At 49.2% G+C, this 72,089-nt stretch overlaps 1 protein-coding gene across 1 annotated transcript; it reads left to right on the top strand.

Moving 5' to 3' along the window:
• Positions 1 to 46,848: 46,848 nt before the first annotated feature.
• Positions 46,849 to 54,486, top strand: LOC134911073 (WAP four-disulfide core domain protein 5-like). Its single transcript, XM_063919456.1, has 5 exons — positions 46,849 to 46,920; positions 51,981 to 52,130; positions 52,239 to 52,379; positions 52,532 to 52,672; positions 54,256 to 54,486. Exons 1-5 carry the CDS (start codon positions 46,851 to 46,853, stop codon positions 54,261 to 54,263), a joined length of 510 nt encoding a protein of 169 aa, XP_063775526.1. The 5' UTR covers positions 46,849 to 46,850; the 3' UTR covers positions 54,264 to 54,486.
• Positions 54,487 to 72,089: the final 17,603 nt, after the last annotated feature.

Genomic DNA, 72,089 nt, shown 5'->3' with positions numbered 1-72,089 from the left:
CAGTGAATCACATGCAGGTGCCCCACTTGGTTTAATTATTGAACCAGAAGTGTCCATGTTAATCTCTTCTTCCTCCACCTCTTGAGTCTCCTCTATTACCATTTCATCACTAGGAGTATGCCCATTTCCAACCTCTGAATCCCTGGCCACCTCTTTTTCCACCAACTCTGTGCCCATGGGGTCCCATTCTAGACCCTCCTGTACCTCCTCCCCTCCGCTTTCTCCACTATCATCTTCTACCAGTACTTGTTCGTTCTTTTTCCTTCTTTTACTTTTACCCTTTTCAATAGTTACCCCTTCAGATGTTTTTTTTTTCTGTTTTGCTTTTCTTTTGCTCACTCTGGGTACAAAAATTGGTTCCCCACCATTCCTTACCACCTCACCCTCCTCTTCCTCATCAGTGGAAAGCACATCAAATCTGTTGGTAAGGATTACCTGCTCATCATCACCTTTCCTCTTTTTATTATTATTACCGTTTTTCACCATTTGAAAGGCATCTTCCTTGTCTACAGAACTCCTTGTCCTTACTCCCACAAAAACTGGTTCCTGTTCTTTTCCCTGACCTTCTTTCTCATTCCTAGTTACTTCCTCCCTCTGCTCGCTCTCACTTCCCATATTGTGACTTGCCCAGGGGCACCTGCTGTAAGGATGGCCATCCTCAACACACAAATTACATTTGACATTACTGCAATCCCTGGAGACATGTCCAATTTTCCCACATAATGTACATTTGGTAACATTACAATCACCGCTCATGTGTTGAAAATCCCCGCATTTGAAGCAGGTGCGGGGTTGCCCTGAATAAAAACATTGAACACGGTCTCGGCCTATATACGCAGCAGAAGGCACATGTATAAAACCTCTGTCTGTACTTTTTAATTGGACCATGTCTGACCACGCTCCCCCCCAAACTCCCATTGTAAAACCAACCTTGATCAAGTTGGACTGTACAGTACAGAATCTGGATAACCAGAACAATATATCCTGGGCAGGAGTTGACTCGTTCCTGACCAAGATTGTCAGTTTAACTTTATCCTGTTTAGTAACCAAGTTTGTTTTGTAGCTACTGTAGGGTGCCACGGATCTGCATGCCTGCCACTTCGTCCAAAACGTCTGCAGTCCCTGATAGGACAGGAAGCTCACATCAAAATCTGGCATCTTAACTGGATGGATGCAGGCATACAGATCCGAGGCATGGAACCCAAGGCTGAAAATCATTTCCAGGAACACTTCTTTAGTGGGAACTTCACCTGTTCCTGTCCATTTAAACTGTAAAAGATTTCTTCTTTTACTGCCCTGACCAGGCCCGACCATTACAGGTGACACATTATTAATAACATTTGGCCTTGCAGCCACGTTAGCATAAGACATTGTACCGGGAACAGGCTATTCATTCACATTTCCAATAGCATTTGCATTAACCACATTTATATTGCTTAACCCTTCGCGGCTCTTTTGCTCCTGGCTAATCAATTCAACAGCAGCCTTGGCCCTGGCTGGGGCAGCCATCTGTCCATATACAGACTGAATAATGTCTTTACCACCGTCTGATAGAGTACTTTTGTCTAGTGCTGGCATACCCTGTGTTGTACTGCAGGATTGCACAGTGTCCCCACCAGCATTAACCCCCAGAGCCTCCCCAGTCACTGGCACATTACTGACATTCACTGATTTACTTTGTACACCGGACTTTAACTTTATTTTTTCTGAATTTTTGGCCAACATTAGTTCTGCTTTAATTACCTCCATGCACAATTGGAAGTCTGTGCGCTTTTCCTCTTCCTCAAGGTCATCTAATGTAGCCATCACTACAGAAGGAGGCCCCACTGCTGGGGGAGCAGGACCAAGCTGAGCTGCTGCTGATGTGGTTGGCACCTCTGATCCCGCATGGACCGGCACACCTGCATTCTCCTGCACACCACTGTCAGTGTCCAGATCAGTCAGTAGGCCGGGGTGTGCACTGCTTTCTGTCCTCACTGGAGCCTCGGTGATCATGCTCTGGACACCACACCCTTCTGCTTCCTGAGAGCTCATCTGCATAGATACTTGCAACACCTGAGCTGCTGCTTGATCAGGTAACTCATGCACTGCTGCTTGATCAGGTAACTCTTGCACTGCTGCTTGTGCTGCCATTTATTTGTCTTTTCTCTCTTGCCGCTTTTCATGCAGCTTGCTTTTTACCTTTTCCAGGTCTTTAGAAAGTGACTTGATGGCCTCTCTTCGCACAGGTCTTTCCCATTTAAAGCAAGAGTATCTTCTCTTTTTCTTATCAGCGATTCTTGCACTTATTCTTTTTGATTCTTTCTGCAGCTCCTCCACACTGAGGCTATCAAAAGTCTCTTCCTCATCATCAGTACTTCCAGGAGACTCAGGCACATTCTCTTTGGCAGTGCCAAATTAAGGTACACACTGGCCTGGAGCTGAAGTTTATGAAGGGCCTATTGTGTGCCATTAAAAGGGGTGTGACCAGCACCACACGGTGGGTGACTAATGATGTGGAGGGCATAACCAGTGCTTTGGGGAATGATCTGTACAGGGAGGTATGTCTAGCAACATGATGGGATTAGTACTGCCTACCTTCGTTTATTTAACCATCTGTAATTCCTCTCACCACCAGTCCCTTGTCATCATGCCCTGACCACACAGCAGACACTCAAACACCCCTCACTCACCATCATGCCCTGACCACACAGCAGACACACAAACACCCCTCACTCGCCATCATGCCCTGACCACACAGCAGACGCACAAACACCTCTCACTCGCCATCATGCCCTGACCACACAGCAGACGCACAAACACCCCTCACTCACCATCATGCCCTGACCACACAATAAACACACAAATATCCTTTCCAAGATCTGACAAAAAAAAAACCCTAAAGAAAATTGTATAATATTTTCATTTCTTAAATTAATTTGCCCTACCTCTCAGTGTACTCGATGTTATTCATTCCTGCTCCCGCCGGATGTATTAGTTTGAGCTGTTGCTATTATCCAACACTGGCCTGGGACACAGTGGTATCCCACTTTAAAGGGGGGGTTCATAAAAATCAATTAAAAAAAAAAGGCACAAATACAGTATATAAATTAACACACAGGTAGATAGAATATCTATTATGATTCTAAAGATAATGTTAGTGTAAAGGCTACTTATCTAAATATACTGTATCAACCTCAAAACATCTCAGAGTAGGTAAATGGGGTCAAGTAATAATAACTGACTATACTGACTACATCCCCATTTACCTTTTTGGGTCTTATATATTTGCACAGATAGCCTTTAATCTAATATTACTATTGCAATCATAATATACATTCTATTTAGATTATTTTTTCCATCTTTGATTTTTTTTCTTCTTTAAGTGTCCTCCGTCCTTTCACATATGATTGTACCCCTTTATGTCTAATGTTCTGTATTGTTCTCCCCCCCCCTTTTCTCTCATATCTGTATGTGTTGCCCTAAACTTCCCCCTTCATCTGTATTTTTTGCATTGTGCTCCCGAATTCATCTGTGTTCTGTATTGTGCTACCCCCTCATCTGTATGTACTGCATTGTACATTATTCATTATCCCCAATAAAAAGGAGGAAAAAACTGTACAAAATATTGTTGGTATATATCTGCTTATTGCTAAAATTGATAGGAGTCTTCTCTTTATACAAATAAAACAATATTTATTGTCCTGAACACATATAAAAAAAACTTACACAATACTCAGACATACTGTATATAACAACACATAAATATAAAAGCCCTTTTTAGCTAAATTAGCTTATTCATATAGGTTGTAAATGGTTTCACTCATTGTAGGAAAAATATAGTATAATAACAGTTCATACAAAAAATCCACTTATATATATTGCAGGTCATACTTGCCTACTCTCCCGGAATGTCCGGGAGGCTCCCGAAAATCGGGTGACCCTCCCGGCCCCACGGAAGAGCAGACAAGTCTCCCGTTTTTTTAAGTCCCCCCCCCCCCTGCCCGGCCGCCCACTTTGAGAGTAAAGTGGGCGGTCCGGACAGTAGATGACGCGATTCTTGTTGAATCGCGTCATCATAGTCACGCCCCCCTGCTGTAAAATGCCGGTTATCGCGGCATTAGTGCGGGGGCGTGGTTTAAACGGGGTCCACTATAACCCCGCCCTTGTTCCGCCTCCTCCCCGCCCCCTCCTCTCGACATTGCCCTGCCCAGCCCCTCCACTGAGCCGTCCTGGCAGCTCTCTCCCGGAGAGAGCTGCCAGAAGGTAGGTAACTATGTTGCAGGTGAATAATATAGGATAAGTTACCATACCACGTTTAGTTCATTAGTAGGTGATGGAATCGTCTCTTAAAGTTTGCATGTTCAGGTACCGGCCAGCCACTCTGGCATCCAACACGCTTTTGAATTGTTGCCCCGCCGAGCAAGCGGTTAATGAGCCGGATAGTGCAAGATGAGGATATCCCCAGCGTATTGTTGTATTGCACGTAGTCCCACTTCAAGCAGGTTTGGTAGCACTTGGGAAGCTTAAGTAGATATAGTGATCTCCAACAGATACGTATCTGTGGGGATATCTTCATCCACTCCGGCTCATTAACCTACAGTAACATATTTGCTCGGCGGGGCAACAATCCAAAAGCGTGTCGGGTGCCAGTGTGGCTGGACGGTACTTGAACATGCAAACTTTAAGAGACGATTTCCATCTAATGCTGCTTTCAGATCGCTAATGCCGGATCCTACCCGGTAAGAGAAACGTGTCCTTACCGGGTGGGATCCGGCATTTGCTCTCCTCTGCTGGCTTTCCGACCCGGCAATATACCGGGTTGGTTGCCATAGCAGCGGGGGGCGCAGCAGCAGCAGGGGCGGGGGTGGAGGCGGCGCTGGGAGATGAGCTCATCTCCTGCGCCGCCTCTGCTGTGAATGGGAGCCGTGTTGCATGGGAACGGCTCCCATTCACACTGCACCTGACCCGGTATTCAACCCGGTAATAACCCTTCTTTTTAACCGGGTTGAATTACCGGGTCAGGCGACACGCTAATTCGGCAAAAGCGCTCGCATCGCACACTGACCCGTTTCGACACGGCAATATGCCGTGTCGATACCGGGTTATTTGTGCGATGTGAAAGGGGTATAAGAGTCACCTACTAATGAACTAAACGTGGTATGGTAACTTATCCTATGTTATTCATATGCTATACATATATATATTTACACCGTATATGAATAAGCTAATTTAGTTAAAAAGGGCTTGCTATTTTTGTATTTGTATATGTCTGTGGATTTTGTGAAGGTTTTGTATGTGTTTAGGATAATAAATATTGTTTTATTTGTACAAAGAGAAGCCTCCTATCAATTGTATCAACAGGCAGATATATATACCAACAATATTTTGCAGTGTGTCGCCCCGATGTCCATTATTATGCTCCCCGTGTCAATTATTATGTCGTCTCCTCCTATGCCCATTGTTATTTGTTACTCCTCTGTTCATTAGTATGCCCCTCCCTGTATATTATTATGTGCCACCCCCCTCTGTGCCCATTATTATGTGCCACCCCCCCTCTGTGTCCATTATGTGCCACCCCCCCTCTGTGTCCATTATTATGTCCCACCCCCCCTCTGTGTCCATTATTATGTCCCACCCCCCCTCTGTGTCCATTATTATGTCCCACCCCCCCTCTGTGTCCATTATTATGTCCCACCCCCCCTCTGTGTCCATTATTATGTCCCACCCCCCCTCTGTGTCCATTATTATGTCCCACCCCCCCTCTGTGTCCATTATTATGTCCCACCCCCCCTCTGTGTCCATTATTATGTCCCACCCCCCCTCTGTGTCCATTATTATGTCCCACCCCCCCTCTGTGTCCATTATTATGTCCCACCCCCCCTCTGTGTCCATTATTATGTCCCACCCCCCCTCTGTGTCCATTATTATGTCCCACCCCCCCTCTGTGTCCATTATTATGTCCCACCCCCCCCTCTGTGTCCATTATTATGTCCCACCCCCCCTCTGTGTCCATTATTATGTCCCACCCCCCCTCTGTGTCCATTATTATGTCCCACCCCCCCTCTGTGTCCATTATTATGTCCCACCCCCCCTCTGTGTCCATTATTATGTCCCACCCCCCCTCTGTGTCCATTATTATGTCCCACCCCCCCTCTGTGTCCATTATTATGTCCCACCCCCCCTCTGTGTCCATTATTATGTCCCACCCCCCCTCTGTGTCCATTATTATGTCCCACCCCCCCTCTGTGTCCATTATTATGTCCCACCCCCCCTCTGAGTCCATTATTATGTGCCACCCCCCCCCTCTGTGTCCATTATTATGTGCCACCCCCCCCCCTCTGTGTCCATTATTATGTGCCATCACCCCCCTCTGTGTCCATTATTATGTGCCACCACCCCCCTCTGTGTCCATTATTATGTGCCACCACCCCCCTCTGTGTCCATTATTATGTGCCATCACCCCCCTCTGTGTCCATTATTATGTGCCATCACCCCCCTCTGTGTCCATTATTATGTGCCATCACCCCCCTCTGTGTCCATTATTATGTGCCATCACCCCCCTCTGTGTCCATTATTATGTGCCATCACCCCCCTCTGTGTCCATTATTATGTGCCATCACCCCCCTCTGTGTCCATTATTATGTGCCATCACCCCCCTCTGTGTCCATTATTATGTGCCATCACCCCCCTCTGTGTCCATTATTATGTGCCATCACCCCCCTCTGTGTCCATTATTATGTGCCATCACCCCCCTCTGTGTCCATTATTATGTGCCATCACCCCCCTCTGTGTCCATTATTATGTGCCATCACCCCCCTCTGTGTCCATTATTATGTGCCATCACCCCCCTCTGTGTCCATTATTATGTGCCATCACCCCCCTCTGTGTCCATTATTATGTGCCATCACCCCCCTCTGTGTCCATAATATGTGTCCCCCTCTGTGTCCATAATATGTGTCCCCCTCTGTGTCCATAATATGTGTCCCCCTCTGTGTCCATAATATGTGTCCCCCTCTGTGTCCATAATATGTGTCCCCCTCTGTGTCCATAATATGTGTCCCCCTCTGTGTCCATAATATGTGTCCCCCTCTGTGTCCATAATATGTGTCCCCCTCTGTGTCCATAATATGTGTCCCCCTCTGTGTCCATAATATGTGTCCCCCTCTGTGTCCATAATATGTGTCCCCCTCTGTGTCCATAATATGTGTCCCCCTCTGTGTCCATAATATGTGTCCCCCTCTGTGTCCATAATATGTGTCCCCCTCTGTGTCCATTATTAATCCTCCCCTCTGTGCCCATTATTATGTTCTGCCACACCACTGTGTTCATTATGGTGTTCCTCCCCTCCTCCTTTGTAGAGTTAATGCACCCTGAAGTTTACTTACCTTTTCTCTTTTCTGTTCCTCTGACTCGGCTCCTCTTCCAGGCTTACGCGGTCCACGGGTCTCCTCAGCGCTGACAGGAAGGTCAAGTGCTGCCAGCATACAGCGACCGGCAGCATCCGGCAGTCAGGAGGATGCACTGGCGGCCGGTTCCTGTCTTCAGTCCACTGCATGCATAGTTATCGGCGGCACCCGTGCAGAGCGCCTAAGTGACGTCATGCATTGCAGTGTCACATGGCGCAGAGAAGGGGAGGCACACTATGCGGCACAGGGAAGGTTTGGGAAGCCTTCCATTGTGCCCACGCAGCCCTTTCAATGTATGTCTGGGGAGTGGAGGTTGTTGAGGTGGGGTTTGAATTGGCAGAGCGGAGGCTCGGACGGCCGCTGCTGGTGCCAGGAAAACATTTTTTTTCCTGTCTCCAGCGGATCCTCCTTGGTGTTGTGGGCCTATTTTCATGGGGGGGCCTGGAGCTGCAGCTCCACCCGCCCCATTGTTAATCCGGCCCTGCTCTTTGGCATCAAAGGGCTTCATCCCCTCCCCCACTACTTCACTGTCCATAGGGCAGACAGCGGCTGCTGCCACTCCACCCCATGTTACGGCACATGGGGGAGCACCCTCGGACAGTTTGGGGGGATTTGAAGGCTCTAGTTCCTTCACTAGAGCCACACCGACAGGGCTGGTAGCAGCCACCACCGCTCGATCCTGTGTTTCCTCACACAGGAGAGCAGCACCCTCCGGTATGTTATGGGGAACTGACTGCGACTCCAGTTGCCTCACTGAATCCGCACCATTAGCACTGCCACTGCTGCCTCTTCTGGATGTCCCCGACTGGCCAGCCGCACAATCTGTCAGGGCACCGGAAGTCTTTAGTCTGGCTGTTGGTTTAGGGCCCGAGCCATGGCCTGCACTCTGGGAGCTCTCTCCCCCAGGAGGATCCATCCCCCTGGGGAAGCCAGCAGGGAAACTCCCTGCAGCACAATATCACAGCTACCACTGATGGAGCTCTCCTGCACACACCTGCTCACAGCACACAGAAGCACAAAGGGGCGGTGACAGGATGTGAGGAGGGGAATGGAGGCAGCAGGAAGCCACAGACTGAGGGTTATATAGTGGGAGGAGCAGGGTCCCCAGCAGCACAGAGTATATCAGGAGATGAGTGATGTGTCCGTGAGGACAGGGCTGCATGTGACAGGGGCAGTGACAGGATGTGAGGAGGGGAATGGAGGCAGCAGGAAGCCACGGAGTGAGAGTTATATAGTGGGAGGAGCAGGGTCTCCAGCAGCACAGAGTATATCAGGAGATGAGTGATGTGTGAGGACAGGGCTGCATGTGACAGGGGCAGTGACATGATGTGAGGAGGGGAATGGAGGCAGCAGGAAGCCACAGAGTGAGAGTTAAATAGTGGAGGGAGCAGGGTCCCCAGCAGCACAGAGTATATCAGGAGATGAATGATGTGTCAGTGAGGACAGGTCTGCATGTGACATGATGTGAGGAGGGGAATGGAGGCAGCAGGAAGCCACAGAGTGAGAGTTATATAGTGGGAGGAGCAGGGTCTCCAGCAGCACAGAGTATATCAGGAGATGAGTGATGTGTGAGGACAGGGCTGCATGTGACAGGGGCAGTGACATGATGTGAGGAGGGGAATGGAGGCAGCAGGAAGCCACAGAGTGAGAGTTAAATAGTGGAGGGAGCAGGGTCCCCAGCAGCACAGAGTATATCAGGAGATGAATGATGTGTCAGTGAGGACAGGGCTGCATGCAGGGCCGTTTCTAGACAATTTGGCTCCCAGTGCAAGATTTCAAAATGCGCCGCCCCCCCCCCCCCCCATTGCTATAAAAAAAAAATTGCGTGCCCCCCCATATAGCCAGAAAAAAAGCTCCCGACAAGGCTGTGTGGCCTGATTGAAATGGGCGTGGTCTCATTACAGTGGGCGTGGCCTCATCTGATATCACACCCACCACAGGGGGGAAAAATAAAAATAAAGTCCCCTTTTTACACATTACACCAGGCAAGTGTCCCCATATTACACAGCGCGGCAGGCAGGTGTCCCCATTTTACAAAGTGCGGCAGGCAGGTGTCCCCATTTTACACAGTGCGGCAGGCAGGTGTCCCCATTTTACACAGTGCGGCAGGCAGGTGTCCCCATTTTACACAGTGCGGCAGGCAGGTGTCCCCATTTTACACAGTGCGGCAGGCAGGTGTCCCCATTTTACACAGTGCGGCAGGCAGGTGTCCCCATTTTACACAGTGCGGCAGGCAGGTGTCCCCATTTTACACAGTGCGGCAGGCAGGTGTCCCCATTTTACACAGTGCGGAAGGTATCCCCATTTTACACAGTGCGGCAGGTATCCCCATTTTACACAGTGCGGCAGGTATCCCCATTTTACACAGTGCGGCAGGTATCGGCAGGTGTCAAGTGGGGGGAGAGAGAGAGAGAATGAATACTTACAACTTGCCGCTCTTCGGGTCCCGCGCGCCGGCCGCCTCCTCTGTCGATGGTTATCTCCAGTCCTCCTCTCCTCCCTCTCTCTCCCCCCGAGCGCTCCTGCTCGGGGGGCGGGGCTTCGTGAAATGACGCGTTTGTGACGTCACGACGCAAACGCGTCATTCCGCGAAGCCCCGCCCCCCGAGCAGGAGCGCTCGGGGGGAGAGAGAGGGAGGAGAGCAGTGGTCACAAAGTGCCGCGGCGGGCGCCCCGTGCGGTTGCACGGCTCGCCCGCCGCTAGAAACGGCACTGTCTGCATGTGACATGATGTGAGGAGGGGAACGGAGGCAGCAGGAAGCCACAGAGTGAGAGTTATATAGTGGGAGGAGCAGGGTCCCCAGCAGCACAGAGTATATCAGGAGATGAGTGATGTGTGAGGACAGGGCTGCATGTGACAGGGGCAGTGACATGATGTGAGGAGGGGAATGGAGGCAGCAGGAAGCCACAGACTGAGAGTTATATAGTGGGAGGAGCAGGGTCTCCAGCAGCACAGAGTATATCAGGAGATGAGTGATGTGTCAGTGAGGACAGAGCTGCATGTGACAGGGGCAGTGACATGATGTGAGGAGGGGAATGGAGGCAGCAGGAAGCCAAAGAGTGAGAGTTAAATAGTGGAGGGAGCAGGGTCCCCAGCAGCACAGAGTATTTAGGAGATGAGCAGTGAGTCTCCCAACTGGTTTTATTTACTTTCCTGTGACAGTGACTTCCTCTTGGATGACATTTAGACATAAGGAAACGTGTTTGCTGTGAGTTGGGTAATCCTGACTCTTCCAGGCAGTGATGAGTGTACAACCCGTCCCTGAGTAACAAAGGTAAATAATAAATGACATATTCGTCAGAGAACATTCTGTCCCAATGATGGATAATTTGTTTCCTCGTTACTTTGTGCTTTCCCAGGTTTGTTCTCAGAAGTCTCTTATGCTCTCCACCAGTAATAGTAGTGGCCATCAACCATGGGTGGTTTGACACCATCACTGGTCTATGGCTGATGGCAAGTGCTGTTGGCCTTCGATGGCATGGCTCTGATGCAGCACCATCGATGATGGGTGCCCAATGTTCAGTAAATATTGGTGGCGGTCCGATGGTCGATGTATGCTCCTGCGCAACTCCTAGCCATAATCAGCGAAACCACCTATGTTTTTCCACTAATAACCATTGATGGGTACAGCCTTGGATGGCCACCACTAGTACGTAATGCCTGTTGCCTACATGTAGACTATACCACGCCCTGTCTCCTGAATGAGCTATTTGTACTTATCACTGTCATGTCCTAGCGCTCACACACCTTGTTCTGATGTCAGCAGAAAGACGTTCTGTGCTGCATTGTGCTGGCGTGTCATTATCCCTGTGTCTTGCAGGGGAGGTGTGGTATGGAACGTCGACCACACTTAGGCTGACAGTGTCTGGGTCGACCAGTATAGGTCGAGAGTAACTAGGTAGACAGGGATTCTAGGTTGACCGAGTTTCTAGGTCGACATGTTGTAGGTCGACAGGTCAAAAGGTTGACATGAGTTGTTTTTTTTAATTGTGCCGTTTTCTCCATACAGTGACCGGGAACCCCAATTAGTGCACCGCGTCCCCTCGCACGGTTCGCTTCACTAGTCATGCTTCGGGCAAGGTTACTATTCCCAATTGTAGTCTGCGTGGATCGTTAAGTATGAAAAAGTTCCAAAAAACGTTTGTGAAAAACTCATGTCAACCTTTTGACCTGTCGACCTAGAGACCCTGTCGACCTAGAAACCTTGTCAACCAAGGGGCAGAACTCTCGGAGACAACGGAGTCCATTGCCGCCGGTCTCCTGCTCTGTAGGGGGGCACGGCACCTGCTCCGTTGACCCCCCATTCTGTCCACACATGATTCTGCAGTGCAGCAGGAGAAATTAGAGGAGTCAGCGAGCGCAGCGCCTATCAGCATCAGCGGCGCTCGCTCCTCTTCCCCGTGCTCTCTGCCGCTGTGCTCTGGTCGCGGATATCACGTGACATCCGACCGCACGCGACCCAGAGCAGCCGCCTGCCAGGACACAGAGCAGCCGCAAGGACAGAGTGCGCAGTGAGGGGAAGCAGGCCTGTCACTGTCAGGAGTGTGGACTCCTGAAAACTGGTCACTATGTAAGTGCAAGCCGTTCTGGGAGAGGGGGCATGTGAGGGGGAAGACGCTGTCGCAGTGCTACCAAATAAATGATTTTTTTTAATCTATATATTATTATTTTTTTATATTTATATTTATATATATATATATATATACATACATACATACATACATACATACATACATATATATATATATATATATATATTCATATTCATACAAAAATGCAGCACACCAAATAAGACACAGTGGCATAATAAGCAGCGCTTTGACAGTGTCTTATTTGGAGTGCTGCGTTCTTGAATGATTGCTAGTATTTTGCTATATGCGGACGCCCAACTAGTTTATTCCCTTACAGCAGGAGTCGGGCATCAGAGTATATATATATATATATATATATATATATATATATATATATATATATATATTCACTACGATATGCCGGCGGTCGGGCTCCCGGCGACCAGCATACCGGCGCCGGGAGCCCGACCGCCGGCTTACCGACAGTGTGGCGAGCGCAAATGAGCCCCTTGCGGGCTCGCTGCGCTCGCCACGCTATGGGCACGGTGGCGCGCTACGCGCGCCACACTATTTTATTCTCCCTCCTGGGGGGTCGTGGACCCCCACGAGGGAGAATAAGTGTCGGTATGCCGGCTGTCATACTAAAGACCACATATATATATTGTGATCCATTAGATTCCTTTACTACACTATACAGAATTATGACATGCTTTGCCAGCATATTATGTACATGGTTATAAGGTGTATAAAACTAAACAGCCCAGAGCCGTCTCTGACATTTGTTAAAACTCTTACTTATTCTCAGGCTTCCCCAGTAAGGAGAACGTTATGCTCCCTGCAACATCCTCCAGCATGACCGGTTTGGCAGTGGGTCAGTAATGGTGTGGGGTGGCATTTCTTTGGGGGGCCGCATAGCCCTCCATGTGCTCGCCAGAGGTAGCCTGACTGCCATTAGGTACCGAGATGAGATCCTCAGACCCCTTGTGAGACCATATGCTGGTGCGGTTGGCCCTGGGTTCCTCCTAATGCAGGACAATGCTAGACCTCATGTGGCTGGAGTGTGTCAGCAGTTCCTGCAAGACGAAGGCATTGATGCTATGGACTGGCCTGCCCGTTCCCCAGACCTGAATCCAATTGAGCACATCTGGGACATCATGTCTCGCTCCATCCACCAACGCCACGTTGCACCACAGACTGTCCAGGAGTTGGCGGATGCTTTAGTCCAGGTCTGGGAGGAGATCCCTCAGGAGACCATCCGCCACCTTATCAGGAGCATGCCCAGGCGTTGTAGGGAGGTCATACAGGCACGTGGAGGCCACACACACTACTGAGCCTCATTTTGACTTGTTTTAAGGACATTACATCAAAGTTGGATCAGCCTGTAGTGTTTTTTTCCACTTTAATTTTGAGTGTGACTCCAAATCCAGACCTCCATGGGTTAATAAATTTGATTTCCATTGATCATTTTTGTGTGATTTTGTTGTCAGCACATTCAACTATGTAAAGAACAAAGTATTTAATAAGAATATTTCATTCATTCAGATCTAGGATGTGTTATTTTATTTTTTTGAGCAATGTAAAAGCCTTGTTCATGGACAATGACCACATCCCCTGACGAAGACCGCTATTGGTTGAAACGCATTGGGCGTGGCTACACACTGTGGGCATTGTTAAGTCAGCTGCTGGGTCCGGAGCCAGTGTAACAGAATCGGCCAGACGGAGCACAGCCATTACGGTTTTTAAACATTGCTGTGATTGTGATTTTAAACTGAAATGTACGTGGATATTGCATTTATATTTATAAAGGAAATATCTTTTAACTCATAAGTGCGCTCTCCTAATTCTTCTTAGCATATATATATAATTATATATATATATAAGAGGAAAGTCTAGCACTCTCATCAGAATATCCAACAGTGGGGTGCACTATACAGGTTAATCCCCTTTCAGAGCGATTCCAGTGTATAGACAAAGTCCAAAGAAATAGGCACTCTCCAAGTCACTTTTGAAATTTGCTTAGAACATTTTTATACCATACTCACAGTACCAATAAATGCAAGGCTTCACAGGGTTTGCGTGCAGCAAGGACAGGGCCGGTGCACACGGATAATGAGGCTAAACATGCCAGAGCGGGGCGGTGCAGCCACACAGGTGCGTGTAACTATACATATAATACACGTTTCTGCATATGTAATGCAGGAGCAAATCGGGCCCATACATTCAGAGTCAGCTGTCTGCTACGGTACTGCCTGGTCACATGCTGCTACTACGTCCTCCTGTCACATGGCATCATGCCAGCAAACAATAGGCCAGCTCAGCTTTCCCGTACACTGTAGATGCTCTGCATGCCTGCAGCCTGATGAAGCTCAGTCCCAGGCATGATGCAACGAGTTTGCAAACCTCTTTGCAGATAAAATTATCCACCATCGGGGCTGGAATCTTCACAGTGCCATCAAACGAGTGCCAAACTGCCAAGCCTGCCAATGTAAGCCACCTGTATTCATGAACCAGCTTTGACCCAATGGATGTAAAAGACATTGATGAAATTGTCCGAATGTTGCATCCCACCACCTGTGATATGGACTATGGGGGTCATTCTGACACGTTCGCACGCAGCGGTTCTTTGCTGTGGTGCGAACTGGTCGGGACTGCAGCTGCGTGGCGCACGCACGTTCGCAAGAAGATTGATGGTGGGGAGGCATTCCGGGGCATCTACTCACCGTTTTCTGGGCGTAGAGATCCGAACGGAGGCGTTTCCCGGCGTTTGGAAGGCGGATGTCTGACGTCAATCCCGTGACCTTCGTCACTGGATCCGTCGCACAGGGTAAGTAACTCTTACCCTGGTCTTGTTTTGCAGGAAACTTTTTTAGCATAGCAGGGGTGCACAAGCGAGCGCAGCCCTGCTATGCAGAAATACACTCCCCCATAGGTGGCGTCTAGTTGATCGCAGGAGCAGCAAAAAGTTGCTGGCTGCGATCAACTCGGAATGAGGGCCTCTGCCTCCACCAAGCTGCTAGTAGGGTGTAGGGACATAATCAGCCCTGACTTGCAGAAACAGTTCAGCCATTTTTCCTGAACCTAAAGTAAGCAATTGTTAGACCTCTTCTTAAAAAAACGAATTTAGGCCCTCATTCCGAGTCGTTCGCTCGGTAAATTTCATCGCATCGCAGCGTTTTTCTGCTTAGTGCGCATGCGCAATGTCCGCACTGCGACTGCGCCAAGTAAATTTGCTATGAAGTTAGGATTTTTACTCACGGCTTTTTCTTCGCTCCGGCGATCGTAATGTGATTGACAGGAAGTGGGTGTTACTGGGCGGAAACTGACCGTTTTATGGGCGTGTGGGAAAAAACGCTACCGTTTCCGGAAAAAACGCGGGAGTGGCTGGAGAAACGGGGGAGTGTCTGGGCGAACGCTGGGTGTGTTTGTGACGTCAAACCAGGAACGACAAGCACTGAACTGATCGCAGATGCCGAGTAAGTCTGAAGCTATTACACAAAGGGGGCGACCCGGCACCGGTCTGAAAATAGTTTTTGATTACAGAAAAACCAAATTTGGACAATTTTCAAGTAAAATCTTTAATATAATGTCCAGTTTGGGGGTGCGCACATCTCCTCAACCAGGGGCAATTATATTCTTAATATTTCCAAATAAATTTTGTTTTATCTGCTGACTAATCAACCTAGTGTTATTCATTCTAGTTATTTAACTACCATTAATGAGTGCGCCCACACAAGAGCCTTCTTCTTTCTCCCTTTTGTTTATGCATAAGTCTGAAGCTACTCAGAAACTGCTAAGAAGTTTGTAATCGCAATATTGCGAATACATCGTTCGCAATTTTAAGAAGCTAAGATTCACTCCCAGTAGGCGGCGGCTTAGCGTGAGCAACTCTGCTAAAATCGCCTTGCGAGCGAACAACTCGGAATGACCTCCTAAGATCCCAACTACAGACCGGTATCAAACCTTCATTTTCTAGGCAAGGTAATTATCCACTTGCCTGCCGTAGTGGTATTAGATGCGACCATACCAGGTAGTGCTTTCTCTGACCTGGATGCACAGGATGCGACCAGTCAGATAAACAGTGTTAGCAGCTGCAGGGAAATTTCCCTCCACTGGTGCTCTCAGACGGACCAGAAGGTCCCTCTGCCTTCCTGCACCCTCCCATTAGTGTTGCCATGCTGCCGATCACTGCTGATTGGTCAGCATGGCAGGACCTCCCACCCAGTGGCTGCAGACAATAGCAGCTGCTGGGAAAGCGTAAAACAACCCCCCAAGCCACCCCCTGACCCCCCGCCTTGTACCTGGCAGCTGTTTTGGGTGTAAAAAGTAACATTGCAATGTTACCGATATTCCTGACCGATGTATCGATGTTTAAGAATTTTTTTTTTTTTCTTTAATGCCCAAAAAATATATATATATATTTTTTTTACTAAAATCATTTGGATAGGTTTAAATTCATGTTCTTCACCTAATTCACTTATTTAAAAAAAAATATGATAATTTCTGAGCATTTTGGGGGGGAAGGGGGGGAATCATCAGCTAAGTGGTTAAGAAAGTAGTTTGCAACTCAAATAGAAACCTGCCCGACAACTCATGATATTCGTGATGGTGTTCCACAGGGTTCTATACTATCCCCCATGTTTTTTTGCAGCCTACTCGCTACCACTGGGTGAAATAATCAGGCGCCATAGCCTGGTCTACTACTGCCATGCAGATGATACACAACTTTACTTGTCCTTTGCTCTGGGTACTGAGAACCCATCACAACCCTAAATGGCTGTCTAGCTGAGCTCCAGGAGTGGATGAGCGCCAGTTGGCTGTGACTGAACCCAGATAAAGCAGAGGTCCTTATAATAAGACCTCAACATCAAAGGACAATACTGCAGCATAGCCAACCACCTGGACTTACACTCGGGGATTCAGAATTACAGACCACTGATCGTGAGCGGAATCTTGGCGTTGTCCTGGATGGTGGCATCTGACACTTAAATATCAGATATCAGCCACAATCAAATCCTCATTCTTTCACCTGAGGAACAGAGCCAGAATCAAGCACTTAATTCCCTCAGATGATCTGCCAAAAGTCATCCATGCATTTGTATCATCTCTACTAGACTATTGTAATCAGTGGCGTAGCCAGGACTTTGCAGGCCCCATAGCAACATTTTTAAGGGGCCCCTGTCCCAATACTTTTAAAGAGACACTTCCCTGCAGCTATTGTTACTGTTATGTCCCATAATAGCGCCCTAGTTAATTTTCTGAACCATAGTAATGCACTGGTTCACGTTATGTCACATTGTAGGGCTGAAATACACATTATGTAACACAATACCTCCAATTCACATTATGACACACAATGTTCCCAGTTCATGGTATGCCAGACTATATCTATAATGCCTCCACTTTATATTGTGCCACATTATATGCAATAGTTCATATTATGACACATTTTAATTCTCACCAGCTGCATTACAATGGGATATAACTAGATATAATGTAGACCCTAAGGCAAAAATGTGTAAGAGCCCCTATTTATCTACTAATGGTGAAAATGTGACAGGGCAGATGGGCACCTCTCAGCTCTGGCCCCATAGCAGCTGCACTCCCTGCACCTATGGTAGCTACACCCTGTATATAACACATGTAACTGTGACAGGGAAGGTGGCCCCTCCCAGCTCTGGGCCCCTTAGCAGATGCATTCCCTGCACCTATGGTATCTACACCCTGTATATAACACATGTAACTGTGACAGGTAAGGTGGCCCCTCTCAGCTCTGGGCCCCATAGCAGCTGCACTGCCTGCACCTATGGTAGCTACACCCTGTATATAATATAACTGTTATGCACACCAGTGCCTGCAGGAATGTACTGGTGTCTGAACTGTTATGCACACCAGTGCCTGCAGGAATGTACTGGTGTCTGAACTGTTATGCACACCAGTGCCTGCAGGAATGTACTGGTGTCTGAACGGATAGGGATGCAAAACAAATGAACTCACAGACAGACTGGGGAATATGACATTACGTACACAGAAGGTGATAGGGTAACAAAATAAACACAAAGGGAACAGAGAAGCCCAGAGGCTAAGAAACTGGGTGTCTCCCTATTATTAGGAATGCTCAGATGAAAAAAGCAAGATGTTGTGTTTTAATACGTAGAGAACCCGAAATGCTGTTGCTAAGGGCAACAGCAAAACCCTAAAGGGTTACCAACGGGTGTGGCAGTAAACTCCTTGGTCAGAGATGGAATGATAGACACAAGGAGAGTCTCCACAATCCTAATCCTTACTTGCAGTGCACAGGTTCAGCTTACTGCCACTAAACTGAATACCTGAACACCTTGCACAGTGAGACAGGATTTAGGCAGGCAGTCTGAGAATACAGCCGCAAACCTGCTAAGTTCACAGAGTAGCAAAAGAACCCCAGCAGGTTAAACGACTGACTCCAGTCTTACTGCTAGGTCTGGATTGGCAGAGTGTAGTACCAAATCCCCAGGCCTATTTGCAGTAAGCAACAACAAATACAAAGCTACACAGTACTGGCTAACTTTCAGGAACTGACTAACCAACAAAGATTCAGCAGCATCTGCTTAACCTGAGAAGAGGCCTTATAAAGCAGGTGCTGTCCACGCCCCACTCAGACCTCACAGACTGTGAGCACAAAAACCAGCACCGGATCCCCTGACGTGCACAGAGCCTGTAACCACTGCACAGCAAAAGACCCGAACCGGAGTATCAGCTGCGCTCAGGTTACTCCGCTAGCACTTGTCTCCCGGTTGCCATGACGACGTGGCAGCACAGGGCAGGAGACCCTAACAGTACCCCCCCTCTGACGAGGGGTCAAAGAACCCCTACCACCGGGTTTATCGGGGAACTGCGAGAAGAAAGAGCGTATCAGTCTGGGGGCATGAAGATCACAACTGCGCACCCACGACCGCTCCTCCGGGCCATACCCCTTCCAGTGCACCAAAAATGACAGCCGACCCCGAACCATCTTGGAGTCAAGAATCCTTTCAACAACAAACTCCTTCTGGCCACGTATCAGAAGAGGAGAAGGTCTTCCACTGGAAGAAGGATTACTAATCGCCCGTTTTAAAAGGGAACAATGAAATGTTTTATTGATACCCAAAGAACGGGGCAGGTCTAACTGAAATGCCACCGGATTGATTACCCTGGTGATCTTATAAGGACCGATGAACCGGGGGCCTAACTTATGAGATGGCTGTCTCAACTTCAAATTCTTGGTAGACAACCAGACGAAGTCTCCTAATTTGAAGCTGCAGGGTCTTTTCCGCTTATCAAAAACCCTTTTGGTCACTAATGACACAGACACAAGGGCTTTCTTCACTTTCCTCCAAATACCTCTAAGGACAGAAACCACAGAGGAACCACCAGGCGTGGAGTCCAGGGGGTCAAAAGAATTGGCCTTAGGATGATGCCCATACACACAAAGGAAGGGAGAGATCCCTGTAGCAGAGTGAGCTGCGTTGTTATAGGCAAACTCCGCCATGGACAGATGAGCAACCCAGTCAGTCTGACACTTGGAGACATAACACCTGAGGAACTGCTCCAAGGACTGGTTCACCCTTTCAGTCTGCCCATTAGACTGCGGATGGTAGCCTGACGACAAGCTGACAGAAATCTGGAGATCGGAACAAAATGCCCTCCAGAATTTGGCCACAAACTGGGATCCGCGGTCAGAAACCACATCAAGTGGCAACCCGTGGAGACGCACAACATGCAGCATAAATAATTCAGACAGGCGTCTGGCCGATGGCAGCCCAACCAGTGGAACGAAGTGCGCCATCTTCGAAAACCTGTCAACGACAACCCAGATGGCTGTCATCCCCGAGGATTTGGGCAAGTCCACCACAAAATCCATTGAAATGTGGGTCCATGGCTTAGATGGGATAGAGAGTGGATGTAATGGGCCAACAGGAACCCCTCTAGGAGTCTTATTTCGGGCACAGATGTCACATGCCCGAACCCACTGATCCACATCCTTAGCCACTGAGGGCCACCACACCGCCCTAGATAGCAACTCCCGAGTTCTGGCAATACCCGGGTGACCTGCCGACTTCTTGGCATGGAATTCCAGGAACACTCGCTGTCTTAACCTAGGAGGCACAAACAAAAGACCTACCGGAAGGTCTGGAGGAGCCTGCTCCTGTGCTCTAAGGACTAATGACAAGAGGTCCTGGGTAATGCCCACTTTAATACATGATGGGGACACAATGGGCAACGGCTCCTCGGTGGTCTCCTGGATTGGAGCAAAACTCTGCGAGAGCGCATCAGTCTTGATGTTTTTTGACCCAGGGCGATATGTTATCAAAAAATTAAAGCGAGCAAAAAACAAAGCCCATCGTGCCTGCCTGGCATTGAGACGCTTCGCTGACTCTAAATATGCCAGATTCTTATGGTCGGTGAGAATTGAGACCACAAACTTAGCCCCCTCAAGCCAGTGTCTCCACTCCTCGAGTGCATCCTTAATAGCCAACAATTCCCGGTTACCCACGTCATAATTCATCTCGGCAGGCGAAAATTTACGGGAAAAGTAAGCACAGGGATGAAGGCGATTATCAGACACTCCCATCTGAGAGAGCACTGCCCCAATACCCATCTCAGAGGCATCCACCTCCACCACAAAAGGACGCTCTGGATCTGGGTGTCGCAGCACCTTGGCCGAGACAAATGCCCTTTTGAGACGGGCAAAAGCCGCTTTAGCCTCACAAGACCAGTGAGCAACATCCGCCCCTTTCTTAGTGAGTGCCACCAAGGGCGCCACTATAGACGAAAATCCAGCGATAAATCGTCTATAAAAATTCGCAAAGCCCAGGAAACGCTGAAGCGCCTTCAAGCTAGTGGGCTGCACCCAATCCAGGACTGCCTGTACCTTGGAACCCTCCAATTGGAAACCTTCTGGGGAGATAATATATCCTAGAAATGCGATTTGCTGAACTTCAAATTCGCACTTCTCCAGCTTCGCCCCAAGCCGGTGGTCTCTGAGTTTCTGGAGGACTAAGCGTACATGCTTCCGATGTTCCTCCAGGGAATGGGAGAAGATTAGGATGTCATCTAAGTATACAACTAAGAATCTATCCAAATATTCCCTGAGTACATCGTTCATGAAATCCTGGAAGACTGCCGGGGCATTACAGAGCCCAAAAGGCATCATCAAATATTCATAATGCCCTGAGTGGGTATTAAAGGCAGTCTTCCATTCATCCCCCTCTCTTATTCGGATTAGATTGTACGCCCCGCGTAGGTCAATCTTAGAAAAAATGGTGGCAGTACGAAGCTGGTCAAACAAGACCGAAATGAGAGGCAGTGGGTATGAGTTTTTAATCGTGATACGGTTCAATTCCCTGAAGTCGATGCAGGGTCGCAACGAACCGTCCTTTTTACCCTGATAAATCCCTTAGCCAAGTTCTCCTGAATGTACTCTGCCATAGCCTGAGTCTCAGGACGTGACAGGGAGTACAACCTGCTCTTGGGAAGCTTAGCATTTGGCAACAAATCAATGGCACAGTCATAGGGGCGATGGGGAGGTAGTACCTCTGCAACTTTTTTGGAGAACACATCCGCAAAATCTGCATAACACCCTGGCAATCCTGGCAAACTTAGCTGCGAGAGCCTGACTGGAAGGCTCAAGCAACTCCTGAAACAATCAGTACCCCAACTAAGAATCTCCCCAGAGACCCAGTCAAATTGAGGATTGTGGGCCCTTAACCAGGGTAACCCCAACACCAATGGGGCAAAAGTACAGACAGTCACATAAAAGGACAATTTTTCAGAGTGTGTGGCTCCAATAAACAAAGAAATCTGGCTAGTGCAAGAGGTAATTTTACCTTGGGATAATGGTTCCCCGTTTAACCCACAAATCTCAATTTCCGATGCCAAGGGTACTAAGGGAACAGAGTGTTTCAGGGCGAATTGGCGGTCCATAAAAACCCCGTCGGCCCCACTGTCCACAAAGGCCTCAGTCTTGACAGTTTGACCGAGGATCTTCAAGGTCACCGGAATGATAAAAGTCTTCTTGGGAAATTCTGACTTCTGGCCTGACAGGATATTTCCCATCACCCTCAGGCCCTGAAGTTTTCTGGCTTTTCTGGGCATGATACTAGCACATGACCTTTATTCCCACAGTACAAACACAACCCCTGCTGTCTCCTCCGCGTCTTCTCACGCGAGGAGAGGCGGGTAGCCCCAATCTGCATAGGCTCCTCGGAAAATTCCTCAGAGTCTGAGGTTCCCTTGGGAAAGAAGGAAACCTCGGTCTCCCTTTCAAGCCTACGCTCTCTCAGCCGTCTATCCACCCGGATGGATAACTGCATGAGCTGATCCAAGCTATCATGCAAGGGATATTGTACCAGTTAGTCTTTTATCTGGTTAGAAAGACCTCTTCGGTACTGGTGTCTCAGGGCTGGGTCATTCCACTGGGTATCATGGGCCAACCTCCGAAACTCCGTACAGTAAACCTCAACTGGCCTTCGCCCTTGCTTAAGGATCGAAATCTGAGCCTCGGCTGAGGCCGTCTTGTCAGGGTCATCATACAACATGCCCAGTGACGTAAAAAAAGCATCAACACTTTTAAGCGACGGACAGTCAGGCTGCAACCCATATGCCCAGACCTGTGGGTCTCCTTGTAGCAAGGAAATCACTATGCCCACCCGCTGAATCTCCGACCCTGAAGACTGAGGCCTAAGCCGGAAGTACAGCTTGCAGCTCTCCTTGAAACAAAAGAACTGCGAGCGATCTCCAGAAAAACGATCCGGGAGATTTACTTTCGGCTCCTTAACCCCTGAAGGTGCTGCTGCTGCGGGAGTTCCGCCAGCGGCCTGGGAGGTGTGCATTTTAATGGACAAATCATTAAATTGTCGAGTAGGACCTGCACCTGATCGACCACCTGTTGCAACGTATTTTGAGGGGTATGCTCCATATTCCCACAAAATTTCAACAGGAGTATTAGGCTGCTGAATATGTTATGCACACCAGTGCCTGCAGGAATGTACTGGTGTCTGAACTGTTATGCACACCAGTGCCTGCAGGAATGTACTGGTGTCTGAACTGTTATGCACACCAGTGCCTGCAGGAATGTACTGGTGTCTGAACGGATAGGGATGCAAAACAAATGAACTCACAGACAGACTGGGGAATATGACATTACGTACACAGAAGGTGATAGGGTAACAAAATAAACACAAAGTGAACAGAGAAGCCCAGAGGCTAAGAAACTGGGTGTCTCCCTATTATTAGGAATGCTCAGATGAAAAAAGCAAGATGTTGTGTTTTAATACGTAGAGAACCCGAAATGCTGTTGCTAAGGGCAACAGCAAAACCCTAAAGGGTTACCAACGGGTGTGGCAGTAAACTCCTTGGTCAGAGATGGAATGATAGACACAAGGAGAGTCTCCACAATCCTAATCCTCACTTGCAGTGCACAGGTTCAGTTTACTGCCACTAAACTGAATACCTGAACACCTTGCACAGTGAGACAGGATTTAGGCAGGCAGTCTGAGAATACAGCCGCAAACCTGCTAAGTTCACAGAGTAGCAAAAGAACCCCAGCAGGTTAAACGACTGACTCCAGTCTTACTGCTAGGTCTGGATTGGCAGAGTGTAGTACCAAATCCCCAGGCCTATTTGCAGTAAGCAACAACAAATACAAAGCTACACAGTACTGGCTAACTTTCAGGAACTGACTAACCAACAAAGATTCAGCAGCATCTGCTTAACCTGAGAAGAGGCCTTATAAAGCAGGTGCTGTCCACGCCCCACTCAGACCTCACAGACTGTGAGCACAAAAACCAGCACCGGATCCCCTGCCATGCACAGAGCCTGTAACCACTGCACAGCAAAAGACCCAAACCGGAGTATCAGCTGCGCTCAGGTTACTCCGCTAGCACTTGTCTCCCGGTTGCCATGACGACGTGGCAGCACAGGGCAGGAGACCCTAACAGGGGCATATATGTATATCTGGCTCTGGGGCATATGTATATCTGGCACTGGGAACACTCTACAGCAGGGGTGGCCAAACAGTCGATCGCGATCCGCTGCCCAGCCACCCGAAGCCGCGCCTCTCCTGCCTGCCGTCCTGCCCCTCAGTCTGGTCTCCGGCAGTGACGGCGGAGTGTATAGCTCAAATCAGGCGCCGGTTCGTTAGCCAATCAGAGCTCGCGAACCGGCGCCTGATTTGAGCTATACATGCTGCCGTCACCGCCGGAGATCAGACTGAGGGGCAGGACGGCAGGCAGGAGAAGCGCGCTCTGCGCTCTCCACACAGCACGGTGAGCACTGTGGGGGCATATCTGTATCTGGCACTGTGGGGGCATATCTGGCACTATGGGGGCATATCTGGCACTGCGGGCACATGGCACTGTGAAGGTATATCTGTAATCTGGTGCTGTGGGGGCATGTCTGGCACTGCGGGCACATGGCACTGTCGGCACATGGCACTGTGGGGGTATATCTGTATCTGGCACTGTGGGGGCATATCTGGCACTGCGGGCACATGGCACTGTGGGGGCATATCTGTAATCTGGCACTGTGGAGGCATATCTAGAAGTGTGGGCACATGGCACTGTGAGGGCTTATCTGTATCTGGCACTGTGGCGGCATATCTGTATCTGGCACTGTGGGGGCATATCTGTATCTGGCACTGTGGGGGCATATCTGTATCTGGCACTGTGGGGGCATATCTGGCACTATGGGGGCATATCTGGCACTGCGGGCACATGGCACTGTGGGGGCATATCTGTATCTGGCACTGTGGGGGCATATCTGTATCTGGCACTGTGGGGGCATATCTGGCACTGTGGGGGCATATGTGTATCTGGCACTGTGGGGACATATGTGTATCTGGCACTGTGGGGGCATATCTGGCACTGTGGGCACATGGCACTGTGGGGGCATATGTGTATCTGGCACTGTGGGGTCATATGTGTTTGAGGTTTTTATCTGTGGGGGCCAATGTGTTATTTCGTGCGAGACAGTCATTACACTATGTGCAGCAAGGCTACGTCGCTTTTTTTGTTATATCACGCCCACTTTTTGTTATACCACACACACTTTTTGTTATACCACACCCACTTTTTGTTATACTACGCCCCTTTTTTTGCGCAAAGCTTTTTAGCTTTCAAAGTAGATCGCTGACTCCAAAAGTCTGGCCACCCCTGCTCTACAGTGTGTATAATGGGCTCTGTCAGGCATAATGTGTGTAAGAGGCTCTACCAGACATAGGCCCTCATTCCGAGTTGTTCGCTCGGAGATTTTCATCGCATCGCAGTGAGAATTCTCTTAGTGCGCATGCGCAATGTTCGCACTGCGACTGCGCCAAGTAACTTTACTATGAAGAAAGTAAGTTTACTCACGGCTTTTTCATCGCTCCGACGTTCGCATTGTGATTGACAGGAAATGGGTGTTACTGGGCGGATGCACGGCGTTTTAGGGGCGTGTGGCTGAAAACGCTACCGTTTCCGGGAAAAACGCAGGAGTGGCCGGGGAAACGGTGGGTGTGCCTGGGCGAACGCTGGGTGTGTTTGTGACGTCAGCCAGGAACGAAAAGCACTGAACTGATCGCACAGGCAGAGTAAGTCTGAAGCTACTCAAAAACTGCTAACTCGTTTGTGATAGCAATATTGCGAATACATCGGTCGCACATTTACGAAGCTAAGATTCACTCCCAGTAGGCGGCGGCTTAGCGTGTGTAACTCTGCTACATTCGCCTTGCGAGCGAACAACTCGGAATGAGGGCCATAATGTATATAAGGAGCTTTGGGGGTAATTCAGGCTGGATTGCTGCAGCGGCACTGATCGCAGTCTGAATCCCTTTTGTGGAGTGCGCACGCACCCCGGTAGCCCAGTGAGATGCTGACAGCATCTCTGGGCTGCAATCGCCTATGCCTGATTGATAGGCAGAGGTGGTTGCGGTGCAGTAGAGGGCGCGCCAACGGCGTAAGAACACCGTTGGCTGGGTGCTATCCAGACAACGCAGGTGTGTCCGGTCCGTTGCGGGGGCGGGCCACGGCGGCTGCGTTGGAAGGGAGATACTAGCCAGGTGCAAAATCATCACCGCTATGCGATGCTTCCATACCCGTGCAGGGTGGGGAGGGGGGGAGCCAGACATGCGGGGCGGACTAGCCCTGTGCTGGACGTCCCCCCGCATGTCTGAGAAACTGATCATAGATGCACATCTACGATCAGATCTGAATTAGGCCCCTTTACCAGACATAGGGGTAAATTTACTAAGGTGGGAGATTTTTAGAACTGGTGATGTTGCCCATAGCAACCAATCAGATTATATCTATTATCTGCTAGAAGCAGCTAGATAAATGGTAAGTAGAATCTGATTGGTTGCCATGAGCAACATCACCAGTTCTAAAAATCTCCCACCTTAGTAAATTTACCCCATAATGTATATACGGGGTCACTCACTCACTGCTACTCCATACAGTTTCATACAGGAACGTGTGACCTGTCTAATGTGGCCATAAATTAGGGGCGCCAAATTGAGATTTTATCTTGCCCCCCCCCCCCCCAACTGAAAAACGTTCTGACGCCACTGGTCACAGTATAATGAGATCCGGCCCTGGGAGGACAGGATACAGGGACACGGGTCACCTCAGGGCGGACACTCCAATGTCACAGTGTAATGAGATCCGGCCCTGGGAGGACAGGATACAGGGACACGGGTCACCTCAGGGCGGACACTCCAATGTCACAGTGTAATGAGATCCGGCCCTGGGAGGATAGGATACAGGGACAAGCGTCACCTCAGGGCGGACACTCCAATGTCACAGTATAATGAGATCCGGCCCTGGGAGGACAGGATACAGGGACACGGGTCACCTCAGGGTGGACACTCCAATGTCACAGTATAATGAGATCCGGCCCTAGGAGGACAGGATACAGGAACACGCGTCACCTCAGGGCGGACACTCCAATGTCACAGTATAATGAGATCCGGCCCTGGGAGGACAGGATACAGGGACACGCGTCACCTCAGGGCGGACACTCCAATGTCACAGTATAATGAGATCCGGCCCTGGGAGGACAGGATACAGGGACACGCGTCACCTCAGGGCGGAGACTCCAATGTCACAGTATAATGAGATCCGGCCCTGGGAGGAGAGGATACAGGGACACGGGTCACCTCAGGGCGGACACTCCAATGTCACAGTATAATGAGATCCGGCCCTGGGAGGACAGGATACAGGGACACGCGTCACCTCAGGGCGGACACTCCAATGTCACAGTATAATGAGATCCGGCCCTGGGAGGACAGGATACAGGGACACGGGTCACCTCAGGGCGGACACTCCAATGTCACAGTGTAATGAGATCCGGCCCTGGGAGGACAGGATACAGGGACATGCGTCACCTCAGGGCGGACACTTCAATGTCACAGTATAATGAGATCCGGCCCTGGGAGGACAGGATACAGGGACACGGGTCACCTCAGGGCGGACACTCCAATGTCACAGTATAATGAGATCCGGCCCTGGGAGGACAGGATACAGGGACACGGGTCACCTCAGGGCGGACACTCCAATGTCACAGTATAATGAGATCCGGCCCTGGGAGGACAGGATACAGGGACACGGGTCACCTCAGGGCGGACACTCCAATGTCACAGTATAATGAGATCCGGCCCTAGGAGGACAGGATACAGGGACACGCGTCACCTCAGGGCGGACACTCCAATGTCACAGTGTAATGAGATCCGGCCCTGGGAGGACAGGATACAGGGACACGGGTCACCTCAGGGCGGACACTCCAATGTCACAGTATAATGAGATCCGGCCCTGGGAGGACAGGATACAGGGACACGGGTAACCTCAGGGTGGACACTCCAATGTCACAGTATAATGAGATCCGGCCCTGGGAGGACAGGATACAGGGACACGCGTCACCTCAGGGCGGACACTCCAATGTCACAGTGTAATGAGATCCGGCCCTGGGAGGACAGGATACAGGGACACGGGTCACCTCAGGGTGGACACTCCAATGTCACAGTATAATGAGATCCGGCCCTGGGAGGACAGGATACAGGGACACGGGTCACCTCAGGGCGGACACTCCAATGTCACAGTATAATGAGATCCGGCCCTGGGAGGACAGGATACAGGGACACGGGTCACCTCAGGGTGGACACTCCAATGTCACAGTATAATGAGATCCGGCCTTGGGAGGACAGGATACAGGGACACGCGTCACCTCAGGGCGGACACTTCAATGTCACAGTATAATGAGATCCGGCCCTGGGAGGAGAGGATACAGGGACACGCGTCACCTCAGGGCGGACACTCCAATGTCACAGTATAATGAGATCCGGCCCTGGGAGGACAGGATACAGGGACACGCGTCACCTCAGGGTGGACACTCCAATGTCACAGTGTAATGAGATCCGGCCCTGGGAGGACAGGATACAGGGACACGCGTCACCTCAGGGCGGACACTCCAATGTCACAGTGTAATGAGATCCGGCCCTGGGAGGACAGGATACAGGGACACGGGTCACCTCAGGGTGGACACTCCAATGTCACAGTATAATGAGATCCGGCCCTGGGAGGACAGGATACAGGGACACGGGTCACCTCAGGGCGGACACTCCAATGTCACAGTATAATGAGATCCGGCCCTGGGAGGACAGGATACAGGGACACGGGTCACCTCAGGGTGGACACTCCAATGTCACAGTATAATGAGATCCGGCCCTGGGAGGACAGGATACAGGGACACGCGTCACCTCAGGGCGGAGACTCCAATGTCACAGTATAATGAGATCCGGCCCTGGGAGGAGAGGATACAGGGACACGCGTCACCTCAGGGCGGACACTCCAATGTCACAGTATAATGAGATCCGGCCCTGGGAGGAGAGGATACAGGGACACGGGTCACCTCAGAGCGGACACTCCAATGTCACAGTATAATGAGAACCGGCCCTGGGAGGACAGGATACAGGGACACGCGTCACCTCAGGGCGGACACTCCAATGTCACAGTATAATGAGATCCGGCCCTGGGAGGAGAGGATACAGGGACACGGGTCACCTCAGGGCGGACACTCCAATGTCACAGTATAATGAGATCCGGCCCTGGGAGGGCAGGATACAGGGACACGCGTCACCTCAGGGCGGACACTTCAATGTCACAGTATAATGAGATCCGGCCCTGGGAGGACAGGATACAGGGACACGGGTCACCTCAGGGCGGACACTCCAATGTCACAGTATAATGAGATCCGGCCCTGGGAGGACAGGATACAGGGACACGCGTCACCTCAGGGCGGACACTCCAATGTCACAGTATAATGAGATCCGGCCCTGGGAGGACAGGATACAGGGACACGGGTCACCTCAGGGCGGACACTCCAATGTCACAGTGTAATGAGATCCGGCCCTGGGAGGACAGGATACAGGGACATGCGTCACCTCAGGGCGGACACTCCAATGTCACAGTATAATGAGATCCGGCCCTGGGAGGACAGGATACAGGGACACGGGTCACCTCAGGGCGGACACTCCAATGTCACAGTATAATGAGATCCGGCCCTGGGAGGACAGGATACAGGGACACGGGTCACCTCAGGGCGGACACTCCAATGTCACAGTATAATGAGATCCGGCCCTGGGAGGACAGGATACACTGACACGGGTCACCTCAGGGCGGACACTCCAATGTCACAGTATAATGAGATCCGGCCCTAGGAGGACAGGATACAGGGACACGGGTCACCTCAGGGTGGACACTCCAATGTCACAGTATAATGAGATCCGGCCCTGGGAGGACAGGATACAGGGACACGCGTCACCTCAGGGCGGACACTCCAATGTCACAGTGTAATGAGATCCGGCCCTGGGAGGACAGGATACAGGGACACGGGTCACCTCAGGGTGGACACTCCAATGTCACAGTATAATGAGATCCGGCCTTGGGAGGACAGGATACAGGGACACGGGTCACCTCAGGGCGGACACTCCAATGTCACAGTATAATGAGATCCGGCCCTGGGAGGACAGGATACAGGGACACGGGTCACCTCAGGGTGGACACTCCAATGTCACAGTATAATGAGATCCGGCCCTGGGAGGACAGGATACAGGGACACGCGTCACCTCAGGGCGGAGACTCCAATGTCACAGTATAATGAGATCCGGCCCTGGGAGGAGAGGATACAGGGACACGCGTCACCTCAGGGCGGACACTCCAATGTCACAGTATAATGAGATCCGGCCCTGGGAGGAGAGGATACAGGGACACGGGTCACCTCAGAGCGGACACTCCAATGTCACAGTATAATGAGAACCGGCCCTGGGAGGACAGGATACAGGGACACGCGTCACCTCAGGGCGGACACTCCAATGTCACAGTATAATGAGATCCGGCCCTGGGAGGAGAGGATACAGGGACACGGGTCACCTCAGGGCGGACACTCCAATGTCACAGTATAATGAGATCCGGCCCTGGGAGGGCAGGATACAGGGACACGGGTCACCTCAGGGCGGACACTTCAATGTCACAGTATAATGAGATCCGGCCCTGGGAGGACAGGATACAGGGACACGCGTCACCTCAGGGCGGACACTCCAATGTCACAGTGTAATGAGATCCGGCCCTGGGAGGACAGGATACAGGGACACGCGTCACCTCAGGGCGGACACTCCAATGTCACAGTATAATGAGATCCGGCCCTGGGAGGACAGGATACAGGGACACGCGTCACCTCAGGGCGGACACTCCAATGTCACAGTATAATGAGATCCGGCCCTGGGAGGAGAGGATACAGGGACACGGGTCACCTCAGGGCGGACACTCCAATGTCACAGTATAATGAGATCCGGCCCTGGGAGGACAGGATACAGGGACACGGGTCACCTCAGGGCGGACACTCCAATGTCACAGTATAATGAGATCCGGCACTGGGAGGACAGGATACAGGGACACGGGTCACCTCAGGGCGGACACTCCAATGTCACAGTGTAATGAGATCCGGCCCTGGGAGGACAGGATACAGGGACACGCGTCACCTCAGAGCGGACACTCCAATGTCACAGTATAATGAGATCCGGCCCTGGGAGGAGAGGATACAGGGACACGCGTCACCTCAGGGCGGACACTCCAATGTCACAGTATAATGAGATCCGGCCTTGGGAGAACAGGATACAGGGACACGGGTCACCTCAGGGCGGACACTCCAATGTCACAGTATAATGAGATCCGGCACTGGGAGGACAGGATACAGGGACACGGGTCACCTCAGGGCGGACATTCCAATGTCACAGTATAATGAGATCCGGCACTGGGAGGACAGGATACAGGGACACGCGTCACCTCAGGGCGGACACCCCAATGTCACAGTATACAGAGATCCGGCCCTGGGAGGACAGGATACAGGGACACGGGTCACCTCAGGGCGGACACTCCAATGTCACAGTATAATGAGATCCGGCCCTGGGAGGACAGGATACAGGGACACGCGTCACCTCAGGGCGGACACTCCAATGTCACAGTATAATGAGATCCGGCCCTGGGAGGACAGGATACAGGGACACGGGTCACCTCAGGGCGGACACTCCAATGTCACAGTATAATGAGATCCGGCCCTGGGAGGAGAGGATACAGGAACACGGGTCACCTCAGGGCGGACACTCCAATGTCACAGTATAATGAGATCCGGCCCTGGGAGGACAGGATACAGGGACACGGGTCACCTCAGGGCGGACACTCCAATGTCACAGTATAATGAGATCCGGCCCTGGGAGGACAGGATACAGGGACACGCGTCACCTCAGGGCGGACACTCCAATGTCACAGTATAATGAGATCCGGCCCTGGGAGGACAGGATACAGGGACACGGGTCACCTCAGGGTGGACACTCCAATGTCACAGTATAATGAGATCCTGCCCTGGGAGGACAGGATACAGGGACACGCGTCACCTCAGGGTGGACACTCCAATGTCACAGTATAATGAGATCCGGCCCTGGGAGGAGAGGATACAGGGACACGGGTCACCTCAGGGCGGACACTCCAGTGTCACAGTATAATGAGATCCGGCCCTGGGAGGACAGGATACAGGGACACGCGTCACCTCAGGGCGGACACTCCAATGTCACAGTATAATGAGATCCGGCCCTGGGAGAGCAGGATACAGGCACATGTAACTGTGACAGGGAAGGTGGCCCCTCTCAGCTCTGGCCCCATAGCAGCTGCACTCCCTGCACCTATGGTAGCTACACACTGTATATAACACATGTAACTGTGACAGGGAAGGTGGCCCCTCTCAGCTCTGGCCCCATAGCAGCTGCACTCACTGCACCTATGGTAGCTACACCCATGTATATAACACATGTAACTGTGACAGGGAAGGTGGCCCCTCTCAGCTCTGGGCCCCATAGCACCTGCACTCCCTGCACCTATGGTAGCTACACCCTGTATATACCACATGTAACTGTGACAGGGAAGGTGGCCCCTCTCAGCTCTGGGCCCTATAGCAGCTGCTCTCCCTGCACCTATGGTAGCTGCACCCCTGTATATAACACATGTAACTGTGACAGGGAAGGTGGCCCCTCTCAGCTCTGGCCCCATAGCAGCTGCACTCCCTGCACCTAAGGTAGATACACCCTGTATATAACACATGTAACTGTGACAGGGAAGGTGGCCCCTCTCAGCTCTGGCCCCATAGCAGCTGCACTCCCTGCACCTATGGTAGCTACACCCTGTATATAACACATGTAACTGTGACAGGGAAGGTGGCCCCTCTCAGCTCTGGTCCCATAGCAGCTGCACTCCCTGCACCTATGATAGCTTCACCCTGTATACAACATATGTAACCGTGACAGGGAAGGTGGCTCCTCTCAGCTCTGGGCCCCATAGCAGCTGCACTCCCTGCACATATGGTAGCTACACCCTGTATATAACACATGTAACTGTGACAGGGAAGGTGGCTCCTCTCAGCTCTGGGCCCCATAGCAGCTGCACTCCCGGCACCTATGGTAGCTGCACCCCTGTATATAACACATGTAACTGTGACAGGGAAGGTGGCCCCTCTCAGCTCTGGCCCCATAGCAGCTGCACTCCCTACACCTATGGTAGTTACACCCTTTATATAACACATGTAACTGTGACAGGGAAGGTGGACCCTCTCAGCTCTGGCCCCATAGTAGCTGCACTCCCTGCACCTTTGGTAGCTACACCCTGTATATAACACATGTAACTGTGACAGGGAAGGTGGCCCCTCTCAGCTCTGGGCCCCATAGCAGCTGTACTCCCGGCACCTATGGTAGCTGCACCCCTGTATATAACACATGTAACTGTGACAGGGAAGGTGGCCCCTCTCAGCTCTGGCCCCATAGCAGCTGCACTCCCTGCACCTATGGTAGTTACACCCTTTATATAACACATGTAACTGTGACAGGGAAGGTGGACCCTCTTAGCTCTGGCCCCATAGTAGCTGCACTCCCTGCACCTATGGTAGCTACACCCTGTATATAACACATGTAACTGTGACAGGGAAGGTGGCCCCTCTCTGCTCTGGGCCCCATAGCAGCTGTACTCCCTGCACCTATGGTAGCTACACCCTGTATAACACATGTAAATGTGACAGGGAAGGTGGCCCCTCTCAGCTCTGGCCCCATAGCAGCTGCACTCCCTGCACCTATGGTAGCTACACCCTGTATATAACACATGTAACTGTGACAGGGAAGGTGGCCCCTCTCAGCTCTGGGCCCCATAGCAGCTGTACTACCTGCACCTATGGTAGCTACACCCTGTATATAACACATGTAACTGTGACAGGGAAGGTGGCCCCTCTCAGCTCTGACCCCATAGCAGCTGCACTCCCTGCACCTATGGTAGCTACACCATGTATATACCACAAGTAACTGTGACAGGGAAGGTGGCCCCTCTCAGCTCTTGGCCCCATAGCAGCTGCACTCCCTGCACCTATGGTAGCTACACCCTGTATATAACACATGTAACTGTGACAGGGAAGGTGGCCCCTCTCAGCTCTGGGCCCCATAGCACCTGCACTCCCTGCACCTATGGTAGCTACACCCTGTATATAACACATGTAACTGTGACAGGGAAGGTGGCCCCTCTCAGCTCTGGCCCCATAGCAGCTGCACTCCCTGCACTTATGGTAGCTGCACCCCTGTATATAACACATGTAACTGTGACAGGGAAGGTGGCCCCTCTCAGCTCTGGCCCCATAGCAGCTGCACTCCCTGCACTTATGGTAGCTACACCCTGTATATAACACATGTGACTGTTACAGGGAAGGTGGCTCCTCTCAGCTCTGGGCCCCATAGCAGCTGCACTCCCGGCACCTATGGTAGCTGCACCCCTGTATATAACACATGTAACTGTGACAGGGAAGGTGGCCCCTCTCAGCTCTGGCCCCATAGCAGCTGCACTCCCTGCACCTATGGTAGTTACACCCTTTATATAACACATGTAACTGTGACAGGGAAGGTGGACCCTCTCAGCTCTGGCCCCATAGTAGCTGCACTCCCTGCACCTATGGTAGCTACACCCTGTATATAACACATGTAACTGTGACAGGGAAGGTGGCCCCTCTCAGCTCTGGGCCCCATAGCAGCTGTACTCCCGGCACCTATGGTAGCTGCACCCCTGTATATAACACATGTAACTGTGACAGGGAAGGTGGCCCCTCTCAGCTCTGGCCCCATAGCAGCTGCACTCCCTGCACCTATGGTAGTTACACCCTTTATATAACACATGTAACTGTGACAGGGAAGGTGGACCCTCTCAGCTCTGGCCCCATAGTAGCTGCACTCCCTGCACCTATGGTAGCTACACCCTGTATATAACACATGTAACTGTGACAGGGAAGGTGGCCCCTCTCAGCTCTGGGCCCCATAGCAGCTGTACTCCCTGCACCTATGGTAGCTACACCCTGTATAACACATGTAAATGTGACAGGGAAGGTGGCCCCTCTCAGCTCTGGCCCCATAGCAGCTGCACTCCCTGCACCTATGGTAGCTACACCCTGTATATAACACATGTAACTGTGACAGGGAAGGTGGCCCCTCTCAGCTCTGGGCCCCATAGCAGCTGTACTACCTGCACCTATGGTAGCTACACCCTGTATATAACACATGTAACTGTGACAGGGAAGGTGGCCCCTCTCAGCTCTGACCCCATAGCAGCTGCACTCCCTGCACCTATGGTAGCTACACCATGTATATACCACAAGTAACTGTGACAGGGAAGGTGGCCCCTCTCAGCTCTTGGCCCCATAGCAGCTGCACTCCCTGCACCTATGGTAGCTACACCCTGTATATAACACATGTAACTGTGACAGGGAAGGTGGCCCCTCTCAGCTCTGGGCCCCATAGCACCTGCACTCCCTGCACCTATGGTAGCTACACCCTGTATATAACACATGTAACTGTGACAGGGAAGGTGGCCCCTCTCAGCTCTGGCCCCATAGCAGCTGCACTCCCTGCACTTATGGTAGCTGCACCCCTGTATATAACACATGTAACTGTGACAGGGAAGGTGGCCCCTCTCAGCTCTGGCCCCATAGCAGCTGCACTCCCTGCACTTATGGTAGCTACACCCTGTATATAACACATGTGACTGTTACAGGGAAGGTGGCTCCTCTCAGCTCTGGGCCCCATAGCACCTGCACTCCCTGCACCTATGGTAGCTACACCCTGTATATACCACATGTAACTGTGACAGGGAAGGTGGCCCCTCTCAGCTCTGGCCCCATAGCAGCTGCACTCCCTGCACCTATGGTAGCTACACCCCCTGTATATAACACATGTAACCGTGACAGGGAAGGTGGCCCCTCTCAGCTCTGGGCCCCATAGCAGCTGCTCTCCCTGCACCTATGGTAGCTACACCCTGTATATAACACATGTAACTGTGAAAGGGAAGGTGGCTCCTCTCAGCTCTGGGCCCCATAGCAGCTGCACTCCCTGCACCTATGGTAGCTACACCCTGTATATAACACATGTAACTGTGACAGGGAAGGTGGCTCCTCTCAGCTCTGGGCCCCATAGCAGCTGCACTCCCTGCACCTGTGGTAACTACACCCTGTATATAACACATGTAACTGTGACAGGGAAGGTTGCCCCTCTCAGCTCTGGCCCCATAGCAGCTGCACTCCCTGCACCTATGGTACATAAACTCTGTATATAACACATGTAACTGTGACAGGGAAGGTGGCCCCTCTCAGCTCTGGGCCCATAGCAGCTGCACTCCCTGCACCTATGATAGCTACACCCTGTATATAACACATGTAACTGTGACCGGGACGGTGGCCCCTCTCAGCTCTGGGCCCCATAGCAGCTGCACTCCCTGCACCCATGGTAGCTACACCCTGTATACAACATATGTAACCATGACAAGGAAGGTGGCTCCTCTCAGCTCTGGGCCCCATAGCAGCTGCACTCCCTGCACCTATGGTAGCCACACCCTGTATATAACACATGTAACTGTGACAGGGAAGGTGGCCCCTCTCAGCTCTGGGCCCCATGGCAGCTGTACTCCCTGCACCTATGGTAGCTACACCCTGTATATAACGCATGTAACTGTGACAGGGAAGGTGGCCCCTCTCATCTCTGGGCCCATAGCAGCTGCACTCCCTGCACCTATGGTAGCTACACCCTGTATATAACACATGTAACTGTGACAGGGAAGGTGGCCCCTCTCAGCTCTGGGCCCCATAGCAGCTGTACTCCCAGCACCTATGGTAGCTGCACCCCTGTATATAACACATGTAACTGTGACAGGGAAGATGGCCCCTCTCAGCTCTGGGCCCCATAGCAGCTGCACTCCCTGCACCTATGGTAGTTACACCCTGTATATAACACATGTAACTGTGACAGGGAAGGTGGCCCCTCTCAGCTCTGGCCCCATAGCAGCTGCACTCCCTGCACCTATGGTAGCTACACCCTGTATATAACACATGTAACTGTGACAGGGAAGGTGGCCCCTCTCAGCTCTGGCCCCATAGCAGCTGCACTCCCTGCACCTATGGTAGCTACACCCTGTATATAACACATGTAACTGTGACGGGGAAGGTGGCCCCTCTCAGCTCTGGCCCCATAGCAGCTGCACTACCTGCACCTATGGTAGCTACACCCTTGACTGTAATGCCCTCTACCTTGGTCTCCCAGCAAAAGAATTGTGCCACTTACAGCTGGTGCAAAACATAGCTGCCAGGCTGTTACCCAACCAGCCCCGTTCCTGCCACATAACACCCATCCTCTACTCCCTTCACTGGCTGCCTGAAAGATGACGAAACGTCTTCAAGATTGGCTTACTGAGCTTCAAAGCATTACATGACCAGAGTCCAAGGTACCTGAAGCAGCTTCTGATTCCTTACTGCCCCACTCGATTACTGCGATCTGAAGATGGACAACTAACAGTACCTAGAATCTCCTGTAATTCATCTGGTGGTGGAGCTCTTAGTCATGCGGCTCCGACTCTATGGAACTCTGTTCTCCGCACAGTGCGAGAGACACCAACTATAGAATCCTTCAAAAGTAGACTCAAGACTTTCTGTGATGTCCCTTTATTATCTCCTGCTCTCTGTAGTTTCTGGACAGCTTTTCTGTAGAGATGAGCGGGTTCGGTTCCTCGGAATCCGAACCCGCCCGAACTTCAGTTTTTTTTACACGGGGCCGAGCGACTCGGATCTTCCCGCCTTGCTCGGTTAACCCGAGCGCGCCCGAACGTCATCATCCCGCTGTCGGATTCTCGCGAGGCTCGGATTCTATCGCGAGACTCGGATTCTATATAAGGAGCCGCGCGTCGCCGCCATTTTCACACGTGCATTGAGATTCATAGGGAGAGGACGTGGCTGGCGTCCTCTCCGTTTATAGAGAAGAGAGTGAGACTAGAGTAGAGAGAGACACAGTAGTAATTTTGGGGAGCATTAGGAGGAGTACTTTAGGAGGAGTACTACTACTTGCTGAAGTGATAGATAGATAGTGTGACTGTATAATGTATATCTGACTTGTGGGGGAGACACTGACAGTGGGGAGCAGTTAGAGTCTGAGAGCAGGACTTGCTGCCAGAGTGCCACACTGCCATTGTGACCACACTGACCACCAGTATAATATATATTGTGATTGTCTGCTTAGGAGTACTACTTGCAAGTTGCTGATAGTGTGACCAGTGACCTGACCACCAGTTTAATAATCACCACCAGTTTAATATATATAATATATATATAATTGTATATAATATATAAATAATATTGTATACCACCTACCCGTTTTTTTTTTCTTTCTTCTTCTTTATACATACTACTATAGTAGCTTACTGTAGCAGTCTGCGGTGCTGCTGAGCTGACAGTGTTCAGCAGGTCCGTCATCAGTCATTACATAATAAATATATATTATATACCTGTCCGGCTGCAGTACTAGTGATATTATATATATATATATTGATTTCATCTCATTATCATCCAGTCTATATTAGCAGCAGACACAGTACGGTAGTCCACGGCTGTAGCTACCTCTGTGTCGGCAGTCGCTGGTCCATCCATAATTGTATACCACCTACCCGTGGTTTTTTTTTTTCTTTCTTCTTTATACATACTACTATAGTAGCTTACTGTAGCAGTCTGCGGTGCTGCTGAGCTGACAGTGTCCAGCAGGTCCGTCATCAGTCATTACATAATAAATATATCTACCTGTCCGGCTGCAGTACTAGTGTGATATATATATATATATATATATATATATATTGATTTCATCTCATTATCATCCAGTCTATATTAGCAGCAGACACAGTACGGTAGTCCACGGCTGTAGCTACCTCTGTGTTGGCAGTCGCTGGTCCATCCATAATTGTATACCACCTACCCGTGGTTTTTTTTTTTCTTTCTTCTTTATACATACTACTATAGTAGCTTACTGTAGCAGTCTGCGGTGCTGCTGAGCTGACAGTGTCCAGCAGGTCCGTCATCAGTCATTACATAATAAATATATATTATATACCTGTCCGGCTGCAGTACTAGTGATATTATATATATATATATATATTGATTTCATCTCATTATCATCCAGTCTATATTAGCAGCAGACACAGTACGGTAGTCCACGGCTGTAGCTACCTCTGTGTCGGCAGTCGCTGGTCCATCCATAATTGTATACCACCTACCAGTGGTTTTTTTTCTTTTCTTTCTTCTTTATACATACTACTATAGTAGCTTACTGTAGCAGTCTGCGGTGCTGCTGAGCTGACAGTGTCCAGCAGGTCCGTCATCAGTCATTACATAATAAATATATCTACCTGTCCGGCTGCAGTACTAGTGTGATATTATATATATATATATTGATTTCATCTCATTATCATCCAGTCTATATTAGCAGCAGACACAGTACGGTAGTCCACGGCTGTAGCTACCTCTGTGTCGGCAGTCGCTGGTCCATCCATAATTGTATACCACCTACCCGTGGTTTTTTTTTTTTTCTTTCTTCTTTATACATACTACTATAGTAGCTTACTGTAGCAGTCTGCGGTGCTGCTGAGCTGACAGTGTCCAGCAGGTCCGTCATCAGTCATTACATAATAAATATATATTATATACCTGTCCGGCTGCAGTACTAGTGATATTATATATATATATATTGATTTCATCTCATTATCATCCAGTCTATATTAGCAGCAGACACAGTACGGTAGTCCACGGCTGTAGCTACCTCTGTGTCGGCAGTCGCTGGTCCATCCATAATTGTATACCACCTACCCGTGGGTTGTTTTTTTTTTTTTCTTCTTTATACATACTACTATAGTAGCTTACTGTAGCAGTCTGCGGTGCTGCTGAGCTGACAGTGTCAAGCAGGTCCGTCATCAGTCATTACATAATAAATATATCTACCAGTCCGGCTGCAGTACTAGTGTGATATTATATATATATATATTGATTTCATCTCATTATCATCCAGTCTATATTAGCAGCAGACACAGTACGGTAGTCCACGGCTGTAGCTACCTCTGTGTCGGCAGTCGCTGGTCCATCCATAATTGTATACCACCTACCCGTGTTTTTTTTTCTTTTTCTTTCTTCTTTATACATACTACTATAGTAGCTTACTGTAGCAGTCTGCGGTGCTGCTGAGCTGACAGTGTCCAGCAGGTCCGTCATCAGTCATTACATAATAAATATATATTATATACCTGTCCGGCTGCAGTACTAGTGATATTATATATATATATATTGATTTCATCTCATTATCATCCAGTCTATATTAGCAGCAGACACAGTACAGTAGTCCACGGCTGTAGCTACCTCTGTGTCGGCAGTCGCTCGTCCATCCATAAGTATACTAGTATCCATCCATCTCCATTGTTTACCTGAGGTGCCTTTTAGTTGTGCCTATTAAAATATGGAGAACAAAAATGTTGAGGTTCCAAAATTAGGGAAAGATCAAGATCCACTTCCACCTCGTGCTGAAGCTGCTGCCACTAGTCATGGCCGAGACGATGAAATGCCAGCAACGTCGTCTGCCAAGGCCGATGCCCAATGTCATAGTACAGAGCATGTAAAATCCAAAACACCAAATATCAGTAAAAAAAGGACTCCAAAATCTAAAATAAAATTGTCGGAGGAGAAGCGTAAACTTGCCAATATGCCATTTACCACACGGAGTGGCAAGGAACGGCTGAGGCCCTGGCCTATGTTCATGGCTAGTGGTTCAGCTTCACATGAGGATGGAAGCACTCAGCCTCTTGCTAGAAAAATGAAAAGACTCAAGCTGGCAAAAGCACCGCAAAGAACTGTGCGTTCTTCGAAATCCCAAATCCACAAGGAGAGTCCAATTGAGTCGGTTGCGATGCCTGACCTTCCCAACACTGGACGTGAAGAGCATGCACCTTCCACCATTTGCACGCCCCCTGCAAGTGCTGGAAGGAGCACCCGCAGTCCAGTTCCTGATAGTCAGATTGAAGATGTCAGTGTTGAAGTACACCAGGATGAGGAGGATATGGGTGTTGCTGGCGCTGGGGAGGAAATTGACAAGGAGGATTCTGATGGTGAGGTGGTTTGTTTAAGTCAGGCACCCGGGGAGACACCTGTTGTCCGTGGGAGGAATATGGCCGTTGACATGCCTGGTGAAAATACCAAAAAAATCAGCTCTTCGGTGTGGAAGTATTTCAACAGAAATGCGGACAACATTTGTCAAGCCGTGTGTTGCCTTTGTCAAGCTGTAATAAGTAGGGGTAAGGACGTTAACCACCTCGGAACATCCTCCCTTATACGTCACCTGCAGCGCATTCATAATAAGTCAGTGACAAGTTCAAAAACTTTGGGCGACAGCGGAAGCAGTCCACTGACCAGTAAATCCCTTCCTCTTGTAACCAAGCTCACGCAAACCACCCCACCAACTCCCTCAGTGTCAATTTCCTCCTTCCCGAGGAATGCCAATAGTCCTGCAGGCCATGTCACTGGCAATTCTGACGAGTCCTCTCCTGCCTGGGATTCCTCCGATGCATCCTTGCGTGTAACGCCTACTGCTGCTGGCGCTGCTGTTGTTGCTGCTGGGAGTCGATGGTCATCCCAGAGGGGAAGTCGTACTCGTAAGCCCATTTTTACTACTTCCACCAAGCAATTGACTGTCCAACAGTCCTTTGCGAGGAAGATGAAATATCACAGCAGTCATCCTGCTGCAAAGCGGATAACTGAGGCCTTGACAACTATGTTGGTGTTAGACGTGCGTCCGGTATCCGCCGTTAGTTCACAGGGAACTAGACAATTTATTGAGGCAGTGTGCCCCCGTTACCAAATACCATCTAGGTTCCACTTCTCTAGGCAGGCGATACCGAGAATGTACACGGACGTCAGAAAAAGACTCACCAGTGTCCTAAAAAATGCAGTTGTACCCAATGTCCACTTAACCACGGACATGTGGACAAGTGGAGCAGGGCAGGGTCAGGACTATATGACTGTGACAGCCCACTGGGTAGATGTATGGACTCCCGCCGCAAGAACAGCAGCGGCGGCACCAGTAGCAGCATCTCGCAAACGCCAACTCTTTCCTAGGCAGGCTACGCTTTGTATCACCGCTTTCCAGAATACGCACACAGCTGAAAACCTCTTACGGCAACTGAGGAAGATCATCGCGGAATGGCTTACCCCAATTGGACTCTCCTGTGGATTTGTGGCATCGGACAACGCCAGCAATATTGTGTGTGCATTAAATATGGGCAAATTCCAGCACGTCCCATGTTTTGCACATACCTTGAATTTGGTGGTGCAGAATTTTTTAAAAAACGACAGGGGCGTGCAATAGATGCTGTCGGTGGCCAGAAGAATTGCGGGACACTTTCGGCGTACAGGCACCACGTACAGAAGACTGGAGCACCACCAAAAACTACTGAACCTGCCCTGCCATCATCTGAAGCAAGAAGTGGTAACGAGGTGGAATTCAACCCTCTATATGCTTCAGAGGTTGGAGGAGCAGCAAAAGGCCATTCAAGCCTATACAATTGAGCACGATATAGGAGGTGGAATGCACCTGTCTCAAGTGCAGTGGAGAATGATTTCAACGTTGTGCAAGGTTCTGATGCCCTTTGAACTTGCCACACGTGAAGTCAGTTCAGACACTGCCAGCCTGAGTCAGGTCATTCCCCTCATCAGGCTTTTGCAGAAGAAGCTGGAGACATTGAAGGAGGAGCTAACACGGAGCGATTCCGCTAGGCATGTGGGACTTGTGGATGGAGCCCTTAATTCGCTTAACAAGGATTCACGGGTGGTCAATCTGTTGAAATCAGAGCACTACATTTTGGCCACCGTGCTCGATCCTAGATTTAAAACCTACCTTGGATCTCTCTTTCCGGCAGACACAAGTCTGCAGGGGTTGAAAGACCTGCTGGTGAGAAAATTGTCAAGTCAAGCGGAACGCGACCTGTCAACATCTCCTCCTTCACATTCTCCCGCAACTGGGGGTGCGAGGAAAAGGCTCAGAATTCCGAGCCCACCCGCTGGCGGTGATGCAGGGCAGTCTGGAGCGACTGCTGATGCTGACATCTGGCCCGGACTGAAGGACCTGACAACGATTACGGACATGTCGTCTACTGTCACTGCATATGATTCTCTCAACATTGAAAGAATGGTGGAGGATTATATGAGTGACCGCATCCAAGTAGGCACGTCACACAGTCCGTACTTATACTGGCAGGAAAAAGAGGCAATTTGGAGGCCCTTGCACAAACTGGCTTTATTCTACCTAAGTTGCCCTCCCACAAGTGTGTACTCCGAAAGAGTGTTTAGTGCCGCCGCTCACCTTGTCAGCAATCGGCGTACGAGGTTACATCCAGAAAATGTGGAGAAGATGATGTTCATTAAAATGAATTATAATCAATTCCTCCGCGGAGACATTGACCAGCAGCAATTGCCTCCACAAAGTACACAGGGAGCTGAGATGGTGGATTCCAGTGGGGACGAATTGATAATCTGTGAGGAGGGGGATGTACACGGTGATATATCGGAGGATGATGATGAGGTGGACATCTTGCCTCTGTAGAGCCAGTTTGTGCAAGGAGAGATTAATTGCTTCTTTTTTGGGGGGGGTCCAAACCAACCCGTCATATCAGTCACAGTCGTGTGGCAGACCCTGTCACTGAAATGATGGGTTGGTTAAAGTGTGCATGTCCTGTTTTGTTTATACAACATAAGGGTGGGTGGGAGGGCCCAAGGACAATTCCATCTTGCACCTCTTTTTTCTTTTATTTTTCTTTGCGTCATGTGCTGTTTGGGGAGGGTTTTTTGGAAGGGCCATCCTGCGTGACACTGCAGTGCCACTCCTAGATGGGCCCGGTGTTTGTGTCGGCCACTAGGGTCGCTTATCTTACTCACACAGTCAGCTACCTCATTGCGCCTCTTTTTTTCTTTGCGTCATGTGCTGTTTGGGGAGGGTTTTTTGGAAGGGCCATCCTGCGTGACACTGCAGTGCCACTCCTAGATGGGCCCGGTGTTTGTGTCGGCCACTAGGGTCGCTTATCTTACTCACACAGTCAGCTACCTCATTGCGCCTCTTTTTTTCTTTGCGTCATGTGCTGTTTGGGGAGGGTTTTTTGGAAGGGCCATCCTGCGTGACACTGCAGTGCCACTCCTAGATGGGCCCGGTGTTTGTGTCGGCCACTAGGGTCGCTTATCTTACTCACACAGTCAGCTACCTCATTGCGCCTCTTTTTTTCTTTGCGTCATGTGCTGTTTGGGGAGGGTTTTTTGGAAGGGCCATCCTGCGTGACACTGCAGTGCCACTCCTAGATGGGCCCGGTGTTTGTGTCGGCCACTAGGGTCGCTTATCTTACTCACACAGTCAGCTACCTCATTGCGCCTCTTTTTTTCTTTGCGTCATGTGCTGTTTGGGGAGGGTTTTTTGGAAGGGCCATCCTGCGTGACACTGCAGTGCCACTCCTAGATGGGCCCGGTGTTTGTGTCGGCCACTAGGGTCGCTTATCTTACTCACACAGTCAGCTACCTCATTGCGCCTCTTTTTTTCTTTGCGTCATGTGCTGTTTGGGGAGGGTTTTTTGGAAGGGCCATCCTGCGTGACACTGCAGTGCCACTCCTAGATGGGCCCGGTGTTTGTGTCGGCCACTAGGGTCGCTTATCTTACTCACACAGTCAGCTACCTCATTGCGCCTCTTTTTTTCTTTGCGTCATGTGCTGTTTGGGGAGGGTTTTTTGGAAGGGACATCCTGCGTGACACTGCAGTGCCACTCCTAGATGGGCCCGGTGTTTGTGTCGGCCACTAGGGTCGCTTATCTTACTCACACAGCGACCTCGGTGCAAATTTTAGGACTAAAAATAATATTGTGAGGTGTGAGGTATTCAGAATAGACTGAAAATGAGTGGAAATTATGGTTTTTGAGGTTAATAATACTTTGGGATCAAAATGACCCCCAAATTCTATGATTTAAGCTGCTTTTTAGGGTTTTTTGAAAAAAACACCCGAATCCAAAACACACCCGAATCCGACAAAAAAAATTCGGTGAGGTTTTGCCAAAACGCGGTCGAACCCAAAACACGGCCGCGGAACCGAACCCAAAACCAAAACACAAAACCCGAAAAATTTCCGGCGCTCATCTCTACTCAGAATTCCGAGCCCACCCGCTGGCGGTGATGCAGGGCAGTCTGGAGCGACTGCTGATGCTGACATCTGGTCCGGACTGAAGGACCTGTCAACGATTACGGACATGTCGTCTACTGTCACTGCATATGATTCTCTCCTCATTGAAAGAATGGTGGAGGATTATATGAGTGACCGCATCCAAGTAGGCACGTCACACAGTCCGTACTTATACTGGCAGGAAAAAGAGGCAATTTGGAGGCCCTTGCACAAACTGGCTTTATTCTACCTAAGTTGCCCTCCCACAAGTGTGTACTCCGAAAGAGTGTTTAGTGCCGCCGCTCACCTTGTCAGCAATCGGTGTACGAGGTTACTTCCAGAAAATGTGGAGAAGATGATGTTCATTAAAATGAATTATAATCAATTCCTCCGTGGAGACATTGACCAGCAGCAATTGCCTCCACAAAGTACACAGGGAGCTGAGATGGTGGATTCCAGTGGGGACGAATTGATAATCTGTGAGGAGGGGGATGTACACGGTGATATATCGGAGGATGATGATGAGGTGGACATCTTGCCTCTGTAGAGCCAGTTTGTGCAAGGAGAGATTAATTGCTTCTTTTTTGGTGGGGGTCCAAACCAACCCGTCATTTCAGTCACAGTCGTGTGGCAGACCCTGTCACTGAAATGATGGGTTGGTTAAAGTGTGCATGTCCTGTTTATACAACATAAGGGTGGGTGGGAGGGCCCAAGGACAATTCCATCTTGCACCTCTTTTTTCTTTAATTTTTCTTTGCGTCATGTGCTGTTTGGGGAGTGTTTTTTGGAAGGGCCATCCTGCGTGACACTGCAGTGCCACTCCTAGATGGGCCCGGTGTTTGTGTCGGCCACTAGGGTCGCTTATCTTACTCACACAGCTACCTCATTGCGCCTCTTTTTTTCTTTGCGTCATGTGCTGTTTGGGGAGTGTTTTTTGGAAGGGCCATCCTGCGTGACACTGCAGTGCCACTCCTAGATGGGCCCGATGTTTGTGTCGGCCACTAGGGTCGCTTATCTTACTCACACAGCTACCTCATTGCGCCTCTTTTTTTCTTTGCGTCATGTGCTGTTTGGGGAGTGTTTTTTGGAAGGGCCATCCTGCGTGACACTGCAGTGCCACTCCTAGATGGGCCCGGTGTTTGTGTCGGCCACTAGGGTCGCTTAGCTTAGTCATCCAGCGACCTTGGTGCAAATTTTAGGACTAAAAATAATATTGTGAGGTGTGAGGTATTCAGAATAGACTGAAAATGAGTGGAAATAATGGTTATTGAGGTTAATAATACTTTGGGATCAAAATGACCCCCAAATTCTATGATTTAAGCTGTTTTTTAGGGTTTTTTGAAAAAAACACCCGAATCCAAAACACACCCGAATCCGACAAAAAAAATTCGGTGAGGTTTTGCCAAAACGCGGTCGAACCCAAAACACGGCCGCGGAACCGAACCCAAAACCAAAACACAAAACCCGAAAAATTTCAAGTGCACATCTCTACTTTTCTGTACTTCATTGTTTCTGTGCTGTATTATGTTCACTCTGTTTGTGAAGCGCCTTGAGTCCTACTGGAGAAAGAGCACTATGTAAATACAATTATTATTATTACATCATTATACAGATTCAGCATCACATTATTTCCTCAGCTATAGCCTGAAGCTCTCATGCAGGTCCTAGTCTGTGACACAGGCTCTTCCCAGCATGGTGTAGCAATGATGTGGGTGTACGTGTCCATTGTCTGTCACACCCTCATTTACGGGTATAATTGTCAGTGTGCAGAGCACCTGAGACTCATCCTCAGAACCAGACATGGCTGCAGCTGTGGGCACCATCGTCCTCCTTCTCTCCCTGTGCTCAGTGTGCACTGTGCTGTCTGCAGGTTAGTGACAGCAGGTAATGTGTGCTTATACACAGGTCACACACTGTACCCTCTCCCTGTGATCAGTGTGCACGGTGCTGGCTGCAGGTTAGTGACAGCAGGTAATGTGTGCTTATACACAGGTCACACACTGTCCCCTCTCCCTGTGATCAGTGTGCACGGTGCTGGCTGCAGGTTAGTGACAGCAGGTAATGTGTGCTTATACACAGGTCACACACTGTCCCCTCTCCCTGTGATCAGTGTGCACGGTGCTGGCTGCAGGTTAGTGACAGCAGGTACTGTGTGCTTATACACAGGTCACACACTGTCCCCTCTCCCTGTGATCAGTGTGCACGGCGCTGGCTGCAGGTTAGTGACAGCAGGTACTGTGTGCTTATACACAGGTCACACACTGTCCCCTCTCCCTGTGATCAGTGTGCACGGCGCTGGCTGCAGGTTAGTGACAGCAGGTACTGTGTGCTTATACACAGGTCACACACTGTCCTCTCTCCCTGTGATCAGTGTGCACGGCGCTGGCTGCAGGTTAGTGACAGCAGGTACTGTGTGTTTATACACAGGTCACACACTGTCCCCTCTCCCTGTGATCAGTGTGCACGGTGCTGGCTGCAGGTTAGTGACAGCAGGTAATGTGTGCTTATACACAGGTCACACACTGTCCCCTCTCCCTGTGATCAGTGTGCACGGCGCTGGCTGCAGGTTAGTGACAGCAGGTAATGTGTGCTTATACACAAGTCACACAGATACTGTCTCCTCTCCCTGTGATCAGTGTGCACGGTGCTGGCTGCAGGTTAGTGACAGCAGGTAATGTGTGCTTATACACAGGTCACACACTGTCCCCTCTCCCTGTGATCAGTGTGCACGGCGCTGGCTGCAGGTTAGTGACAGCAGGTAATGTGTGCTTATACACAGGTCACACAGATACTGTCCTCTCTCCCTGTGCTCAGTGTGCACGGTGCTGTCTGCAGGTTAGTGACAGCAGGTAATGTGTGCTTATACACAGGTCACACAGATACTGTCCCCTCTTCCTGTGCTCAGTGTGCACGGTGCTGGCTGCAGGTTAGTGACAGCAGGTACTGTGTGCTGGCAGTACTAATGTGGCATAATATGAACAGGGGGCACTGTGTGGTATAGTGTGTACAATGGCAATGTCTATGGTAATATTATTAAAACATCCCATTTATTTATACTTTATGCTCTGCCACACAGCATCCTGCACAGGGAGATGGAGACTGGGGAACGCAGGAGCACCGGCTGTAAGGGATAATGGGGGTGATTTAGACCTGATCACAGGGCTGCTATCTTTACTGTCCTGCGTGCAGATAGTCACCGCCCCAGGGGGAGTGTAAATTTGCTGTGAAGTGTGCGATCCCGAGCTGCAAAACCCCCACAAATGACCTCTTCCTGTCACTCACCTTGCGAACGCCTGTGTTATCGGAATTTTTGCACAATCCCGTCACTAATTGGCGATGTCTATTGCTTTTTGGCGATGCGCGTGCGTTTGCTCAGTCTTTTGCTGATCGCCCGCTGTGTGAAAACGCACAGCAACGATCAGATCAGAATCACCCCCATTGTTTGGTAGAGAGGCTGGCAGGGCTGGACTGGCCATCTGACACTGTGGGCAATGCTAGAAGAGCCCCTGGACAGATGGGCTAGTCCAGCCACACGGAGTCCGGGCTGTGTTCTGTGGAGAATGGGGAGCCTCACTATAGTCTTATGGGGGGTGCAATGTTTCTGCTGAGGGGGGAGATGGGTCTGTGAGGGAAATTTATTTCCGGGTGAAGGGTGCAATTTGCAGTTGCTGTGGCGTTTGAGCACCGGCAGTGGAACCCCATCTAGCACCCTTTTCCTGGCCGGCCGAATGCCAAATGTGCACAAAAGTTCTCATTACTCTATCGGGCAGTGGGGGTCATTCCGAGTTGATCGTTCGCTAGCTGTTTTTAGCAGCCGTGCAAACGCTATGCCGCCTCCCACTGAGAGTGTATTTTAGCTCAGCAGAAGTGTTAACGAAAGGATCGCAGAACGGCTACAAAATAATTTTGTGCAGTGTCAGAGTAGCTCCAGACCTACTCAGCGCTTGCGATCAGTTCAGACCGTTCAGTTCCTGGTTTGACGTCACGAACACGCCCTGCGTTCGCCCAGCCACTCCCCCATTTCTCCAGCCACTCCCGCGTTTTTCCTGGCACGCCTGCATTTTTCGAACACTCCCTGAAAACGGTCAGTTGACACCCAGAAACGCCCACTTCATGTTAATCACTCTGCGGCTGCCAGTGCGACTGAAAAGCATCGCTAGACATTATGTAAAACTGCATCGGCCGTTGTGAAAGTACGTCTCGCGTGTGCATTGCGCCGCATACACATGCGCAGAAGTGCCGCTTTTTTGCTTCATCGCTGCGCTGCGAACATTTTCAGCTAGCGATCAACTCGGAATGACCCACAGTGAACACTATTGTGCGAGATCAAGCTACGGTACAGTGCTGCGATGTTGCCCATAGCAACCAATCAGATTCTACTTCTCATTTATCTAGCACCTTCTAGAGGATAAACCTGGAATCTGATTGGTTGCTATGGGCAACATCCCATCTTAAATAGAACTCCCATCTTAGTAAATTTACCCCAATGATGGTAGCTCACCGCTGTATGATGTAATGACTTGCCGCTTCCAGAGGTCCTGGGCAATGCGGCGGTGGAAGGTGCGGAGGCTGTGGGGAGCATAAGTTCCAATCTGCATGATCATTCTAAGGAACTTTACAATATTTACTCAAGAGGATTAAGTGGACCTGTTACCGTTCTACAGTTCTACAAAAGCTTTTATCACCTATTTGGTGGGACATAGGTGGTGATTCCGAGTTGTTCGCTCGCTAGCTGCTTTTAGCAGCATTGCACACGCTAAGCCGCCGCCCTCTGCGAGTGTATCTTAGCTTTGCAGAAGTGCGAACGAAAGATTAGCAGAATTGCTAATAGAAATTTCTTATCAGTTTCTGAGTAGCTCCAGACCTACTCCTACACTACGATCAGCTCAGTCAGTTTCGTTCCTGGTTTGATGTCACACACACGCCCTGCGTTCACCCAGCCACTCCCCCGTTTCTCCAGCCACTCCCGCGTTTTCTCCTGGCACGCCAGCATTTTTCTGCACACACCCATAAAACGGCCAGTTTCCGCCCAGAAACACCCACTTCCTGTCAATCACACTCCGATCACCAGAACGATAAAAAAAACTTAATTACGTCGTGAGTAAAATACCAAACTTTTGTGCTAATTTACTTGGCGCAGGCGCGCTGCGAACATTACGCATGCGCAGTTTGCGACTAATCGCTCCGTAGCGGAAAAAAATAACGAGCAAACAACTCGGAATCACCCCCATTGAACATTGTGTCCTTACTTCAATTGAGAACTGGTTCTCTCCCTAGATTTATTTGGGATCACAGGTACTTTCAATTGTTGATTTCAGAGGTCTCCACTGAGGGGGTCATTCCAAGTTGATCGCTTGTTGCCGATTTTCGCTATACTGCGATTAGTCGCTTACTGCGCATGCGCTTAGTTATTTTACACAACAGTTAGGTATTTTACTCACGGCATAACGAGGTTTTTTCATCGCTGTGCTGATCGTAGTGTGATTGACAGGAAGTGGGTGTTTCTGGGCGGAAACTGGCCGTTTTATGGGAGTGTGCGGAAAAACGCAGGCGTTCGAGTTCCAAAACGCGGGAGTGCCTGGAGAAACGGGGGAGTGGTTGGGCAAACGCTGGGTGTGTTTGTGACGTCAAACCAGGAACGAAAAGGACTGAGCTGGTCGCAATGGCTGAGTAAGTCTGGAGCTACTCAGAAACTGCGGGGTAATCGTTATGAGAAAATTAGCGAAGCTTTCGTTAGCAATTCTGCTAAGCTAAGATACACTCCCAGTAGGCGGCGGCCTAGCGTGTGCAATGCCGCTAAAAGCAGCTAGCGAGCGAACAACTCGGAATTACCCCCCATGTGCACTACAGGGAAGGCAGATATAACATGTGCAGAGAGAGTTAGATTTGGGTGTGGTGTGTTCAATCTGTAATCTAATTTGCAGTGTAAAAATAAAGCAGCCTGTATTTACCCTGCACAGAAATAAAATAACCAACCCAAATCTAACTCTCTCTGCATATGTTACATCTGCCTCCCCTGCAGTGCACATTGGAGGTCATTCCGAGTTGTTCGCTCGCAAGGCGATTTTAGCAGAGTTGCTCACGCTAAGCCGCCGCCTACTGGGAGTGAATCTTAGCATCTTAAAATTGCGAATGAAGTAATCGCAATATTGCGATTACACACCTCGTAGCAGTTTCTGAGTAGCTCCAGACTTACTCGGCATCTGCGATCATTTCACTGCTTGTCGTTCCTGGTTTGACGTCACAAACACACCCAGCGTTCGCCCAGACACTCCTCCGTTTCTCCGGCCACTCCTGCGTTTTTTTCCGGAAACGGTAGCGTTTTTTCCCACACGCCCATAAAACGGCCTGTTTCCGCCCAGTAACACCCATTTCCTGTCAATCACATTACGATCGCCAGAACGATGAAAAAGCCGTGAGTAAAATTCCTAACTGCATAGCAAATTTACTTGGCGCAGTCGCAGTGCGAACTTTGCGAATGCGCATTAAGCGGAAAATCGCTGCGATGCGAAGATTTTTACCGAGCGAACAACTCGGAATGAGGGCCATGGTTTTGCCCAACTGCTAATAAAATTCCTGCTGCGATCAACTTGGAATCACCCCCTAAGTGCGGTTTCATTCATTCATTCGTTTATGTATAGCAATGTTGCATTTTAACAGTCTTATTTTATATTAAATTGTTATTCTTCTTCATAAATGTATGCGCTCTCTGAATTGTTTATATTCCTAGACAATATTAGCTTGATTTATTTGGTGTTCAGAACACCTTTTGAGAGCAGCTGCTGTAAACTATTGGTGTATTTGAATATTTGTGTTTCATTTATCTTTAGGACGCCTGATATATTCTTCTTGATTGAGGATTCTTGGTTACCTGAATACTCATTGGATTTCTGACAGCCCACGTCTTTACTTTTCCTTGTTGTTTTCTAGACGTGAGCCGAGTGTGTCCTCCGTATGACGCCTCCATATGTATATATGTCAGGCCTGCAGCACCTCAGTGCCACAATGACAGCCAGTGTCCCAGCTCCAAGATATGTTGCTGCTTTAACTGTGGATGGCAATGTGTGGACCCTGTGAAAGGTAATAACAGGGGCCCCCGGTGTGTTCTGGTGCAGAGCGCTGTGTGTGACCTGCAGAGCGGTCAGTGTTCATTATCCCCTCTTTCTCTCTTTCTCTCTCTCTCTCCAGTCAAACCTGGCAGCTGTCCCGATATAAAAATCAAGTGTGATGCAAACAAGATTGAATACAAGTGTGACCGTGACAGTGACTGCCTCGGTGCGGACAAATGCTGTCCATTCTGTGGAAGAAAGTGCTGGAAACCTGACCCAGGTATCTGAGATACTTCCCATCAGTGTCCCTCAGACGTATCAGCCCAAGGGGCACAGTATGGCTTCTGTATGTCCTGGGCAAGACCCAGCCCAGACCTTAGTGACCTATACCCTGTCAGGTTTACGTGACGCTGCTCTTATCTTTTGGCACAGAACCGTCCGGCATTTGCACCGCTAGTGATGGGAAAGAGCTGCTGTGTCCGTCCAACAAGTGCCACCGGGGCTCAGACTGTGGTGAGGCTGGGAAATGCTGCATTTCTGCAGATGGGCAGCAGTGTGTGACCACAGCCCCAGGTAATATAAGGGGTTGGGGGAGTCATGTCAGTGGTTCATTTTTCCAGATCCCTGGAGGCCTGCTGTTTTGCAGAATAACATATTTGGTTAATGCACGGCTACACAACCAATTGGGTGTCACAATATGGACCATCGCCAGGAGTGACCCAATACATTTTCAATTTACTTCTCCATGCGTACTGCTGATGTTGCAGCTGTGACTCTGTACAAGCACAATCTGGAAGCATGTAGGGTGCAACTTAGATGCATTCACAGGAACAAGAAATTGCTCAACTCCGTGAACATTGGCATTGCGGCAGAATAGAGTGTAGCCCAGGGGCAGCTATGGATGCAGTAGGTGGGCAGCTGATGATGGATGAGTAGAGCGTGTAGCCCGGGGGCAGCTATGGATGCAGTAGGTGGGCAGCTGATGATGGGTGAGCAGAGCGTGTAGCCCGGGGGCAGCTAAGGATGCAGTAGGTGGGCAGCTGATGATGGGTGAGCAGAGCGTGTAGCCAGGGGGCAGCTATGGATGCAGTAGGTGGGCAGCTGATGATGGATGAGCAGAGCATGTAGCCCAGGGGCAGCTATGGATGCAGTAGGTGGGCAGCTGATGATGGATGAGCAGAGTGTGTAGCCTGGGGGCAGCTATGGATGCAGTAGGTGGGTAGCTGATGATGGGTGAGCAGAGCATGTAGCCCAGGGGCAGCTATGGATGCAGTAGGTGGGCAGCTGATAATGGGTGAGCAGAGCGTGTAGCCCAGGGGCAGCTATGGATGCAGTAGGTGGGCAGCTGATGATGGGTGAGCAGAGCGTGTAGCCTGGGGCAGCTATGGATGCAGTAGGTGGGTAGCTGATGATGGGTGAGCAGAGCGTGTAGCCTGGGGCAGCTATGGATGCAGTAGGTGGGCAGCTGATGATGGATGAGTAGAGCGTGTAGCCCGGGGGCAGCTATGGATGCAGTAGGTGGGTAGCTGATGATGGGTGAGCAGAGCTTGTAGCCCAGGGGCAGCTATGGATGCAGTAGGTGGGCAGCTGATGATGGGTGAGCAGAGCGTGTAGCCTGGGGCAGCTATGGATGCAGTAGGTGGGTAGCTGATGATGGGTGAGCAGAGCGTGTAGCCTGGGGCAGCTATGGATGCAGTAGGTGGGCAGCTGATGATGGATGAGTAGAGCGTGTAGCCCAGGGGCAGCTATGGATGCAGTAGGTGGGCAGCTGATGATGGGTGAGCAGAGCGTGTATCCCCGGGGGCAGATATGGATGCAGTAGGTGAGCAGCTGATGATAGATGAGAAGAGCATGTAGCCCAGGGGCAGCTATGGATGCAGTAGGTGGGCAGCTGATGATAGATGGGAAGAGCCGGTAGCCCGGGGGCAGATATGGATGCAGTAGGTGGGCAGCTGATGATAGATGGGAAGAGCCGGTAGCCCGGGGGCAGATATGGATGCAGTAGGTGGGCAGCTGATGATTGGTGAGCAGAGCGTGTAGCCCCGGGGGCAGATATGGGTGTGCTCAGTGGTCAGCAGTGAGATGTAAGGTATAGTGCAGGCCAGTCTCAGCGGTGCCTTTTTAGGAACTAATTTCCACCCTTTCTGTCCCTGCAGATCTTTGAAGATGTTATAAAAGAAAATGTTGTTCTCTGGGACACCGATCCTGTAATATCGGGAATACAAAGAGATGACGCTGATCACTGGTGTATTGTCTCCATAGTCTTATTCCCTATCTCACTTTACAGATCTTCTCTGTTTCACTATAAGGTGAATCCCTTCCAGCAGCTTCGGTAACTTGATAAGCATCCGAAAAATGTTCCATAAATAAACATTCATTTCCATAAATAGTCAGTGCATGGATGACATCTTTCTTTTCCGCATGGTCATTTGTATCCACATGAAATGTAAATCAGAATGTGTAACGTCACCCCAACATTCCCGATATGAAAATTGTGGTATTTATTAATCTGCACCCAATTCCACCCAAACCATAAGTGATCCATATAAACCATTAGTAATCCACCCAAGCTATTAGTGATTCACCGAAACCATTAGTAATCCACACCAACCATTTGTAATCCACCTACACTATTAGTGATTCAAGGAAATGAACTACCGAGGTAGGGATGGCGCTGACATGTGTTGTAGGTCCTCAAGCAGCTGAATTAAAGAGGGTTAGTCAAACCCTTTTAATGGAACAATAGAAGGAGATGATTCAGCGCTAGTGACTAGTTCAAATATATTTAAAATTTATTAAGAACATACATTTCATTGTATATATACATACATTACACTGTTGCAACAGGTGAAAAAAAAAAAAAAAAAAAGAAAAAAGAAAAAAATTAAATGATAAAAAGTTCCAAAGATATGGGCCTGAATCAACACTGCTTATTGGTTGAAGAAATTCTTGAGTTGCTGGGTATATAGCATAATTTATAGCAAGGTGCCTTATCCTAGGGAAATAGGTGGACGGTGTATTACCAGATAGCTGTAGTGAGTCCTCCACTCGGTTAGCACTCCGTAATCATGGGGTTTTTTTCTCTCTCACTTGTTTGGTCGTCCTGTGCAGGAATGAATGTGGGAGATGAACCCTGGCAGGTCCTGAGGCAATGTCCTCCCAAAAGTTATTCCATGCAAATCACCTTTCCCAATGGTGTAAGGCCGGCAGGTCTTGCAGTTTAAAAAATCCCAGTCTTGGTCACCAACGCGTTTCACTGCTAGGTGCAGCTTTCTCAAGGTGTGGATGCAGTGTAAAAAGGGCCCTTATATAGCAGTGTTGATCATAATCAGCCTCAGATGTGTAGTAATCAATTAATTAAAAAATTCATCAAATTTGAAAACTAACATGATTATATGAAAAAATATCTTGCCAGAGGACAGTCCCATTAATTACTAATAAAAACGAAGGGTAGAAATAGCTTAAAAGCCAATTTTTATTAAATACATTTTGGTCACATGATCGCCCATCCCGGAAGTGGGAAATGGTCGGGCGTGCGTGTCAAGCCTCTCTCTCAGTGTAGTATACAGAGATGTTGTGTTTGGCTATATTGTGACATGTGATCGGAACTCCGATCACGTGACCCGCCGATCACGTGACCCGCCTATAATGCATCTCTTTTGTCTCAACAGGAGAGAGGCGGTATGTTAATTTGAAGAGGTCACGTGATCGGAGCTCCGTACACATGACCTCTCATTTGCCTTGTCATTGGACAACAGTATTTGCTTCTCGGACTCTATTTAGGATATTTAACACGTGATCGCAGTTCCGATCACGTGATGATTGGGTAAACCTTGTCGCTTGGCAACAGTGTAGGGCTTGTTTATCTTCAGCGTTTAACATAAACTTTGAAGATATATTTTTATCTACTCACACATTCTTCATCTTGATCGGACTTATGGCCTATAATCTGTTGCCTGGCAACACTAAGAAAGAACCTAATGGAAATAGTGGGGTTTGTTAGGAGAAAACTGGAGAATATTTTTATAGCAGGGAGGTATTGAAACAAGGACATCATCCTGTGAATCCTTGTATTCATAAGAGCAGCATAACACATAATAAACATTTTTCTTCAAAGATGCTATCCCTGATATGCTCAACAGATACTGTCTCGATTTGAATAGGTACTTTCATAAATAAGTTTAAATGATTTAAATAAATTAAATAATAAAAAGGTGAAAAATAATAATAAAAAAAAAAAAATATATATATATATATATAAAAATATATTGTAAAATAATGAATAGATAATATGACATCATAATAACGTTACTTATCTTTTAGTTTGAGATTAATCTAATATATTCCTTGCAGCCTATTAGGAAATTGACTGGTAGTATAATCTTACATTATAGATATTCAATTGGAAATTCTATTATATATAGAAAAACAGTAAAGCAAAATATAACATATGATCAAAGTAAATAATTTTAGAACAAAAAACAAATGATGAAAAACATCGGAAATATTCGTGACAGACCAGGTTCACGCTTGGATAATTATCTCCTTTTACAAAAGTGCATTTAGCTCTAGGGCCTCATTAAGACCACTAGGGTACAGTGAGTCAAGCTGGAATGTCCAGAATATTTCCTGTTTACAAAGGCGGGTGTATCTATCCCCTCCCCTGTCAGTTTTCTTGATATGTTCAAGACCTGTAATGGTCAAGGAGGCAGGGTCTTTATTATGAAATTTAAGAAAATGTCTTGGGACGCTATGATTGGTTACCCCATTGACAATATTCCTCCGATGCTCCATGAATCTAGTTTTTATACTTCTGGTTGTCCTGCCGACATAGTTCAATTTGCAACTACATTGTAGTCGGTAGACAGCCCAAGAAGTATTGCAATTAATAAAACTAGATATTTTGATAATTTTCTGGTCCACAGGAGAAATTATTTCTTTGGTTTTATTGCACGTGTGGAGACAGGTTGTACACCGGTTGGCTCCACATTTGTAAAAGCCTTTGGTCAATGGAGGTAACCATACAGCGTCCTTAGTGCTCTTTGGTTGTGCGGACTTAAGGTGACTTGGGGCCAAAATGGTTTTCAATGACTTATTTTTTTTGAATATAAATTCAGGGTTCACTGGAAGTATCTTGGACAGAACAGGATCACTTTTTAGCATAGGGTAATTTTGTTTAATAATGGATTTAATCTTTTTTGATTCATTGTTGAACTTTGAGATGAAGGCCAACTCTCTATTCTTTCTATCTTGATGTACATTTTTAGACTTATGAACCAATAGTGACTGTCTATCCATTGCTAGTGTTTCTTTCAGGGCAGCATCTAGAATGTATTGAGGGTACTCTCTATCTTTAAATTTCTGTATTAATTGATCTGCTTGTGATTTGAAAGATTCTATAGTAGAGCAGTTCCTGCGAAGTCGCATTAATTGACCCCGTGGGATGTTATTTTTCCAGGGGTCATAATGTGCGCTTTTGTAGTGCAGGTAACCATTATTCCCCACTTCTTTTACAAAATTGGTGGTCAAGATACGGTTATCCTCAATACTTAGGGCTATATCCAGGAAAGAAATATTGGTTTTGCTAAATTGAGAGGTGAACTGTAAATTATAGGTGTTGGTGTTGAGAAAACAGACAAACTGTGAAAAAGAGTCTATATCCCCATCCCAAATTATAAAAAGATCGTCTATGTAGCGGCCATAGAAGACCAGATTCCCCCCGAATCCGCCCCGCCACACATAACGGTCCTCAAGATGGCCGACATAGAGGTTTGCGTAGCTCGGGGCGAATCTGGTCCCCATGGCCGTGCCCATAGTTTGAAGATAAAAAGTGTCCGAAAAAAGAAAATAATTATGTGAAAGAATGAATGATATAGAGTCTATTAGGAATTGTTCGTGTCTCTCGGGGAGTTCATGAGCATGAGAAAGTATCTCATGCATGACCTGTACTCCCAATTTGTGGGGGATGTTTGTATTAGTGATTCACCCTAACCCTTAGTAATTAGTAATGTAATCTAAACAAACCATTAGTGATTCGTCAAAACCATTAGTAATCCACCCAAACCATTACTAACCTATCTAAACCATTAGTAATCCACCTAAATTATTAGTAATCTACCCAAACTATTAGTGATCCACCCAAACCATTAGTTATCCACCCAAACCATTAGTGATCCACCCAAACCATTAGTGATCCACCCAAACCATTAGTGATCCACCTAAACCATTAATAATCCACCCAAACCATTAATAATCCACCCAAACTGTATCATTGTATAAAGCCCAATTCCCTGCACTCTGAGGATTCTTCTTCTATATCTCCCCCTTGCTGGTGTATAATGGGCCTGATTCAGAAAGATCATCTTCTGTACATAATGATGGACAAGCAGCAGGAGGTGTCCTGAGTGACTAGAGGCCTCCGGCAGGTTTGTGTGATCAGCTGCTAAGATGCAGCATCAGATAACTTGCATGTAGATCATACATCTAAAAGACCCTCCGGTTACGCAGGATGACCAAGCTGTCCACGCTGCCGGGGCCAGGAACTCTGCCGACCCCGATTCCACCACTCTCCCGGCCCCCTACTCCCAGACACTGGCAGCCTGCCAACCAGGCTGTGGTTTGGGGGTACTGCATGCGACCACGCAGGCGCTCCACCATCGGGTGTAATCAGGATCAATGTCAGGTGTGACGCTACATAAACAGAATTATCCCCATGTTTCCCATGTACAGATATAAGGAAGAGATATGAATAAAGATCTTAGGGCATATGCATCAACACTTGCAGAGAGATCAAGAGGAGAGAGATAAAGTATCAGCCAATCAGCTCCTAACTGCCATGTTACAGGATGCGTTTGATAAATGACAGGAGCTGATTGGCTGGTACTTTATCTATCCATGCGTGGATGCACATCCCCCAGTTGTCTGTTCTCTGGAACTGGTGTTTCTGATCACATGGAAGGGGAACCCCTCTGTGTCTGATGGATAAATACAGATGTTTTATACGTTCCTGGGCTGAGTGTCGCTCCTTCCTTCAGATTGTAAGCTCACCTGGCCAAGGCTGTGTCTCTAGCGTCCTTTCTCTCTGGCACTGTCACCGCTGCAGCATTGCACACACAGAGGGTAATATCTGTATCGGTGACAGATAATAGTGATGTCTGCTGCACACCCCGCATCACTGAGCTCTGCGCAGTTCCTCTTATCATTGGTAAATACGCCGATTAACCAGAAGGGATTATTCTAATGTGTCTTTAGTAGATGTAATCACTGACATTGCTGTAGGGGTCAGTGGCCTCATTCAATGGTTTGCGTACATCTCAGGTTGTCAGAGATTGGCGCCAGGCTGAGAACTTACTGCAGGTGATTCCGAGTAAGCTGAGCAGGGCAGCCATCAGGGGGGACTGTGGGGACTGGAATCCCGGGCCCTTATAGAGAGGGGTCCCACCACTGGCTCATACAGGGAGGACTTAAAACAAGCCTTCCCTGCGCATCAGCTCTGTGAATCCTGCAGGTCCGCAATGCTCCAGCTACGTGTAACGTCATGATGTGTGACATCACATAGGGGTGGAGCGGTGCGGTAGAATCCTTTTTTTGGAGGGGGTTGGGGGGTAACTGTCTATTTTGTCAGTCCCGGGCCCCACAATTTCTGAAGGCAGCCCTGAAGATGAGGCTTACTCAGATGGCTGAGCGCTGCGACCATCACGACCGACGCTGCATAATCGGATGCCTCCTGCGTCCATCTCCCAATCAGGCCCAGTGTCTCCTAGACCCATATCAGCTCCAGCTTCCATACCCAACCATAGAGAGTCGCAGGTAATGGTGACGGACCTGTTGGAGGCTGAGAAGTAAATAATATGTCATGAAGGTTTCAGTGTGAGGCGCGGCACAGCATGACACGCAGAGAAGTCAGCCGGAAGTCAGGGAGCCGCAGGAGATTGTGAAGGGCAGCTCTTATCGGAAGAGTCACACATGTACATACAGTATGCAATTAGTATCGTGGCAATCAGTGGCAATGAGTGGCGATGTCACTTAGTACATCCTGCTCCGGGGCTCCGATAGTAGCTCATCCCTATGGTGTGTCAGAAGAGAAGGGATTATGGGACTCATTCTGACCCGTTCGCACGCAGCGGTTTATTGCTGCGGTGCGAACGGGTATGGAATGCGCACGCGCGGTGGCCGCAGTGCGCCGTGCGCGACGTTGCCCGGCGCCGGGTTACGTCGCATCTACCGAAGGAAGCAGTCGCAGAGCCGACCGCAAAGAAGATTGACAGGAAGAAGGCGTTCCTGGGCGGATCCGGACCGTTGGCGATCGTTTTCGAGGAGTGGTGAGGAAAACGCAGGCGTGTCCAGCAGAACGGAGGGCGGATGTCTGACGTCAGAGGCGGCTACAGCATCGCTGAGATTGTCGCACAGGGTTAGTATGTCCAGGGCTGCTCTACTTCTGCTTGACATTTTTTTAGCTTAGCATGGCTGCACAAGCGATCGCATCCCTGCTAAGCTAAAATACACTCCCCCATAGGCTACAACAACTACTGCCATGTGTTAGATACCGGGGCCAAGCTCTGGAATGCTTACATTCTGGTGCTTGGTAAATTTGGCAATAAAACGGGAAGCAATTACATCACCGCCTTTCGGAATCCTGACGAGCGGTAAAATGCAGATGCCGGAATACCGGTGGAACGGGCTATTCTCTCTCTTTGGGTGTCCACGACACCCATAGAGGGAGAATATAACCTGCGGTGAGCGCAGCCAGCATGTAAGGGGCTATCTAACGCTTGCCCCACTGCCGGCGATGCTTTTGCACCTGGCAAGTAGCTCCCTCCCAGCGCAGCTCCTGCGTGGTGGCAGGACATTACCCGCCGCGTCCTGAGTCACAGCGGCTGCATGTGATGTCACTCAGCCTCCACAGCCCGACCCATTCTAACGCCGTTGGCACACCCCCTCTCACCCTGCAACCGCCTCTGCCTGTCAGGCAGAGGCGATCGCAGCCCTGAGGCTGCATCTCACTGTGCTCCCGGGGAACGCGTGCGTACGCCACATAGGGATTCATACTGCGATCGCTCCCGCCGCAGCAATCCAGTCTGAATTAGGCCCAATATTGTTCACCAATATTGGCCAAAGGCTGGCTGGTTACTCAGCGACCGAGCAGCGGCACAAACACCCGGCAGTTACTTTAAAAGAATACAGCGCATCTATAAAACATTACGGCGCAGCAGTGGCGGACAGGGTGGCCATTTAATAACCTATATGACCCCACAGAAATAGTACATGGACAATGATGAGGCTGCAGACACTGGCAGACAGGCAGTAACCACTAAGTACGTGTAGTGTGTGTATAGGGGTTCTCCTATATCCTACTAACACCCTAATGGTTTCCTGACGGTGTGCTAATAAATCCTAATGCCATTTTTTTTAAATAAACTGATCCAGCCCGCAGCCCAGTCCCGCACCCTCTCCCTTCACTCTCCAGGGAAACATGGCACCCTACATTACGAGGGATCTAGACCCCAAAACACACAGGATCCAACTCCAGATGAATCCAAAACATGCAAGGTTGCGACACCAGGAACTTGAAATTTTGCCTCATTCTGGGAACCAAGTGTAGCGGGAAGACCCGAGCCCGGCGAGTCGGGGCTCGGAAACACTCAGATCCCCTAAGTTCGGGGGAGTTCGGAGTTTGTAAAATCCAAACCGCACATCTCTACATATATCTGCTGCCGTCCCCTGTGCATGCATTCAGGGGGTACCTAATATTTGTGGCTACCCCCAGAAGACACCTGTATTTATTGATAAATAGGCCCATCATGTCTAACAGGTATATTTTATATATATATATATATATATATATATATATATATAGCCACCCAACAGGTAACAGGGCCACATCGCAGACAGCCTATGATCAGATGGCAGAGAGTGTTATAGCTCAGGAGTCTATGAACCGTGTATAATGATTTGGTGCCGCTGGGAGTCCAGTCGCTTTGAGTCTCACATGAATATCTGACATTACCTGACCATATAAGACGTCTCTTCCCTCTCACTGTCTCCTGTAGCTTCTCCTGATCATTTTACATAACCTCACCCGGGTGTCAGTGACACGTTATCGTTCCCTTTGTTGGTTATTCTGACAGAAAATGATTGTGACGGAAATAGAATAAAATGATAATATCACCGGTAAAGGCTTCATACTATACAGACGGAACACCCCATAGTCCAGGACCTCTGTGTCACCTGATCTGGGAGGGGCTCCGATTGCAGTTTTGTTTTTAAGCATTAGGGAATGTCAGCAAATGGTGATTGCGTTTTGCTGTTATTGTATTTTTTTGTTTGTTGGGGGGGGGGGTCGTATACTGGTTGGCGGTCTCGGGGACCAGTATAGACTATCCTGCCCAGCAGATGCATGGGGCCTGGGAAGCGTGCTCGTTATGCAGAGCCGATCCTAGGCATAGGCAAACTAGGCACATGCCTAGGGCATTTGGTATTCCTGCGGCTGTTTCGGCATACGGAATGCTATGATAAAGTGTATTACTGGAAATCACTGTAACGTAGCATTTTGTATGCAGATACAGTCACAGTCACACGCAGAATATAGGCATGCCGCATATCATTTTAATCAGCAGAAGCCACGTAGTAATGCGCACTGTTCCTAATTATAAGATAAGGGGTAGCAGCACCAAAATGAGTTCTACTATGGGTAAGGGGTGGTGGTGCTGGGAAAGGGGTGGAGGGTCAGAGACGGAACTAGCGGCAATGCTAGGGGGCACCAGACAAAATCTTGCCTAGGGCATCATATTGGTTAGGGCTGGCTCTGTAGTTATGGCTTGGGTTACCTGGGGAGACACATCCTCTAGACCTGTCCCACTCAGCAGCTGTCAGATGGCTAGGATCTCTCCTCTGTCTCCGGCCAGCCGGTGGGTTTAGCCGGTATACAGTGATCAGATCTGTGCAGATGAAAAATCTCCAAGATGCCGCAACAGTTTCATTTCCCTTCCTATAAATCAGAGCTCTGAAGGGTCTATTCATGAAGCAGTGTAAAGAGTGGAGAAACAGACTAGTGGAGAAGTTGCCCATGGCAACCAATCAGCATCTCCTTACATTTCAAATAATGTGCTTGGTAAAGGCTTCCTTCAAAGCTGAGTGGTTGCCATAGGCAACATCTCCACGGTCCTTTTCTCCGCTATTTTCACTGCTTCATGAATACACCCCGTGCTCACCGAGAGGACTGATTTCTCAGGGGCTCTCTATGGAGGAGTGTCGGGGTGCTCCCACAGGGGTCCTCACACACAAGGGGCCCTCACACATAGCTACATCACCAACATGGGAGGCATGTTTGTGGAGTATTTTGGGATTATACTTCTTTAATAAAATTGCCAAATTTATTGGCAGGGGCCCCCGCAAGTTAGTTGCCCTGAGACCCTCACAAACCTCAGTGCACCTCTTCTCAGGGGCAGAATGCTGGCGGTGGAGCCGGTGCTGTCATTTATCACCTCTACTTATGAAAAATACTGAAACATGAATAATTATTTAATGGACAATATATATACAGGACAGCGCAACCGGAACAGCGGTGATTATTCTGCATGTACATCCAGCAGGCAGTGTCATATGTCATGATGACAGTGGCGATGAAGACGAGGAAGATGATAGCGATGGTGAGGATGGTAATCGGCGTGCTACGTCACCAGCAGCACAGAACAGCATAGCCCTTTATTACAATGCCCTCTCTGTATGAGGAGACCAGTGCAGTTTCCCAGGCACATCCCTCCGGTGTTCATGCAATGTCCGTCCAGGTCCTCAGCATCTGCAACAAGAAGAGGTCAGGGCATCAAGGAAGATTTGGCCAGGCACAGAAGGGCTGCGCACACTGCGAGTTTGCTTGGAAAAATTGACCGTGTCCAGATTTTCCCTTGACGTCTCAGAGCTCCCAGCCAGACGCTGCTTTGGATTGGCTGTCTGCTTTGGTCATTAAATACAGTGTAAAGGGACATTGTGCCTAAATCAGGGACCGTTGGGATTGTGTGCATATGATGTTTTCAGATCTGCGCATGTGCAAATCTCTGCAAGATGGCTCTCAATGAACCCTTAGAGTATATTTTATGATATATGTATATCTATATATACACGGTCGAGTCACATTATTATGACCAAATTCTACATATCTGTCTACGTAGACTGCTATACACATTTTGGACTTATTGGTCTTGACAAAGGTCCTTTTTGGACTGAAACGTCAACTTATGTAATTGCTACATGAATAATAAAGAAGAAATACGTTTAATGCATTGGTGAGTGCCCTGTTTTCTGCTCTCTCTCTCTCTCTCTCTCTCTCTCTCTCTCACTTTCTCTTGTAATAAAAGAGCAAATATAAATATAAATGTGTCACAGGTCCTGCGCAACTCTTTCTGTTCCCAGCTCTTCCCTAAGTGTCACCTACATCACTGCATAATCGTTCTGTCCTACTGAGGCATGTCCTAGATTATAGCATTGTGCCCGAGGTGCATGTGTCACAGCTCTTCTCCAAGTGTCACATATATCACTGCACCATCGTTCTCCCCTACTGAGGCATGTCCTAGATTATAGCTTACACGTTACCACCAGGCACATGTTGCAGCCATAGTTAGCTCACCTACTGGGAGTAGTACTCCGGAGGGTTATCGTTAGGTTGCAGGAAGGGGAGGTTAGGGTTAGGTACCAGGGTCATAGACAGTCTGGACAGGACCTGGTAATGCAGGGTTTGTAGCCTGACCACAGATGTGTGGCCACTCACCCTTGAAAAAGGTATTGTCTATGCGGCATTGAGTGGCACAGACCTGCACAGTGGTGCACCGTGCATCCCTTAGCCAGGGACAGATACAGGAGGGGCGCGATCAGTGCAATCACTACCCCCCTCCCTCTGTAGGTGGCAGAGACTGCTGCACTCAGCGGCAGTAGCCTCCCTGGACCCACAGCAGCCCAGCAAATAGCAGCGTGTACTGGGATGGGATAAGGTGCTGCAGCCGGACAGGTAAGTAGTGGAGGGGGCACAGACCAAGAACCCCACCAGGCCCAGGCCTGGATAATTAGTACACCCCTCTCCTCTCGCCGCTACTGTTCTGCACTAGGGTGAAGGTTAAAGCTTAAGGTTAGTGTTACTTACCGCCAGGGAGGCACACGACATTGGGAGTTGGGGGAACCTGACCTCATGGCACGCCCTGTTTACCTGCCACTGGGGCGATGGAAGTAGCGCAGGCGGCTACACTCCTAGTTCAGACCGGCATGCTGTGTGGTCATACCGGCCCATCCAGCCATCAGCCCTTATGGCATTTGCCAGAAGTGCCAGATGGCCATTTCGGCCCTGCTTACCACCAGCAGTGATGCAGGATCCATCGGAAGTCATTGTGACATCAGTATTATTATTATTATTATTATTATCCTTTATTTATTTGGCGCCACAAGGGTTCCGCAGCGCCCAATTACAGAATACATAAATAATCAAACAGGAAAACAGCAACTTACAGTTGATGACAGTATAGGACAAGTACAGGGTAAATACACATAGTTACATCAGCAGATGACACTGGAATAAGTATCAGGTGGCAGGTGACTGCTGGATGGGGTGCAGTTGAAGATTAATTAAAGTAAGAAAAGGGTAAGTACATGAGGGAAGAGGGCCCTGCTCGTGAGAGCTTACATTCTAAAGGGGAGGGGTAGACAGACAGGGGTGAGACAGATGGGTTACATAGAGAGCGTGGAACAGAGGTTTAGGATGAGATTCGGCTGGGTTTGGTGAAGAAGTGGGTCTTGAGAGCCCGTTTGAAGTTTTGTAGAGAGGTGGAGAGTCTGAGGGGGAGAGGTAGGGAATTCCAGAGAAGTGGTGCAGCACGTGAAAAATCTTGGAGGTAAGAGTGGGAGGAAGTAATCCGTAGGTAGGAGAGTCGGCGATCATTAGCAGAGCGAAGAGGATGGGTGGGAATGTAAAGCGAGATAAGATCAGAGATGTAATTGGGATAGGAGAGGGTGAGGGCTTTGTAAACGAGTGTGAGAAGCTTGAAATGGATTCTGAAAGGGAAGGGGAGCCAGTGAAGGTCTAGTAAGAGTGGAGAGGTGGATGTAGTGCGTTTGGTGAGGAAGATGAGCTGGGCAGCAGCATTGAGGATAGATTGGAGTGGAGAGAGGTATTTGTCAGGAATGCCAGTCAGGAGGAGATTACAGTAGTCAAGTCTGGAGATGACCAGTGAGTGGATAAGAGTCTTAGTAGCATCCTGGGTCAGAAAGGTCTGATCCTGGAAATATTTTTTAGATAAAAACAGCAGGTTTGTGAGAGGTGCTAAATGTGTGGTTTGAAGGAGAGGGAGAAGTCAAGGATTACTCCAAGACAGCGCACTTGGGGGGTAGAGGAGATAGTAGTGCCATCAATAGATAATGAGATTGTAGGAGGTGAGGTTATGCGGGAGGGAGGGAAGATGATCAGCTCGGTCTTGTTAAGTTTAAGAAAGCGCTGGGACATCCAGGAAGAGATAGCAGAGAGACAGTTGGAGATACGAGTGAGGAGAGTAGGGGAGAGGTCTGGAGAGGAAAGATAGATTTGAGTGTCATCAGCATAGAGATGATATTGGAAACCAAAAGAAATAATGAGCTTTCCTAGAGAGGACGTATAGAGAGAGAAGAGAAGGGGACCAAGGACAGAACCTTGGGGTCCCCCTACAGTCAGTGGAAGTAAGGGGGAGGTGGAGTCATGAGAGGAGACAGAAAATGAACGGTCAGAAAGGTAGGACGACAACCAAGGGAGGGCAGTGTCACGCAGACCAATGGAGTGAAGGATTTGCAGTAGGAGAGGATGGTCCCCATGTCAAAAGCAGCAGAGAGATCAAGTAGAATAAGTAGAGAGTAGTGTCCCTTAGATTTAACAGCATGGAGGTTATTGCATACTTTTGTAAGGGCACTTTCAGGGGAGTGGAGAGGACGGAAGCCAGACTGGAATGGGTCAAGCAGTGAGTGTGAGGAAAGAAAGGAAGTAAGCCGGTTGTAGACAATACGCTCAAGGAGATTGGAGGCAAAAGGGAGGAGAGAGATGGGTCGGTAGTTGGAGAGAGTGTTTGGATCAAGGGTAGGTTTTCTAAGAATAGGAGAGATGAGAGCGTGCTTGAAGGCAGAGGGGACAGTGCCTGATGAGAGGGAAAGATTGAGAAGGTGGGAAAGATGGGAACAAGCAGAAGAAGAGAGGTAGCAGAGGAGGCGGGAGGGGATAGGGTCAAGTGGGGAGGTGGTGAGGGGACAGGAACGAATGAGGGCCATGACTTCCTCTCCAGATGCATGGGAGAAAGATGACAGTTGGTGCGAGGGATGGGGAGGGTTGGTAAGGGATGGGAGAAGGCTGGTTACTGATGGTCTGGTGTGATGTGATGTACTGACGTATGGAGTCAATTTTGGATGTGAAGTAAGTAAGTCAAGAGCAGAGAGTGAGGAAGGGAGAGTGAGTTGAGAGTGGCAGAGGAGTGAGTTGAGAGTGGCAAAGAGGCGCCGGGGGTTGGAAGACTGGGAGGAGATGAGGTTCTTGAAGTATGACTGTTTAGCAAGAGAAAGGGCAGCACTAAAGGATGAGAGCATTCATTTGAAATGGAGGAAGTCTGCCTTAGAGCGTGATTTCCTCCAGTGTCGCTCAGCAGTACGTGAGCATTTTTGCAGATATCTGGTGCATTTGGTGTGCCAGGGTTGAGGTGTTAATTTGTGAGGGTGAATAGTGGTTGGTGGAGCAACAGAGTCAAGAGCAGAAGTAAGGGAAGCATTGTATGTGGAAGTGGCTTGTTCAGGGCATGAGAAAGAGAGAATAGGAGAGAGAAGGGAATCAAACAGGGATTAAAGGAATGTGGTGTCAATAGCTTCAATGTTACGCTTAGTGATGGTAGCCTTAGGAGGTAGAGATGGGGAAGTCGAGAGAGATAGGTTAAAGGAGAGCAGGTGGTGGTCACAGAGGGGAAATGGGGAGTTGGAAAAATCAGAAATATCACAGCGGTGAGTGAAGACCAGATCCAGTGAGCTCCCATTCACATGGGAGGGTGAGGAGGTCCACTGGGAGAGACCAAGTGAAGAGCTGAGGTTAAGGAGTTTAGAGGCAGGGGATTGTGTGGGGATGTCAATAGGGATGTTGAAATCGGTTAGGATAATGGTGGGAATGTCAGAAGAGAGGAAGTGAGGAAGCCAGGAAGCAAAGTTGTCGATGAATTTGGAAGCAGTGCCAGGGGGGCGGTAAATTACAGCTACTCTAAGATAGACTGGTTAGAAGAGGCGTATGGCGTGGACCTCAAATGTAGAGAATATAAGGGATGGTTCTGGTGGTACGAGTTGGTAGGGGTAACTAGAAGGTAAAAGGACCCCAACACCACCCCCATGGCGACCCCCAGGTCGGGGGTGTGTGTGAATGTGAGGCCCCCAGCAGAGAGAGCAGCAGCAAAAGTAGTGTCAGAGGGCGTAATCCAAGTTTCAGATCTAGAAGACACCACTGGAGGTGCCAGGCCCGTCATACTTGGGGTATCCAGTCTATAGAGAGACACTGAAAAGGGCTTCAGTCAATAGGTCGACCACTAATGATCGACATGCATTAGGTCAACAGGGTCAAAAGGTCGACTGGGTCAAGAGGTCGACATGATATTACCGTCCACGTGGACTACGATCGGGAATAGTAACCTGTGCTGAGCGTGGGGGTACGCAGTGTACTAATGGGGCTTGTTTGTGGTAGAAAAGTGACAAAACACCAACCAAAAAATTGGGGTGTACCTTTTTTGTGTGTTGACCATTTCCATGTTGACCTTTTAACCATGTCAGCTTTTTCTTCTGTCTACCTATTCCACGTCGACCTAATGCATGTTGGACATTAGTGGTGGACCTATTGACAGGAGACCTTTTTATTGTAGATCTGATAATCCTCACCTCAACTTATTTATTTAGGGTTGGGTCTAGAGACCGCCGGTCACAATACCGACACCGGGATCCCGGTTGTTAGGTGGCTGGAGAAGGGGGCGAGCACAATGAAGACTCTTGCAGGTTCTATTCTCATTCTATAGGTGTCAGCGGGATATTCAGGGGTCGGTATCCCGGCGTCGGTATTGTGACAGATGGTCTCCTGACCACATTCCTTTATTTATTATTATATATTACCAGTTATTTATATAGCGTACACATATACCGCAGCGCTATACAAAGAATATTTGGCCATTCACATCAGTCCCTGCCCCAGTGGTGCTTACACTTTATATTCCCTATCACACGTACGTACGTACGTACGTACGTACGTACGTACGTACGTACGTACGTACACACACACATTCACGCTAGGGTTCATTTTGTTGGGAGCAAAATAAACAATCAGCATATTTTTGGATTGTGGGAGGAAACCGGAGTACCTGAAGGAAACCCACGCAAGTACAGTGAGAACATACAAACTCCACACAGTTCGGGCCATGGTAGGAATGGAAGCCATGACCTCAGCGCTGTGAGGCAGTAATGCTAATCACTACACCATCCATGCTGGCATATCACCACTAGACCACCAGGAATGTTTCACTGACGTTCTAATCATACTGACATTTCATCAGCATAAACACGAGGAAGGACAATATAACATAGTACAGCCTGATGAAGGACAATATAATATAATACAGCCTGAGGAAGGACAATATAATATAATACTGCCTGAAGAAGGAAAATATAATATAATACAGCCTGAGGAAGGACAATATAACATAGTACAGCCTGATGAAGGAAAATATAATATAATACAGCCTGATGAAGGACAATATAATATAATACAGCCTGAGGAAGGACAATATAACATAGTACAGCCTGATGAAGGACAATATAATATAATACAGCCCGATGAAGGACAATATAATATAATACAGCCAGATGAAGGACAATATAATATAATACAGCCTGAGGAATGATAATATAATATAGTACCGCCTGATGAATGACAGTATAATATAATACAGCCTGAGGAATGATAATATAATATAGTACCGCCTGAGGAAGGACAATGTAATATAATATAATACAGCCTGATGAAGGACAATATAACATAGCACAGCCTGAGGAAGGACAATCAGTGGCGTAACTACTGCCCCCGCAGTCCTCGCGGTGGCTTGGGGGCGAGGGCTGCGGGGGCGCCACTGATTTACAGCAGACTGACATGCGGACGAGCGTCCGCATGTCAGTCTGCTTTCTCCTTCCCTCCGCCGCTTGTTGAAGGGACACGGAGAGCACAGCCTCTCCTGTGTCCCTCCTGCTGCATCATCTCCGGCGGCCGCGGATCTAATAGGGGGAAGTGCCGTCCGTGAGCTCTAATTGGCTCATTCTGGCACTGGGGGCATATATGGCACTGGGGGGAATATCTGGCAGGGGGGGATATCTGGCACTGGGGCATTATCTGGCACTGGGGGCATATATGGCACTGGGGGGGGATATCTGGCACTAGGGGCATATATGGCACTGGGGGGGGAATATCTGGCACTGGGGGCATATATGGCACTGGGGGGGGCATATCTGGCACTGGGGGCATATATGGCACTGGGGGGGAATATCTGGCACTGGGGGCATATTTGGCACGGGGGGGGAATATATGGCACTGGGGGCATATGTGGCACTGGAGGGAATATCTGGCACTGGGGGCATATGTGGCACTGGGGGGGTATATGTGTACCTGGCACATGGGGGGGGCTATATATGGCACTGGGGCATGTGAGTACCTGGCACCGTGGGGGAATATCTGGCACTGGGGACATATGTGGCACTGGGAGCACAGCCCTAGCAACGAGCATGACACCCAGTGCATGAAACCCCTGGCAATGAGCATGACACACAGTGCATGAAACACCTGGCAACGAGCATGACACCCAGTGCATGAAACCCCTGGCAACGAGCATGACACCCTGAGCATGAAAACCCCTGGCACCGTGCATGGAACCAAGAGCATGAAACCCCTGGCAACGAGCATGACACCCAGTGCATGAAACCCCTGACAACGAGCAGGTAATTGAAAAGTAATTAGAAGCCTTACTGTAGGACTTAATGTGTAATGGGCATTACGGTGTGTGGCATAATGTATCACGGACATTGCGGTGTGTGTCATAATGTGTCACAGGCATTACGGTGTATGGTATACTATATCGCGGGCATTGTGATATGTGGTATAATGTCTCAGGGTCATTGCAGTGTGTGGCATAATGTATCACGGACATTGCGGTGTGTGTCATAATGTGTCAGGCATTACGGTGTGTGGTATACTATATCACGGGCATTGTGGTATGTGGTATAATGTCTCAGGGTCATTGCAGTGTGGCATAATACATAACGGGCATTGCGGTGTGTGGCATAGGGTGTAACGGGCAGGGCATTGCGGTATGTGTCACAGGCATTACGGTGTATGGTATACTATATCACGGGCATTGTGGTATAATGTATCACTGACATTGCAGTGTGTGTCATAATGTGTCACAGACATTGTATGTGCTATAATGTATCAGGGGCATTGCAGTGTGTAGCATAATGTATAACGGGCATTGCGATTCCTGTCATAATGTGTCACAGGCATTACGGTGTGTGGCATAATGTGTCACGGGCATTACGGTGTGTGGCATAATGTGTCGGGGGCATTACAGTGTGTGCATATTGTGTCATGCATTATTGTGTGTGGAATAATGTCTAAGGGCATTGCAGTATGTGGCATAATGTATACTGGGCATTACTATAATGAGGAAAAATGACAAATAATGTAAGGGGCATGAATCAGGATTATTTTTCTTTCCTGTGGTGGCCAACGTATGGGCGTGCAGGTTGCAGAACTGGGGTATAAGGTAGTCTTTTCCTGCAATGCCACGCCCCTTCATGCGAAACCACGCCCATTCCAATGAAACCACACCCCTTATTTTGCCGCGCGCGCGCGCCTTCGGCGCGCATATTTATCCCTTTCTTGCTCCCAATTATGTAGCATGAAGGATGGGGGGGGGGGGGGGGGGGCGCC

This window comes from Pseudophryne corroboree, chromosome 4 (assembly GCF_028390025.1).
Source record: "Pseudophryne corroboree isolate aPseCor3 chromosome 4, aPseCor3.hap2, whole genome shotgun sequence".
In the NCBI taxonomy this organism is placed as follows: domain Eukaryota; kingdom Metazoa; phylum Chordata; class Amphibia; order Anura; family Myobatrachidae; genus Pseudophryne; species Pseudophryne corroboree.
This window is presented reverse-complemented; position numbering and strand designations above follow the sequence as displayed.

Excerpts from the sequence above, each read along its gene's own strand:
- LOC134911073 (XM_063919456.1), top strand. The coding sequence starts at position 46,851 with ATGGCTGCAGCTGTGGGCACCATCGTCCTCCTTCTCTCCCTGTGCTCA. Across the intron at positions 46,921-51,980 it reads GTGCACTGTGCTGTCTGCAG|ACGTGAGCCGAGTGTGTCCT; the intron begins GTTAGTGACAGC and ends GTTGTTTTCTAG. Across the intron at positions 52,380-52,531 it reads GTGCTGGAAACCTGACCCAG|AACCGTCCGGCATTTGCACC; the intron begins GTATCTGAGATA and ends CTTTTGGCACAG.